Raw genomic sequence first — 72089 nt, forward strand, 5'->3', positions numbered from 1 at the left:
CCCCTTAACATTATCACACTGCACAATGTTATTAATATGTAAATCTGTCCTATGATTTAGTCATCTTACTAATTTTTTTTAAGGACAGTTGGCCAGTAGCTAGCTGTCAATATATTGAATAATAAAAAGTTATTTACAACTCCCAATGAGAACTTTTTATACTACTTTACACAAACTTAGCTCGTAAATAACACACTAATTAGGGCCACAAATGATCGAACTGTTGGGGTTCACGCGGTGCTAACCGGAAACCCGTTTAAGCTTAAGGTGCGGAATGACCGTAGAACAAAAATTTCTACGGCCAACTTAAGCTCAGGATTAAACGGGGTATGTCAGGAAACTTTTCAAGGCGGTCCACCTTCAGTATTCCTTTGGCATCAAAACCCAATTTAATCCTTTTACAGATCTACTCCATGATTGATTTCTAAAACTTTAATCTACTTACCAATTAAATAGATTAATATAGCATATTTATACCTTGTTTCCAAATCACAGTTGGAATGCAGACCGAGCGAGTAGAGCCTCACCAGGGAAGGAATCGACTCGGAGCATCAGACGTCTGATGCCTCTATCGGTTATCCACCAGGACTAACCAGAGAGCGGTTTGTTTCTTCTGCCAGAAATACCGTAAACCGCGGAATTCTGCAAAAAACACTATTCACGGGGAAAAGACGAAAACCCGTAAACACGAATTTTCGGTTGCTCAGTTTCATCAATATGCGAAACTGACATACCGCTAAATTCGGTAAAACACTATTCATCGATCCCGTAAATATACTCCACAACAACCCGCAAGATTATACGTCAAGTACGTATAACTTTCTTTTCTCAACCGAAACACTATTTGGGAGAGAAACCGAGAAAGAGAGAAAATACCGATCCGTTTCGACACGAAACCGGTACGAATGAATTAGTTAATTTCTCTCTACCCCTCCACCCCTATTTATAGTGTTTAGGGTCGGTTGCAAAAGACCAAAATGCCCTCCAAGTTCGGCCTATTTACAAGGTATGTCATTGACACCTCATCCTTTTATATGTGAAATGACCAAAATACCCCTTCCACACCCTTCCACACTCTTCTCCATGTTTCTACACATGCAAGGTGGCATAGGTGTGAAATGACCATTTTGCCCTTGTGGATAGGATTGATGACATGTCATCTGGATAGGATCAATGACATGTCATGCGGATAAGGACAAATAATATTCGTATAATTATTCTGAACAATTATATATATATTTTTCTTGCGGTTTGTTGTTTCGGTAATTTATACAACGTGTCCTGCACATTTATAAATTAACCGGTTAACTTTTATACAACGTGTCACACACGTTTATAAATTAACCAATGTTTTTGCTTGTTATTTTTACATAACATTTATAATTTAATTATAACACGTATAATTAATTATAACCATCTTAATATTAATTATAATCAATTTATAATTAATCAGTAAGATTCTCCGAGTAGCTCCTATATGGTGTGACCTAATAGGATCTGTGTTATGTTGGTAAATAGAGTTAAAACTGTTTTAACTTCTATAATCATGGGTGGCGTCTGGCAACACATCATGACCATCCAATTACACAGATGATGCTGTACTGTACAATATCACGATCCAGTAAACTATTTACTTGTGTCTGTTTTTCTGTCTCATAGCTATCAGATCAGTTTCAAGGTAGATGTGTGTCATCCTTGCTAACTGAATCTTTTCTTGATCTTGAGCAGATTATCAAATATAATTACTCTTGTAATTATACCGCTAGCAGGTAATCTAACTCTACCAAGGGGCCCAGTGATGCTATAGCTCATATAGAGATACGAGGGACAAATAGTATTCTTGGTAAACTATCACTTCCTCAGCTAAGCTATACATATGGAAAAGCTACCGTTATGACTGCTTTTTACGGACAGCGGTGGATAACAATCACACATACATATTTCTCAGTGGGAACGATAAATACCTCATACTGTAGAACGTGACACTGAATGAAAACATAAATGACACAAACACAATTCTATTTAATGTTTCATTCGGGGTCTGTCAAATACCATGTTCCTATAACATGTATCTATGTGATTAAAATGACATCTCGTGTCAGGTGGTTTGTAAAACTTAACCATCTTTTAATCCACATACTAACCTTATAGCGGTAATTAGTGTTCCTGCTAATTACCTTGGTCAGTGACCTTTTAAGAGTATATATCATCTATATTATGGAGTTTCACAATTTCAGTCATGAACTCGAAATGATCCATAAATTCAATAATACTCAAGGCAACAAAATGATATATAAATAAACATTCAATTCATGAACAAAGCTTTATGATAATTTATCGTATTATTGACTTCTAGATTATTACAAACTAACAATCTCCCACTTAAGCTAGGAGTCAATCATCGTAGGCCCTACTTATATACAAAACTCTATATTCTCTAAGATCTCATAGATCCTGAGAAAATCTCACAGCCAATCTTCTATGTGTTCCAGACCCATAGAAGCATTAAGCATCTCGTGCTTGGCTTGAGGAAGAGATTTTGTGAGTGGATCAGCTGTGTTGCTGACTGTGTCAACTCTACTTATCTTTACATCACCTTTATATTAATTATATCTTTTATAATTAATTATAAGCATCTTTTGATGTTTACGATCTCTCGTATTAGGTGATAACGTTGTAGACGAGAAACATATCCTTAGTTCTCCTCAAGAACTTAAGGATATTCTTTATAGCATTCCAGTGCCTTATGCCTGGATTACCCTGATATCTACTCGTCACACTCAAAGCGTACGAGACATCAGGGCGAGTGCACGACATGGCGTTTATGATAGAGCCAATAGCCGAAGTGTATGGTACTCTACTCATAGTGCTTTGCTCATCAGTTGTCGAAAGACACTGAGTCTTGCTAAGCTGTGTACCATGATTCATTGGCAGGAATCCTCTTTTAGAATCCTGCATGCTGAACCGATTCAGCATTTTGTCAATGTACGTGCTTTGACTTAATCCTATAAGTCTCTTTGATCTACCTCGGTAGATCTTTATGCCTAGTATATAGACATCCTCGCCCAAGTCCTTCATCGAGAAAACTTTTCTTTAATGAAGACTTGGCTAATTGCAATAGAGGAATATCGTTTCCTATTAAGAGTATGTCATCTACATATAAGATTAAGAAAGGCGATGACACTCCCACTAGTTTTTCTGTACACATAAGATTCTTCTTCGCATCTGACGAAGTCAAGCTTTTGACTTCTTTGCCAAATCGAAGATTCCAACTCCGTGATGCATGCTTCAATCCATAAATGGATTCAAGAAGCTTGCATACCTTCCCAGCATTCTCTGGATCTTCAAAACCCGTAGGCTGTGTCATGTACACATCCTCTTCTTAAATTTCCATTTAAGAAGGCGATTTTGATATCCATTTGCCATATTTCATCTTCATGAAATGCGGCAATTGCTAGGAGTATCTGAATTGACTTAAACATAGCCACGGGTGAAAAAGTTTCATCAATTCCCAGAATTTGTTTGAAACCTTTTCGCTACTAGCCGTGCTTTGTAAATAGTCATATTGTCATCCATGTCTGTTTTCTTTTGAAAACCCACTTGTTAGCTATGGGTTTCACCCCATCAAGTGGTACAACTAGGTTCCAGACCGTGTTGTCATACATGGACTGTATTTCGGATCTCATGGCCTCCAGCCATTTATGAGAGTCAGGCCTATCCATTGCTTCCGCATAGGTCAGAGGATCTTCAGTGTCAAAAATGAGACCTCGTGCAGTCCCAAGTACCTCTCGGGTGCATGGACTGTTCTTGCTGACCTACGTAGCACTTGTTCTTCTGGCTGTCGAACTTCATCCGCAACAATGTGCGGATTTAGTTATTCTTCAACTTGCGTTGAAGCACTTGAGCTCGGGACTAGAACCTCTTCCACAGCTACTTGTGGATTTGGTTCTTCCAGATGCTCATCAGCCGAAGTATCAAGTGGTGGGTATATCTGATCTAGTTCAGATGTATTATTGTGTGATGTATCTTGAATTTCTTCAAGTATTACATTACTCTCACTACTTCCTTTTGCGAGAAACTCGTTCTCCAAAAGTATACCATGACGAGCAACAACTAATTTGTTCTCGGACTGGTAATAGAAGTAATATCCTTTCGTTTCCTTAGGATAGCCTACGAAAAAATACTTATCAGATTTGGGACCAAGTTTGTCAGACGTCAGGTGTTTAACAAATACTTCGCAACCCCATTTTTAAGATAAGACATATTTGGGATTTCCCAAACCATAACTCGTATGGAGTCTTTTCAACTGACTTGGATGGAACCATATTTATCGTTAGTGCGGCAGTATCTAGTGCGTGTCCCCAAAATGATTTTGGAAAAGGGTGGCGTTACTCATCATGGAACGAATCATGTCCAGCATGGTTTGTTTCATTTTCTTGGCAACACCGTAACATTGTGGTGTCCCTAGAGGTGTGAGTTGTGAGACTATCTCACATTCCTTTAAGTACGTTTTGAAAACCATAACTCAAGTATTCGCCTCCACGGTCCTACCGTAATGCCTTAATACTTTTGTTCAGTTGATTTTCTACTTTAGTCTTAAATTCCTTGAACTCGTCAAAGGATTCAGACTTATGTCTCATGTAAGTCAATACTTTCATGAAACGTTTTGAGTCTTTTGTTATTGATGTTAAACACGGAGTTTTCCATTTCCAGCATATAAAGACCATTTAACAAGTAAGATGATCCATAATATGTCTCATATTTATAAATAGAACATCTATTGTCCTTTATAACAAACGAGAAACCATTCATCTCTAAACACGAGATTGATATGATATTTCTAGAAATGGTAGGAACAAAATAGACATTTTCTAGTTCCAGAATAAACCCGTTAAGCAAGTACAATTCTATCCTACCGACTGTAACGGCTGCAACTTGTGCTCCGTTTCCAACTCGGAGTTGTACTTCCTTATTGCGTAACTTCCTCTTAGTGGGTGCATATTCGTGCAAATATGAGCACATGATCCGGTATCCAGTACCCAATCATTAAGAGAGGTCGCAACATTAATTTCAATAACATAAATACTTGAGACTGAGACTTTTGAGACATTCTCAAACTTCATATCTCCAAGATAGTCCAGGCAGTTTCTCTTCCAGTGACCTTTGCTATTGCTAAAATAGCAGTCAGAGTTAGCAGAAACATTTATCTTGGGAGAGTTCGTTCCTGGAACCAACTTCCCTTTGCCTTTGTACTTAATAGTCATTTTTCCCTTTTGCTTTCTTGATCTTCCTCCCACCTTCTTGGATCATGAGGACATGAGAGCTATTCTCGATGTCTTTATCAGTGATCCTCAGCATCCCTTGGGGCTCCTGCAAGCTCTTATCCAACTCTTGCTTATGGGAGTTCACAATAAACTCCGAATAGCTGAGAGAAAATGAGTTCAGGATAACTTCCGTGGCCAACTCGTGGCTCAACGGACAGTTAAGCTTCTCCAGTTTCTCATCATCACTTGTCATACGAAGTGTGTGAGTACTGACAAAGCTGCTCTCTACTATTTAATCAGGGACCGGTGTATTTAGGATATATTCCCTTTTCTCACGTATGTCTACCTTTCGAATAGAGAGCGTAAAGAGAAAGACGTTTCTTTAGCCATATTTCTACAACGTTTAAAGTAAAGATTTTAGCTTTGTTCATGTAATGTTTTATTCCAATAATAAAACTCCCACTGCAAATTTGTTCTATTCCCGTTTGCAGTAGGACCAAGATCCATATTTTCACTAATAACCAAGGCAGTGTATGCATATCATGGCTATTAGTTATCTTAGGTAAGCAAACTTGCTAATCACATCTCTTTGTGATTCTTGGTTTCGTTAAAACATCACGTGTATTTAACGAAGACTTTGCCCCGAGCCCAAAACTGTTTTGGAAATCATCGGTAAGTAACCTCACTCTATTTGGTTTGATATGTCGGACATAACCCTCGACCACCAAAGGTAAAAGACGATGTCTACTGAGTAGTTTAATCATCAACCAATGAACAATGGTTTGAGGAGGATAGAGTGGGAAGGGCATACTACTTAATATTTAATGGGTTGGTGTTTATGCTTAACAGTGCCAGCAATCTCCAAAGGGGTATGTGAGAAAGAACGACTAATGTGATTCTATTCGTATCTTTATAGCGACTTCTTTCATATGCTTCATTAAGCAATTATGGAAAGAAAGTCTTGAATACGGAATGTGATCTCCATTTCTTTTCTTATCTTATGTCAGAAAGAACGATTAATGTGATTCTATTCGTATCTTTATAGCGACCTCTTTCATATGTTTCATTAAGCAGTCGTGGAAAGGAATTCTAAAATATCGAATGTGATCCCCATTACTTTCTTTTCTCAGCATATGTAAGAATGACTAAATGTGATTCTATTCGTATCTTTATAACGACCTCTTTCATATGCTTCATTAAGCAGTCGTGGAAAGGAAGTCTTGAATACGAAATGTGATCTCCATTAGTTTATGTTCTTATCAGTACCTCTTTGATACGCTTAGCTTTGTTAAGTAGTCAGTTCTTGTAACTGACTTTAGCTATTCTTTCGGACACGTGAAAGTCATCTGCCAGAAAGACAAAGGTGAGTTCCTTCACAAATCTTTCTTTGACATCACGTTCTTTCACGGTTCCTTTGAAAGCAATAAATCTAATTTATTCAGTTCACATCAAAGCAGTAAATCTAATTTACTTATATACAGGACCAAGTCGGGTATATAATCTATCAGTTACCAATTCTTTATTTTGCAGCTATGCTCAGTTCTTATTTATACCATTTAAAGCACATAAACAATTTATATGTTTTAAAATCAGATATTCTTTTCGGTCCATAAAGCAATTTGGTAACGTGACAAAGTTCCATTTGGGCCAGCCATTAGGACACGTGAAAGGGGCTCCCAAGAAAGATTGGGGTCACGAGGACCGCTTAGACTCAATCTTTCCTAGACAGAACCATCTCTTTCTTGTGTGGAAATGACAGCTCTTACTCAGGTACTTTATTGCTTCATCACATTCTTCGATGAACTTTACTTATCCGAAGGTTTTCGAAAAGGCGAAAAACTTGCACTAAATTTTGTCATTTCAAAAGCATAGAGTAATTTGGTAACGTGACAAAGTCCCCTTTGGGCCAGCTATCAGGACACGTAAAACGAGGGTTAGACGAAAAGTCGAGACTTTTCTTGTCATTAACCTTGTCGTTTACGGGTGGAGATTAGCAGTTCTTACTTGGGTACTTTATTGCTTCATCACATTCTTAGATATACTCAAACGCAGTTGAAAGTTTTAAAAACGAAAACATAAAGAAAGCATAAAATCCTATTTTATCTTTCTCGGTCGGAAAACCGATCCAAGAAATGTAAAAGTTTACATTTCATAAGAAAGCATAAAGAAAACTTAAATCTAATTTAACTTTCTTAGTCGGTAGAACCGATCCAAGAAAATCTCATTTCTAATCGGTTTTGGACTTAAACTGCAAATGTAAGAATTAAACTGATATGCGGTATATGGACCTAATTTGCATAAGTTATAACTTTTAGAAAATCAATCAGCGGGAGAGCCTTGTGCTCTGATACCACTGTTGGGGTTCACGCGGTGCTAACCGGAAACCCGTTTAGGCTTAAGGTGCGGAATGACCGTAGAACAAAAATTTCTACGGCCAACTTAAGCTCAGGATTAAACGGGGTATGTCAGGAAACTTTTCAAGGCGGTCCACCTTCAGTATTCCTTTGGCATCAAAACCCAATTTAATCCTTTTACAGATCTACTCCATGATTGATTTCTAAAACTTTAATCTACTTACCAATTAAATAGATTAATATAGCATATTTATACCTTGTTTCCAAATCACAGTTGGAATGCAGACCGAGCGAGTAGAGCCTCACTAGGGAAGGAATCGACTCGGAGCATCAGACGTCTGATGCCTCTATCGGTTATCCACCAGGACTAACCAGAGAGCGGTTTGTTTCTTCTGCCAGAAATACCATAAATCGCGGAATTCTGCAAAAACACTATTCACGGGGAAAAGACGAAAACCCGTAAACACGAATTTTCGGTTGCTCAGTTTCATCAATATGCGAAACTGACATACCGCTAAATTCGGTGAAACACTATTCATCGATCCCATAAATATACTCCACAACAACCCGCAAGATTATACGTCAAGTACGTATAACTTTCTTTTCTCAACCGAAACACTATTTGGGAGAGAAACCAAGAAAGAGAGAAAATACCGATCCGTTTCGACACGAAACCGGTACGAATGAATTAGTTAATATCTCTCTACCCCTCCACCCCTATTTATAGTGTTTAGGGTCGGTTGCAAAAGACCAAAATGCCCTCCAAGTTCGGCCTATTTACAAGGTATGTCATTGACACCTCATCTTTTTATATGTGAAATGACCAAAATACCCCTTCCACACCCTTCCACACTCTTCTCCATGTTTCTACACATGCAAGGTGGCATAGGTGTGAAATGACCATTTTGCCCTTGTGGATAGGATTGATGACATGTCATCTGGATAGGATCAATGACATGTCATGCGGATAAGGACGAATCTGAAAAGACCCGAATGCCCTCGGCCCGAACACAAATAATATTCGTATAATTATTCTGAACAATTATATATATATTTTTCTTGCGGTTTGTTGTTTCGGTAATTTATACAACGTGTCCTGCACATTTATAAATTAACCGGTTAACTTTTATACAACGTGTCACACACGTTTATAAATTAACCAATGTTTTTGCTTGTTATTTTTACATAACATTTATAATTTAATTATAACACGTATAATTAATTATAACCATCTTAATATTAATTATAATCAATTTATAATTAATCAGTAAGATTCTCCGAGTAGCTCCTATATGGTGTGACCTAATAGGATCTGTGTTATGTTGGTAAATAGAGTTAAAACTGTTTTAACTTCTATAATCATGGGTGGCGTCTGGCAACACATCATGACCATCCAAGTACACAGATGATGCTGTACTGTACAATATCACGATCCAGTAAACTATTTACTTGTGTCTGTTCTTCTGTCTCATAGCTATCAGATCAGTTTCAAGGTAGATGCGTGTCATCCTTGCTAACTGAATCTTTTCTTGATCTTGAGCAGATTATCAAATATAATTACTCTTGTAATTATACCGCTAGCAGATAATCTAACTCTACCAAGGGGCCCAGTGATGCTATAGCTCGTATAGAGATACGAGGGACAAATAGTATTCTTGGTAAACTATCACTTCCTCAGCTAAGCTATACATATGGAAAAGCTACCGTTATGACTGCTTTTTACGGACAGCGGTGGATAACAATCACACATACATATTTCTCAGTGGGAACGATAAATACCTCATACTGTAGAACGTGACACTGAATGAAAACATAAATGACACAAACACAATTCTATTTAATGTTTCATTCGGGGTCTGTCAAATACCATGTTCCTATAACATGTATCTATGTGATTAAAATGACATCTCGTGTCAGGTGGTTTGTAAAACTTAACCATCTTTTAATCCACATACTAACCTTATAGTGGTAATTAGTGTTCCTACTAATTACCTTGGTCAGTGACCTTTTAAGAGTATATATCATCTATATTATGGAGTTTCACAATTTCAGTCATGAACTCGAAATGATCCATAAATTCAATAATACTCAAGGCAACAAAATGAAATATAAATAAACATTCAATTCATGAACAAAGCTTTATGATAATTTATCGTATTATTGACTTCTAGATTATTACAAACTAACACGAACATGATCGTACGTTCTCATTCTATTCTTTACTCTCCTTTTACTAACAATGGGTTGACCGTATATATAATAGCTTCTTGATATGTTGTTTCATTGATTAATCTATTCGTTTGCTTTCGATCCTGAGAGAAGATCCTCCCACAACAAGAATGAAACACTTTTTGTGAGGATAAAAATGTGACTTTTCGCGACGGAGTACCGTCATTGTTCTACTTTTTCTATTCGTGACGGAAAACTGTCATAAATGCGTTTTTTCCCTCGCGAAAAATGTCTACTAATCCGATTCCTCTCTTTGCACAATAACCAGAGCCCCGTTATCCATGCCCTAGTCATCTTACTAGTTACATTGTATATACCTAAATGTATTCATTTCAGTTGTCAAGTATCTTGCTTGATATCCTTGTGCACCGGGATGACAAGAGGGGAAGGACCCCAAATTGGTTGGGGCCAATTTCAGTTGGCGCGCCTAGAGTAGGGCTGGGCAAAAAAGCTCGAACTCGTAACTCACTCATTTACAGCTCGTTTAACTCGGTTCATTTACAACTCAGCTCATTTACAACTTGAGTTGGCCAACTCGTTTAATAAATGAGCCGAGTTCGAGTTGGCTCCAACTCGCTCATTTATAACTCGAGTTACATAAAGTTACATAGTATTGGTCACAATAAATTCCAAAATAATCAAACCTGAATCTCTAGACTATTATTTATGCTTTGAGATTCGTGTAAAATATGTTTGAACTTGTATTGTAATACTATCACTGGTTAAACGAGTTGTGAGCCAACTCGAGTTGATAACGAGCTGAGTTCGAGTTGGCTCTACAACTAGTTATTATCATCTCAACTCGAGTTAGCTCGCCTGTTTATTAAACGAGCCGAGTTCGAGGTAACTCGCTCAAACTCGGCTCATTTACAGCCCTAGCCTGGAGTATGTTTGAATAGGTGTTGGATCCGCTGCAATATTATGTAACAATTGCTTGTAATTTTTTGAATTAATGCAATTCTTTATGGATTTTCAACCAAAAGAAAAAAAATGTTATATATAATTATTATGATAGTAAGACAAGTATAATAACTTTATTAATGTATATAAACATTAAAAAAATTGAATAGACAAAATTACAAATGTTTAATTTATAGGAAAGCTTGGCCTTTTTTTTCTCACTAAAAATGTTTAGTGGTCAGTGTAAGAGGTGGAAATATTGAAATCTAATATCTATTCGTCAGAGATAAATTTATTCACTTGAAAAAAAAAGAAAAAAAAATTATCTATAAAAATTAAAGTGGTTCAATCAAGAAATCCAATTTTTGAATATAATATAAACTTTACTTGTTTATTACTCTTTATTATTTTGAAAGAATATCATCTAATTGCCTCAACATCTATAATGATGAGCTTCATATATTCTTATAATTCCTATTGAATATAAAGTGACATGGGCCTCTCTTTAACAATTTTAAGCCCCTCTCCTCTTATAAAATAAACTTGTATGACAAATTCCTAACTAAACTATCGCCTAACACATTAATTACACAAATTAAGTTGCAATCAATGAGATCAATGAATTCTACTAACAACGTAATTTAAATTAATGGGATCAATGAGATAGTTGCCCGCACTCTATATATGCACCGAGCTAGCTAGCTAGCTAATAGTTGATTTCAGGACACGTGCGCGTAGATATCTAAAAAAATACGGCTATTATAGGGTAAAAAGCAATGTTGTAAATAACGGTATGCAGTCGTCGGACGGACGGGGTACCGCCAAACGATTAATCGGTATGCGGCCGATTAATCAGAATTATGCGGACAATTTAACATTTTTATTAAATTTATGTATATATATCATAATGTATTAAAAATAATTTATTTAACTCATTAAACTTATCAAATAAACTTAATTTAACTTAATTTCGTTATTATAACATGACACTCACTTATTTTTTTTAATGCATAAGCATTTTACATGTGTCCGTAACACATTTACTAGAATCGTGCCTGCACTATTGGAAAAAATAGAATCAGTATCGGTTATATACAGATATCAGTATCGGTTCACAACCGATCCTGATGAGGGCGACACAGATACCAAACAAATCTGTATCGGTTGTTACAACCGATGCAGATAGGTACCAATCTGCATCGGTTCTAATTAACAACCGATGCAGATAGGTACTAATCTGCATCGGTTCTAATTAACAACCGATGCAGATAGGTACTAATCTGCATCGGTTCTAATTAACAACCGATGCAGATAGATTTTGTAAATAGAATTTTTAAAATTCAGGAAAAACTATCAGCATCGGTTCTACTGTACAACCGATACAGATGTATATTTCAAATTATATTTTTTAAATTCAGAAAATAGAGTATCAGCATCGGTTCTGACTGAAAAACCGATACTGATTTGTATTTTAATTAAGAAAATCACTATCAGCATCGGTTCTTAAGTAAGAACCGATGCTGATACTCAATTGAATTTTTAAAAAATATTTTTTATTAAATGGCCAGCTTCCATATTTATTTAGCTGGCCGAAATTTGAAATTATCACAAATCCTAAATTATCAATAAAACACATTCTAAATTAATTAATTTTCAATAAAACACATCCTAAATTAATTATCAATAAAACACATCATAAATTAATTATATATCATACACATCCTAACTTATTACAAAAAATTCATGTTCCTAACTTCCTCTCGTCTTAATTTCTTTCAGCAAGGCTTTGGCCCACATTTGGCGAAAGTCGGCCAAGCGTTGTAACGTATATTTAGCGGGAATATCCTGCATTTTTAGAATTTGTGAAGAGCATATATATACAATTAAATTGTGTATTTTATTATATTTGAAGCAACAATTCTTATTTTTGAAAAATTTATAAATGCATATATACCTTCAATTGCGGAAAAACATCGAGACAGTGGTTTATTATGTCTTGCATGAGCAACATGGTATAATATGCACATTCCCAGCCGGTTGGTTGTTGTGGGCACTACATAACAAGTTTCAAAAAAAAAATGTTTGTATTACGAGCATACAAATGGCTTATATGTATATTCATTATAATTATATCGCAATATGAATTTTTACCTTGCAATCGTTATGAACTGTTAAAGAAGCACCCATTTCCTTTATGAAGACGCTGTTGAAATATGAAAACATTGAACAATCAGTACTTACGATACAGTTTTGAAATGATAATATAATAATAAAATCATTAGTATTCTTAAAAAACGTAAAATTTAGGAAAGACACTTACTCCTCGATAGCAGCACTGATCATCAGCATTCTTTTACCTTTCTTATCGGAATCGTACACGTACAATGCACGTTCTCTTGGCATAAGCACGACCAATATCCAATGATTTCTGCATGTTAGGTTTGTAGCATGTCATATTATTCAATTTATATGAATTGAAAGAAATATAATAAAATTAGAATATATATATATGTAACACTAACATCTGATGGTATGGTATGAAGATTAATCTCTTGTCCTGATTTTCTCGGAGTGCTTTCCCTATGTATTGAAGAACACGTCCTCGGTCATCATTCAACAGGGTGGCATTCGTTTGACTGGGGTCCATGAAACCAACCTGCTCATCGGGATATTCCTCCTTGAGGTATTTGTGCCAATACCTACAAAATAAAGACACAAAGGTGATCTCAATTTTGTGAAATTTGAATTACAAGTACTAAACATCTGCAATTATTATAAATATTAACTCACAGCATCCAGATCTGAACAACTGGTACAGTGAGCCACTCCCGTGGAGTAAGCAAGGCCGCATAATCATCTGCATAGACGCATATGGAGTCATCTGAACATAAAAGATCAGTTGGGGAATCGATTTCGATTGGGCTGCCATCTAGCTCCGAAAACCGATCACGAATATGCTTGAATGTCTGTCCCAGCTTGTCAAAATTGATACCATCAAATGCCTTGCAGTGACTCGTTACTTTCGGACCTCCAGGAATAATCATTTCTTTGCGTGGTTCCTGCAAAATTTCATAATAAATTGAAGTAAAATCCAAAATCATCTATAACTCTATCACATAGATACTAATTCGGAAGTATAAGAACTTGTAATAATAATATACCTCAGCTGAACCTATCGCTATCATGGACATCGGCCATGCAGTGAAACTGCCGAGGGCATCCTTTAGGGTTTCCTGCTCGCCATTTGGTACAGGTAATGGGTGATTTATGAAGTCCGCATCGAAAATACCATCCACCATCACTCTTGCATGGTCGAGCGGCATCGATCTGCCGTGAATTGTTCCACCGAGTGCAACTGGAACATGAATTGTCCCCACGGCTACTGTAACAGTTTTTCCATTGACAGCTGCCTGGAGTTTGCAGCTTATTTCTGCCTCCTGTTCAGATATATGTATTTACTCGAATAAACTAAAACGTATGAACAGTACAACATGTAATGGAAAATAAATGGTGAAATTTGAATATTATTGAATTTGAATTTGCATTACCTCAGTATACCCGGAAAGATCTGCAATTGGTTTGACTGACTGGCTGCTGCTCTGAAGGACTGTTGGGGTAAACGTCTGAACTTGTTGGCCCATTGTAACACTATAAGAAATATTATAAAAAAATATATATATATAATGGTATAATTATAAATTTTGCATTTAAAACTACATAAAGAAATTTCTATAAATAAAACATACATATATAAATATATATATATATATAAGTTTTTATAATTTTATATATATAATTGAGTGAATATATATATGTTAATAATCAAATTGGAAGGTCTAAGAAGTATAAAAAAATTTAATAAGAGGTTTTATGTGCAAAATATATAACCTTATGCAATAAATAAAAATTGAAGGACTAATTTGTAAAATACCCAAAAGCTTGTCATAAGCTTCTCTTGTACCGTCCAGTACCATGTTGGTACCGTGAGAAACAAAAAAAAAAAAAGAGGAGAGCGGGTGAGGGCAAGGGAAAGGAAGAGAGAAAGGGAGAGAAAGGAAATTTCGCGATCGATCGAACCGTCCGTAGATTCGAGATCAGAACGAAGCCCTCTACGCAATAAAACAATTAATTTGGTATAAATCTCTATTTCTCAAATTCTATTTGGAACCCTAGATTTCGAGTTAAATTGCAATTCTTTCGTTTAAAGTTCGTATTTGAGTTTTGATTCGAGATTTCATGTAATTAACCTCATTCCTTGAACAATTGAGTTGAATTTATGAATTTGGGTTTAGGGTTTTTGAAACTAGGGTTTATATTTTGGAAATATTATAAGGGTTGAAAGTATAAAAGTTATGCAAATATTTAAGTTCTTTCGATTGAAACCCGAATTGCTATTTAAAACTAATTACCGAATATGTGTCGAACCTTCGAACTTTGAGTTATGAAATTAGAATTTGATATTAACTTGAATGGTTGTATGGTGTCGAAAACTTGAATGAACCAAGTAGATATACACTTTAAACTGCACCAAAGCATAGCAACCATAAGTCGTAACCGAGCATCGATCGAAACAAGTTCTAACTAAACAATTGAATTCTGCATGTGAATTGCGGGCCGCAATAGAAAGCCCTGCGGGCCGCAACATGATCTGATACTTAACCAAAAATTTGAGCTGTGATGGTTACGGGCCGCAGAGAGCCCAGTACTTAACCAATTTTTGTATTCTGTTCTGTGTGTACTGCGGGCCGCAACAACACCATTATGGGCCGCAATTACTGTGCAGATTTGTAATAATTGAGTATTTTTAAACCTAATCGAAGGGGTATCGAATCGTAATCATATAATGTCAATTATATAGCAATTATAAGCTAATTAAACCCTAATGGTATATATTCTAAATAGAATCGATAAGGCAACAGCGTACGGAACCTCGAGGAGTTTAAGACGTAAGATTTACTTAAGAGCAGCGTACTCAGGTGCGGGATTTCTGGACTTGTCTGATATTTTATTTTCAGAATTAAATTGTAGTTCTATTGACATGTTGAATATTCTTGTTGATTGCATTATATGAATTGTGCATTTGCATTTCATGCCCTAATATTATCGAACTCGAATTTTGGTAAGTTGATTGACTTGCATATTGGTATTGAATACATTTGTGTCGATCTATTATGATCTGATTGTAGATGAAAAGTCACTGGAATTGGAAATGAGATGAAATGGTATGTTATGGATCACCAAAGTGTGACCAATTTGCAAAACCTGGTGCACGGGTTTTGGGAGGATTCTAAAGCTTTAGTCTCTGAGGCTCGTGTAAGTCCCCAGACCGGTTGGGGCAGGAGCAGTATGAAACTAGTTGTGAATGGTAGTAATATGAGTGACTAGTGTGAGATGTCGTATGCATGATCTGATGAGATATGCGTTTGAATGATCAATTGAGATTATGATTCTTAACGAATTTTCTGAATATGATCTGTAACTAGAAAGCTAGGAAATGGTTAAAGCCAAGCACTACCGATGGGTGTCATATACTGTACAGTAGGGTGGCCTTCGGTAGGTGTCTGGAACCCTACCGTTGTCGACGGGTTTGCGGTACAGCTGGGTGGTACATCGGTAAGTGCTACCAGACTTATTAAAATAATTAAGCCCAATTGTTGTTGATTTGAAATTCGATTTAATACTCTTGTGTTGTAATTCATTCGATTATCTGCTGTCAGGTATGCATTCATGTTTATATAATGTTATACATGTACAATGCGTTGTTGATAATTTCTTTTTGAAAATAAAGTTTGATTGCAAGTCCAGGGGTTCGTATGTGGCAAATTATCGCACTGAGATTTTATTCTCACACCCGTTGGGTTATCCTTTTCAGGTTCTGGTGCAGTAGGGAGCGGTGAGGCACGACAGTCTTAGGCCTCGGTATTTGTCCTTCTACCAGAGTTTCTATGATACCTGTTAGATTTTGGTTTTGTGGTTGTGATATGTTATCTACGTATATGTGCATATACGTAGTTTTTGTATGATGTGATGTATATTGGTATCTTTTGAACTGAATCAAGAGTTATGTTTATATTTGTTTTCTCAGAATTGTGTTGAATTGTTTAATTGCTTGTTGAATGGGGTTATATATTTGGGATTTATGGGAATTGAGTAAATGAATCGTAATTGCCTTGTAGGCATACGGGAAACTGTATGTTTACGGCAGGGACCCTGTCGCATTTTTTGTACAGGTTTGCTACGGGGTGTGACAGGTCTCCCTTTGGTGGTATCAGAGCATGGTTAAGCCTCAACCTGAACCAGTCTAATAAGATACGTGAGAGTAACACGTAATAAGGGAATCGTAACGAATAACGAGGTATTTCGTATAATAATTTGAAATATACATTATTATAATGTTATTTTTGGTATAGTACAGAATAATGGAGACACGTAGAGGCCGAGGACGACCTCGAGTGAACCCAGATGTACATATCGAGCCGGCTGCTGAAAGGGTTGAAGAACCGAATAGGAACCAAGAACTGGATGATCGCTTGATAGCGGCCTATGAAAGGGGTCGTCAAGCAGCAGAAAGGCGTAATATAGTACCGGAAGCACCGGTAGCTCAAGGAGGTGGACCTGAGGATTTCCGCAAGTTATATGATTCATTCATGCGACTAAATCCACCGCAGTTCGATGGCACCGGTGGGTACTCAGAAGCAGAGGAGTGGCTAGAGAAAATGAATGCAAAGCTCGTATTGTGTCGGGCACCGGAAGAGGATATGGTGGAGTTAGTAGAGCAACAGTTAGATGGAGATGCACGCTTCTGGTGGAATGGGGCCCGACGGAATTATGTCGGGGAAGCGGTCAAGATCCCGTGGGAATGGTTCGAAGAACAGTTTACTCGAAGATTTCTAAGCAATATTCACCGAGAAGCTTTGCGAAGAAAGTTTCTAGAGTTGAAGCAAAATAGGCGACCGGTAGCAGAGTACAACAACGAGTTCTTAGCATTATCCAGGTATGCTACCGATGTACAAAATGATCGAGTAAGGTATCACAGACAATATCTGGATGGACTGGACGGGAGCATCTCAATGATAGTTGATACTCCAATGGTTACAGAATTGCAATCGATAATGGATCACGCTGAACAAGTAGAAATGCATGCGAAAAGAAGGAATGAACAGTTTGCAGAGCGAAATGTGAAACAACGGGCTGATCAGAGTCGGCGGTTGTAAGGTCAAGGGGAGGCTCGTCAACAGCTAGACCCTCTCAAAGGCAAGTTTTTACACCTAGACCATCTTATGCACCAGCAGCTACCTCAGGATTTCGACCGGGATTTCAGCCTGGTTCTATGTGGTGCCGTTCTTGTAACCAGGCGCATAATGAAATTGAATGCAGACGCCGTACTGGTGTATGTTACTTATGCGGTAGTGCAGCTCATTGGGCAAATGAATGCCCGAATGCTATGGGAAGATTTCAGAGAGATAGTGGTGCAGGAGGATCAGCTAGTATGGGACGTGGCGGACCGTCATTCCGTGGACGAAGCGGTTCTCAAGTAAGCGGAGGCAATACTAGCCGAGCGGGCAGCGCCAATAGTACTGCTAGGACGGGTGGACGAGTAGCGGTACATGCTCTAGATGTAGCAGGAGAGGTGCCAAGTACTTCAGATGTGGTTCCGGAGGGTGAAGAAGAAACTGGATACCAGACAGATATGATGACAGGTATAATTTCTATATCGGATCATGATACCTACTGCTTAATAGATACAGGGTGCAGTCATTCTATCATATCAAGAGCGTTAGTGGAGAGTTGTAAATGGCCCGTCGAGACGAATAGTCAAGTGTTAAATGTTCAGACTCCTTTCAATTCCACCAACCAAACCATTATGATCTGCCGAAACCGAAAAGTTAGAATAGACGGAAGAGATTTTGAAGTGGACCTGTTAGTAATGGAAATTGCCGGGTATGATGTGTTATTGGGGATGGATTGGTTAACTCGGCACGAAGCAACAATTGATTGTATGCATCGCCGGATTTATTTCTCAACCGCAAGAGGTATGTCATGTATACTTAATTGTAGAAAAATGGGAGGGTTGATACCTTTTATTTCGGCCGTAGAAATGAGGCGGCTGATAGAGTCCGGATGTACTGCTTACTTAGCAGCCGTGGTTTATACTATTACAGAAGTTCCGAAGATTAACACTATTCCAATAGTATCTGAATTTGTAGATGTATTTCCCGATGAGATAGCAGGGCTACCACCAGAACGGGAAATAGAGTTTGGCATTGAATTGATACCAGGGACAACACCGATTTCGAAAACCCCGTACCGAATGGCTCCAGCTGAATTAAAGGAACTCAAAGCACAATTAGAAGACATGTTGGAACACGGGTTTATCAGACCCAGTACATCGCCATGGGGTGCTCCGGTATTGTTTGTAAAAAAGAAGGACGGGACGCTGAGGTTATGCATTGACTACCGGGAGCTGAATAAGGTAACCGTGAAAAATAAATACCCGTTACCTCGTATTGACGATTTATTTGATCAGCTACAGGGTTCTTCTATTTACTCAAAGATTGATTTACGGACCGGGTACCATCAGTTGAGGATCCGGCCGAGTGATGTAGACAAGACCGCATTCCGTACAAGGTACGGGCATTATGAATACCTGGTCATGCCGTTCGGGCTAACGAATGCTCCAGCAGCATTCATGGATTTGATGCATCGGGTATTTCACGACTTGTTAGATTCAACAGTGGTGGTTTTCATAGATGACATACTCGTTTACTCGAAGTCGAGGGAAGAACACGAAGTACATTTGCGCATAGTGTTACAAAGGCTACGAGAACATCAGTTGTTTGCGAAATTCTCGAAGTGCGAGTTCTGGTTAGAAAAAGTGGCATTTCTCGGGCATGTGATCTCGGGAGAAGGGTTAGCAGTGGACTCAAATAAAATTAAAGCTGTGACAGAATGGAAGAAGCCAGAGACAGTTACGGAGATTCGAAACTTCTTGGGGTTAGCAGGATATTACAGAAGATTTGTACCCCGATTTTCGCAATTAGCTGCTCCACTTACAAGATTGTTACATAAAGGTATAAAATTTGATTGGGGTACTAAACAAGATCAAAGTTTCCAAGAGTTAAAGAATCGACTAGTATCCGCACCAGTGCTTACTATGCCGATAGCTGACAAGGAGTATACTGTGTTCACTGATGCATCCCGATCAGGACTCGGGTGCGTATTGATGCAGGATGATCACGTGATTGCCTACGCATCTCGGCAGTTACGACCACATGAGCAGAACTATCCGACACATGACTTGGAGCTAGCAGCGGTAATATTTGCATTGAAAATTTGGCGGCATTACTTATATGGAGTAAAATGTCGTATATTCACCGATCATCAAAGTCTGAAGTATGTTTTTACACAAAGAGAATTAAATCTGAGACAAAGGAGATGGCTAGAACTTATGAAAGACTATGACCTCGATATCCAATACCACGCGGGAAAGGCAAATGTGGTAGCAGACGCACTGAGTAGAAAGAGTCAGGTAAACCTGGCATCTATCATTACAACCGAAACTCATCTATTAGAAGAAATGAGAAGAATGAATTTATATGTTGGGGCTTCTCGAGAATTTGCGTTGGAGATAGCTGGCAAACATATCGGAGGTAGATCTGAAGCAAGTACATCGGCAGTTGTGTCGGTGATTATGGCAGCAGTTGAAATCCGATCAGAGTTACTAGAGCGAATCCGAATAGAGCAAAACAATGACCCAAAGTGCCAACACTTTCGACAACTCTATGAATCAAATCCAGATTCACCGTTCCAAGTTCAAGCAGACGGAATTTTGAGATTTCATAACCGCATATGTGTTCCGAATAATGCTGAGTTAAAGGATCTGATTTTAGCGGAAGCACATGAGTCGGGGTATGCTATTCACCCCGGAGAAGTGAAGATGTACCAAGACTTAAAGAATTATTTCTGGTGGCCGAAGATGAAACGAAATGTGCAGAGCTATATTGAGAAGTGTCAGACGTGTCAGCAAGTCAAAGCCGACCGAAGGACAAAGGCGGGATTATTGAGACCGTTGGAGATACCGATGAAGAAGTTTGAATCAATCACGATGGATTTCGTGACCGGACTACCAAGGACCGTAGGAAGGTATGATGCTATATGGGTTATCGTAGACCGATTGACGAAAATAGCCCATTTTATTCCACTTCGGATTGAGATTTCCGGTAGAGAGTTAGCAGACTTGTTTCTGAAGTATCAATTCAAGTATCACGGTTGTTCAAGAACTATCATTTCAGATCGCGATCCACGGTTTACTTCACATTTTTGGGAAAGCTTTCAAGAGGCAATGGGTACTAGATTGAGGTTTAGCACAGCACACCATCCGCAAACCGACGGACAATCTGAACGGACTATACAAACACTGGAGGATATGCTCAGAGCTTGTGCGTTAGAATTTCGAGGTTCGTGGATTGATCATTTATACTTGGTTGAATTTGCATACAACAATAGCTATCACTCGAGTATCGGCATGTCGCCGCAAGAAGCGCTAACGGGACAACAGTGTCGTACTCCGCTCTGGTGGGGACCAGCGGGTACGTATGTACCTACAGGACCTCAAATGTTAGAAGAAGTGGCGGCCAAAACAAAAGTTGTGTTAAATCGGCTCAAATCAGCTCAGGATAGACAGAAAAAGTATGCGGATATACATAGAAGACTGTTGGAATTTCCGGATGGAGATCACGTGTGGTTACGGGTCTCACCTGTCCGAGGTGTGCATAGATTCGGAGTTTCGGGGAAGTTAAGTCCCCGGTACATTGGGCCGTTCCAAATTACTCGAAGAGTTGGACCGGTAGCGTATGAATTGGCATTACCACCAGCGCTGGATAGAGTACATCCAGTGTTCCATGTATCGCAGTTACGCCGGTATGTGAAGGACCCGTCGCATTGCATAGATCACTCGAATCTACATGTGCAAGATGACTTAACTTATCAAGAGGAACCGATGCAAATCTTGGATCGAAAGGAACAAAGGTTGCGGACGAAAGTGATCAAACTGGTGTTAGTCAAATGGGGCCGTCATTCGAATAAAGAAGCGACATGGGAAAGCGAGGAAAGCATACGAGCGAGGTATCCGGAGTTATTCGATAATTCAGGTACGTAATCAAATTCAGCGGACTGAACTTTATTTTAAGGAGGGAAGAATTGTAACACTATAAGAAATATTATAAAAAAAATATATATATAATGGTATAATTATAAATTTTGCATTTAAAACTACATAAAGAAATTTCTATAAATAAAACATACATATATAAATATATATATATATATAAGTTTTTATAATTTTATATATATAATTGAGTGAATATATATATGTTAATAATCAAATTGGAAGGTCTAAGAAGTATAAAAAAATTTAATAAGAGGTTTTATGTGCAAAATATATAACCTTATGCAATAAATAAAAATTGAAGGACTAATTTGTAAAATACCCAAAAGCTTGTCATAAGCTTCTCTTGTACCGTCCAGTACCATGTTGGTACCGTGAGAAACAAAAAAAAAAAAGAGGAGAGCGGGTGAGGGCAAGGGAAAGGAAGAGAGAAAGGGAGAGAAAGGAAATTTCGCGATCGATCGAACCGTCCGTAGATTCGAGATCAGAACGAAGCCCTCTACGCAATAAAGCAATTAATTTGGTATAAATCTCTATTTCTCAAATTCTATTTGGAACCCTAGATTTCGAGTTAAATTGCAATTCTTTCGTTTAAAGTTCGTATTTGAGTTTTGATTCGAGATTTCATGTAATTAACCTCATTCCTTGAACAATTGAGTTGAATTTATGAATTTGGGTTTAGGGTTTTTGAAACTAGGGTTTATATTTTGGAAATATTATAAGGGTTGAAAGTATAAAAGTTATGCAAATATTTAAGTTCTTTCGATTGAAACCCGAATTGCTATTTAAAACTAATTACCGAATATGTGTCGAACCTTCGAACTTTGAGTTATGAAATTAGAATTTGATATTAACTTGAATGGTTGTATGGTGTCGAAAACTTGAATGAACCAAGTAGATATACACTTTAAACTGCACCAAAGCATAGCAACCATAAGTCGTAACCGAGCATCGATCGAAACAAGTTCTAACTAAACAATTGAATTCTGCATGTGAATTGCGGGCCGCAATAGAAAGCCCTGCGGGCCGCAACATGATCTGATACTTAACCAAAAATTTGAGCTGTGATGGTTACGGGCCGCAGAGAGCCCAGTACTTAACCAATTTTTGTATTCTGTTCTGTGTGTACTGCGGGCCGCAACAACACCATTATGGGCCGCAATTACTGTGCAGATTTGTAATAATTGAGTATTTTTAAACCTAATCGAAGGGGTATCGAATCGTAATCATATAATGTCAATTATATAGCAATTATAAGCTAATTAAACCCTAATGGTATATATTCTAAATAGAATCGATAAGGCAACAGCGTACGGAACCTCGAGGAGTTTAAGACGTAAGATTTACTTAAGAGCAGCGTACTCAGGTGCGGGATTTCTGGACTTGTCTGATATTTTATTTTCAGAATTAAATTGTAGTTCTATTGACATGTTGAATATTCTTGTTGATTGCATTATATGAATTGTGCATTTGCATTTCATGCCCTAATATTATCGAACTCGAATTTTGGTAAGTTGATTGACTTGCATATTGGTATTGAATACATTTGTGTCGATCTATTATGATCTGATTGTAGATGAAAAGTCACTGGAATTGCAAATGAGATGAAATGGTATGTTATGGATCACCAAAGTGTGACCAATTTGCAAAACCTGGTGCACGGGTTTTGGGAGGATTCTAAAGCTTTAGTCTCTGAGGCTCGTGTAAGTCCCCAGACCGGTTGGGGCAGGAGCAGTATGAAACTAGTTGTGAATGGTAGTAATATGAGTGACTAGTGTGAGATGTCGTATGCATGATCTGATGAGATATGCGTTTGAATGGTCAATTGAGATTATGATTCTTAACGAATTTTCTGAATATGATCTGTAACTAGAAAGCTAGGAAATGGTTAAAGCCAAGCACTACCGATGGGTGTCATATACTGTACAGTAGGGTGGCCTTCGGTAGGTGTCTGGAACCCTACCGTTGTCGACGGGTTTGCGGTACAGCTGGGTGGTACATCGGTAAGTGCTACCAGACTTATTAAAATAATTAAGCCCAATTGTTGTTGATTTGAAATTCGATTTAATACTCTTGTGTTGTAATTCATTCGATTATCTGCTGTCAGGTATGCATTCATGTTTATATAATGTTATACATGTACAATGCGTTGTTGATAATTTCTTTTTGAAAATAAAGTTTGATTGCAAGTCCAGGGGTTCGTATGTGGCAAATTATCGCACTGAGATTTTATTCTCACACCCGTTGGGTTATCCTTTTCAGGTTCTGGTGCAGTAGGGAGCGGTGAGGCACGACAGTCTTAGGCCTCGGTATTTGTCCTTCTACCAGAGTTTCTATGATACCTGTTAGATTTTGGTTTTGTGGTTGTGATATGTTATCTACGTATATGTGCATATACGTAGTTTTTGTATGATGTGATGTATATTGGTATCTTTTGAACTGAATCAGGAGTTATGTTTATATTTGTTTTCTCAGAATTGTGTTGAATTGTTTAATTGCTTGTTGAATGGGGTTATATATTTGGGATTTATGGGAATTGAGTAAATGAATCGTAATTGCCTTGTAGGCATACGGGAAACTGTATGTTTACGGCAGGGACCCTGTCGCATTTTTTGTACAGGTTTGCTACGGGGTGTGACACCCATTGACTGCTGAACCAAAAGTGCAAGCTGAGACTTCATTTCTTCCCTCATTTTTGCTTCTAGTCTCACCTCGATTTCTCTTACTTTGTCCTCCATTTCTTCCCTCAGTTCTTCCCTCATTTTTGCTTCGGAACTCGAGGGAGCGCGTCTCCTCCTTATTGAGCTCTTCTCGTATGTTTTCCTGATAGGTACCAAACCTCCCACTCCTCTCACCCTCCCAGGATGTTCCGGATTTGGCAGAGATTTTCCGAGAACATCGTCGTATCGTTCGACGGCCAACAAGCCTTTTTTCAGAGCCGCCTCTTGTTCTTCCTGGAATGACAACATGTTATAAACTAATAAATTAACGTAGAGGTTTCAATGAATGACAATATCTAAAATTCTTACAATAAACTAATAAAGTAAAGTAGAGTTTTCAATGAATGACAATATCTAAAATTCTTACAATCTTCTCGATGACCGGTATGTATGTTTCTGGATAAAAGCGTTCCTTGGTCTCCTTATCGAGCTTTTGTCTTCCTAGTCTCCAGGTGACGTGCCTATGCTCAATCGACATATCAAGGACCTCTTCTGGTTTCAATGCACTTGTTGAGATCACTAGATGTTTTCTCGTCTGCAATCGTCTGCATAGCATCTGTAAGCCTACTCCGAAAACCCTCGCTCATGTAACCTCTAGATCCTAAGAAATGCGGATACTCGTTTTTGGCCTGATTCTCCTTTCCAATTTTGCTAGCAGTCTACAATTAATATGTCAAGACAATCATTGTAGGCCTTAATTATAAGAGTATTTGAATTCTTACTTAGAGATAAGGTAGGTGATCCGCAGAAATAAACATACCTCAAACTCCTCCGTCTCTCAATACTTGACAAATACCTCCCAGTCTTTTTCTTCCATATTTTTCTTGGCAAAATCGGGAGTCTCACCCGCGCGCCACACTTTAGTCATCTCGGTTCGCCACCTCCGGTGATAAGTAGCCATCTTCTGATAATAATAGTTCCTCACTTTTTCTTCCTCTTTTATACCCCATCTCAGCTGCCAAACAAATAGAAATCAAAATTTAGAGTTAGTTAATATCAAATGAAAGCTTGTGAACTTAGTACTACGTTATTTACCTTCAGTGTTTCCCATATTTTCAGCTTGTTCTCTTCTGGAACATCTTTCCACAATACGAAACTTATAGGAATATTCATTCTCACCAATATACCGAATTCCGTTGGAAAAGACGTTGTATCCGTAGTAACAACCGGCCTGTGAAACTTGTCAAGTTCCAGCTCTTTCCCTTTCTCGTTAAACTTCTCCTTAATTGCATTAGGCCCTCTTCCTCGTTTCTTAGCCGAGGCTGTCTCACTATTGCTTTCCATATCTGAATTTGCAAGTCCAAATAAATCCAAGTCCAAATAAATTCAAAGTCCAAATAAATCCAGACTAACTTCAAACCAATTCAAATTAAATCAACAAATAAATCCACACCAATTATTTTGGTTTGGTAACTAAACCAATTATTAACCCAAATTCTAATGTACCAATAACAATTTCCAAATGTCTAACAATTATTTTGGTTCTTAAGCTAGGTACCAACAATTATTCTAATTAATGTACCAACAATTAGTAATGTACCAACAATTCTAATGTACCAACAACATTTATTTTGGTTCTTAAGCTAAGTACCAACAACAACCGAAATTGTAATATACCAACAAAAAGAACTAGCAACAAGAATTTTCTAAATTCAATTGGTATCCGAATTAAATTGGTACCCGAATTATTTCTCAAATTGGTACCTCTTAAATTGGTACCCTAATCTATCAAATTTGTAACAAATTACTAACAAGTATATTCTTAAAATACTTGGTACCCGAATTAAACAAATTATTTCTAACAAATTTCTAACAAATTTCTCTCAAATGTCAAACAAATCTCTAAAACAATTTCTAAATTCGGTTTGGTACCCGAATTGTAAACAATTTATAAATTCGGTTTGGTTGATTTGAAACCGAATTGATTTGATTTGATAATTTGGAACTAGCAACAAGAATTTTCTAAATTCAATTGGTACCCGAATTAAATTGGTACCCGAATTATTTCTCAAATTGGTATCTCTTAAATTGGTACCCTAATCTATCAAATTTGTAACAAATTACTAACAAGTATATTCTTAAAATACTTGGTACCCGAATTAAACAAATTATTTCTAACAAATTTATAACAAATTTCTCCCAAATGTCAAACAAATCTCTAAAACAATTTCTAAATTCGGTTTGGTACCCGAATTGTAAACAATTTATAAATTCGGTTTGGTTGATTTGAAACCGAATTGATTTGATTTGATAATTTGGAACTACTTAAAATAGCAAAACTAAAATAGCAAACTTACCTAAAATGAGAGGCGAGAGGACTGAGAGGAGAGGGCCGAGCAATGGAGCCGGCGGAGGAGAAGACAGGACCGGGCCACCGGAACGGCGGAGGAGAAGAGCAATGGAAACTCAAAATGCACGGCTAGGTCACGGCGGAGAAGAGAACACAGAACCGGGTTTTGAGGTTTCAAATCAGGGCTAGGTCACGGCGGAGGAGAGGGTTTTGAGGTTATGAGGTTTTGGGTTTTTGAAAAATTTGTAAGTTTTAAAGAATATAGATGCGCCGGTTGGAGAGGGAAGCCTATCAGCATCGGTTCCTAGCTTAAGAACCGATGCTGATAGTGATATATATTTAAAATAATGCGGTTTTTTATCAGCATCGGTTCTTAAGTTAGGAACTGATGCTGATAGTACTATTTATTTATGAATGTGTATGTTATTTTAAAATATTAAAAAAAGGAAGTTTATGTGTTATTTTATATTTTTTTATTTTAAAATATAAAAAAAAGGATTTTTATGTGTTATTTTATATTTTTGAATATGTATATCATTTTAAAATATTAAAAAAAATGTTTATGTGTTATTTTGAATATGTATATCATTTTAAATATAAAATATTACTATCAGCATCGGTTCTTAAGTTAGGAACCGATGCTGATAGTGCTATTTATTTAAAATTGTGTTATTTTATATTTTTGTATAAAAAAAACATGTTTATGTGTTATTTTATATTTCTGTATTTTAAAATTTAAAAAAAGGATTTTTATGTGTTATTTTATATTTTTGAATGTGTATGTTATTTTAAAATATAAAAAAGCATGTGTATGTGTTATTTAATATTTTTGTATTTTAAAAATTACTTATAAAATAAAATAAAATAAGCTACTAAAATAAAAACATTAGAAATTTAAAAATAAGCTAATAAATTACATATAACATGAAAAAAAATAAGCTACAAGAAGTGTTGAAGAATAACTTGCATGCTTCTCATCGTCGGGTGTTTCAGTGCATTCTGAAAAAAAAAATCGTACCTTTTTGTCAGCAATATTAAATATTATTAACTTACATTTTAATATTTTTTGACATACCAATATTAAATATATGACATACCAATATTATGACTTGCCAATGGAAACTTCTTCAACCCATTCTCCTTCATCATGATCGATGCGCATGTGACCTGTTTCATTATCCTCAGCGCCCGATAGAGATGCCATGCCAGTAGAAAATGGTGGTATCTCATCAAAATGATCGTACGCTTCTTCGTCTTCCACATTATCAATCCCGATTATACGTCTTTTACCAGGGAGGACAACATGTCTTGAACGATCGGCGGGATCAGTTACGTAGAACACTTGCGTGGCTTGTCTTGCAAGTATAAATGGATCATCCTTATATCCAGCTTTACTGAAATCCACTAGAATAAAACCATCTTCGTCGACTTTAACCCCCCTACGGTTATCGACCCATTTACACATAAATAACGGGATATTAAATCTTATGTAATCGAGCTCCCAAATTTCTTCAATAAACCCGTAATATGACATCGATGCATGCGATGGTCCGGCACCTTTAGGATCTGACAAATCACTCGAAACAGCTACTAACGTCACTCCACTGTTTTGCACGGTACTCTTTGCATCTTGATTTCTTGTGTAAAATGTGTACCCGTTGATGTCATATCCTTGGAAGGTCCTCACGACATGAACTGGACCAAGAGCCAACAATTTGACAATTTCTTTAATGTTTTCTCCCTCCGGAGCTTGCATGACTCTACGTGTAAACCATCTTTCAAAAGTTTTATTGTGTTCGCCGATTAACCACTTGTTAGATTTCTTAGGATTCTGTTGCCGCAAGAGAGTCATATGCTCGTCCCAAAAAGGATGAACGTCAGTGAGGTGTTGCAAAACATGAAAATGTGCTAGTGACATTGTTGTACTATCAGGCACGAATAATTTCGCACCGATTGTTCCTACCCCGTGAAGTCTACCCTCGTGCCGAGATTTAGGGATGCCGATGGCTTTGACATCATCCATATAATTAGTACAAAACTCAATAACCTCTTCGGCAGTGTAAGCTCTTACAATGCTGCCCTCAGGCCGATATCGGTTCCTGACATATCCCTTTAACAATCCCATGTATCTCTCGAACGTATACATGTACCGCAAGAAAACAGGTCCACACATCTTAATTTCTCTAATTAGGTGAACGATTAAATGAACCATGATGTCAAAAAAAGACGGCGGAAAATACATTTCAAGATGACAAAGAGTGACAACAACCTCCTTCTGCAGAGCATCTAGCGTATCAGGATCATTTACTTTGCAACAGATGGCGTTAAAGAAAAAGCAAAGCTTCGTAATGGTCTGCCTAACACACTTTGGCAATATGCCCCGAATTGCAATAGGAAGAAGCTGTGTCATTAAAACATGACAGTCGTGAGACTTCATTCCTGTCAATTTTAAATCATCCAGTGAAACTAGGTTTTTAAAATTCGAAGAATATCCAGATGGAACTTTGACACCATGAAGGCATTCCAGTAAGCTTTTTTTCTCTGCTTTCGATAGCGTATGCATTGCGGGTTTTAGATATGTACAAGTTTTTCCTTTTTCTCTTTCCTTCTCTGCTGGTTGTAGATCTGGCCTTATGTTCAAGAATTGCATGTCTTTCCGAGCATTGATACCGTCCTTAGTTTTACCCGGAATATTCAATAATGTTCCAACTATGCTATCACACACGTTTTTAACCACATGCATCACATCGAGACAGTGTCGAACCTCTAAGTGCTTCCAGTATGGTAAATCCCAGAATATTGACCTCTTCTTCCAACATATTTTCGGAGCCCCTTTCTTTCTCACCACCTTCTTTTTAAATTTACCCAATTGAACTTTCAAATCTTTTACTCGCGAATAAACTTGCTTACCGGTCAACGGGTAATTTGCTCTGGTATTCTCGGTCTTTCCATTGAATTCTTTTTTCTCTTTCGGTGTGCGTGGTTGGCAGGAAGAAATCTACGATGACCCATGTACACATTTTTAGAGGAGTTGGGTAGCCACACATCGACTGTATCATCCAGGCAAACAGGGCACGCTTTCTCTCCTTTGACACTATAACCAGACAAATTTCCATAAGCCGAAAAATCATTAATGGTGCAGAAAAGCATGGCCCGTAAAGTGAATTTCTCCTTGCTGTATGCATCATACATTTGCACTCCGGGTTGCCATAATTCTTTTAAATCCTCAATCAATGGCGCTAGATATACATCTATGTCGTTCCCGGGCTGTTTGGGTCCTGATATGAGCAAGGTCAACATGATGTATTTGCGCTTCATACATAACCAAGGCGGAAGATTATAAATGCACAATAAAACCGGCCAACTGCTATGCTTGCTGCTCATGCTACTGTGCGGATTTATTCCATCTGCACTCAGCCCAAGCTTTAGATTTCTAGGGTCACGTCCGAATTCAGAAAACTCTCTGTCAATATTCCTCCACTGGGGAGAATCAGCGGGGTGCCGTAATTTCCCGTCTTTCTTCCGGTTTTCGGCATGCCAACGCAGTAATTTTGCATCTTTAGCATTTGAGAACAAACGTTTGAATCTCGGTTTTACGGGGAGATACCACAATGCTTTTGCAGGAGGTCCTTTATTCGGTTTACAATCATCACTTTTATCACTGGCAATCTGCTTTGGTTTGTAACGTGATGCACCACATTTTGGACACTCGTGAAGGTCTTCATACTCATTTCGATATAATATACAATCATTTGGGCACGCGTGTATTCTTTGAACTCCCAAATCAACTGGGCACAATATTTTCTTCGCTTCGTAAATATTGGGTGGTATCTCGTTTCCTTCCGGAAGCATTTCTTTTAAAGTTTGTAATAGCTCAGTAAAACTTCTATCACTCCAACCGTTAGATGCTTTAAGGTTATACAATTTTAATACACCTTTCAATTTTGAAAATTTAGAACAACCAGGATACAATTCCTTATTAGAATCTTCGTACAAATTCTCAAACAAACAATACTGCTTATCATTATCAAAATCCTCTTCTATATCACGTAACATTTGATCAAAATTATCACATTTATCTACCACTATATCATCATTTTCTTCGGTATGATACTCCTGTTGCTCAGTACGAGTACCTACGTTGGTTTCCAATCCCTGTAAGTCATTCCCCTCATCCCCAACGGTATGGTATTCCTGATGCTCAGTACCAGTACCTATGTCGGTTGGAAAACTCTCACCATGCCATATCCAACACTTATATCCTTGCTTGAATCCACGACGGATTAAATGGCTCCTCACTTGGTTCGAGTTGGAAATTTTTTGACCATTGTTACAATCACGACAAGGACACGACATCATTGTACTCCCCTTATTCGCCATATCTTCCATAGCAACTCTGATAAATTCCTCGACACCTGTCGTATATTCATCCGATAGACGTGATGCTTCGTACATCCAACTGCAGTCCATCTGCAATTATAGTAGAACACAATTAATTTAGAACAAGCTTGGGGTACTAAATTATATTCACAGTAAGGCTTACATGGGGCCTGGTTACCATCCTATCCCACTCTTTGAATACTTCGTCTCAGTAGTGACCACTTGGTAGTCGTGTTTTAGTATTTAAGAAAATTTCGGCAGCATTTCCCCTTAGTTCCCCGAGTATTCGGGGAACTAATAAGGAGAAATGCTGCCGAAATTTTCTTAAATACTAAAACACGACTAACAAGTGGTCACATCCTAATTGAGACAAAGTATTCAAAGAGCAGTCCCAAAACGGGGACTATTCAAAATTAATCCCTAATGGATTAATTTTGAACGGGTATCATGACTTAAAGGCATTAATCATGCGGTTTTGGCTCTCAAGACAATACTCTAGCTACATACTTACTACAAATCTATTTAGTCTAGCTATCGAAATACACATTTATGCACAAAACTAATTAAACATGAGTTTTATGTGGTACTTACAACTTTTTTAGATGCCGTACCGAGTGAGATGAAGATCGCTGCACCAAATCTCTCAATAATAGCCAAACTACAAAATTAAACCATCGGAACCTAAATAAGAGATGTGTATATATATATAACATGGACTTAACTACGATGCTATATATGGGTTGCATAGAGGCCTCCCGTGCTACGGCTCAATATTTGAGTTTTCAAAATACTCACGGTCGATCCGAACCGTTTATCTTGTTCTCCGTATTAATATGTGTTTGGAGACCAAATTTTACATTTTTTGGAAATTTTTAACTATTTTTTTAGATTTATTGAAAATCGTTGTTTTTCATACAAATCTGGACCATAAAAAAATAGTAAACAATTTCCAAAAAATGTCAAATTTGGTCTCCAAACACATATTAATACGGAGAACAAGATAAACGGTTCGGATCGACCGTGAGTATTTTGAAAACTCAAATATTGAGCCGTAGCACGGGAGGCCTCTATGCAACCCATAGCATATTAGCCAAATACTATATAACATATATATGATGCATGCTAGGGTATATATTGGTATATATCAAAAGCTCAAATATAGCATGCATGTGCAAATATAGTTATATCAAAAATTCATATATATCATGAATTTGCTCATCTTCACATATAAAGAAAAACTTAAAATATAAAAATGTATTAAAACCTAAAAGATAGATTAGGGTTTATAAAATGGGCCGAATTAGAACCTAAATTGTGCTAGATCTAACATCAAACTTGAGAAAAGAGATGATTAATCAATTAATGAACCTGAGAACGAAGAGTGAGATAGCTGATCAATGCCCAGTAAGATAGCTGCTGCGCCAAGCAATGGAGGAAGAAGAAAGAAAAATGATTCTGTGAAGAATCAGACTTCGGGATAAAGCTAAATATGAACTATCAGCATCGGTTCTAAGCTTAGAACCGATGCTGATACTATCAGCATCGGTTTTAAGCTTAGAACCGATGCTGATACTTTACAATCAGAATCGGTTCTAATATTAAAACCGATGCTGATACTATCAGCATCGGTTCTAAGTTTAGAACCGATGCTGATACTTTATAATCAGAATCGGTTCTAAACTTAGAACCGATGCTGATAGTGCATGTGCTGTGCTTTCATTAGCTTTTAGTATCGGTTTTAGTGATAGAACCGATTCAGGTAAGTATTAGTATCGGTTGGTTAGTACACCCGATCCAGATAAGCCGATCCTGATTCCTGTTTTTCCACTAGTGCTGTGCGATGCAACGGGAATATATTATAAGATTGAAAAGAATATGAAGAAACCTTTTTGTTTGACATTCACACAATTTAAATGAAAATAAAAGAGATAAATGAAAAAAACAGAATTCAAAAAGAAAAAAAAAGAAACTGCAGAATATGAACGCACGGGCACTATTTCTCCATTTCTTTTCATTTCTCCTCTAGGTCCGGAACTTGTCCAAATGACTTTGGACATAGATTTATCCAAAGCTTATTTAAGCAGTGTGATGAAAATTATCAAGATTGATTAATAACACTATATTAATTTCTCTGTTAGACAAAATATGCACATTCTTCTATCTTTAGCTTATTTTGGAATGAAATCCTAGAGCACAAGGAAAGTATAGAGGTGGTCCGTCTCTCACAACTTTCTTTCTCGTACAGAATAACATGGAATTTTACTCAAGTTTGTTCCCTGTAATGGCAACCTGAAGCACTTCATTGGTGCAGTTCTCCATGGCTATTCCCTTCTTAATTACAATTGCTTAATGTGTGCACATAAGAAATATTCATTGACGAAAATTAAAAGCTTAACTTAAAATTTTACGAAGTACGATGATGAGCTTTTACTTGTATAATATTTGAAATTGTATGCTTATACCATATTTAGTGTTTTTAGTATAATTTTTCATGATATACAGTTATTCGTAGCATGAAACTCGATAAAATATGAGATAATATTTTGACAAGGTAAAATGTCAACAAAAAAGAAGAAGATAATATTGACAAGATAAAACGAGAGGAAGAAACTTTCTCTATTGGTATTCTCTCTGATTTGTTTTCAGAATAGAATAGAGAGAAATAATTGGGGCAGTTTCTTATTTTGTCTAATAGAAAGAATTAACGATGTTAGTATTGATTAAATTATAAAATTTAATCGTATGGAAAAGAATGGCTTTGGACAAAATTCAGTCCAAATGGCTTCGGATAAGTTTCAAACCCTTCTCCTCTTCCTTAGTTTTGACAATGAAAATAAAAACAATCATATCTTCGATCTTGGATTTTGTTTATAGCTATTGCATCTTTGTGAATAGATGAATAACAAATTTTATGCTAATGAAAACAATCATATCTTTCTAATTTTAAGAGAAAATAGAATATCTAGAACTTTCGTGTAGATTAGTCTCATGCAAGTATTTTATTAACAATTTCAATTCAATGTCATCTTTTACAAATCCATGATAAAATATTACCGTTATTTTGGTCTTTAAATCATTGGCATTAGTGGTGCATGAGATGGAGCTATACCATATTATTTTGTTTATTTATTTTTTTTTTAGGAGGAGAAAGGGGAGGTAGCACAATTGACTAGGAAAATGTCATAGAGTTGTTGTACCCAAAGATAAAGAGTTCGATTCCCCTCACAACTTCGCAACATCTGCGAAGGTTCTAAAAAAAAAAAAAATTTTTTTTAGGAGATCATATTTGGTATTGTTAAATTAACAATTTTTGATATTTGGCGAAGCAATATACAAATTCATGTATGTCCTTCATTAAAAGGTCTTGAGATGGATATACACTTTCTGCTGCATAAGATAATAGACTTCATCAAAAGTTTATGCTGCATTGAAAGGTTTGATTCCATAAAATTGAATGAATCCCTAGATTGCTACATGGGTTGTCCATTAAAATTGAATGAATCTCTAGCAATCCATCTCCTTAATTATTTCTCCTTGCAGTTATCTTTGATTCTTGCAATCAAATTAATTATTTATTTCTCTATTTCTTTCGTTTCATTTTTTCTCTTCCTTTATAGTTTTGACAATGAAAATGAAAACAATCATATCTTCTTGGATTTTGTTTAGAACTATTGTTTCTTTGTGAATACGTGAATAACAGATCTTGTGCTGATGAAAACAATCATATTTTTCTTATTTAGAAAGAGAATGAAGAATATCTAGAACTTTCGTGTAGAGAAATTTTCATTGTTAAAATAATTTCCATCAAAAATAAATATGTAGTGAAAATCCTTATTTGAATCATTTAATCATATATTTTCCAATTTTGTTTCTTTATATATCATTTCTCTTCTAAATCATTTAATGACATGTTTTATTTGTGGAGAAAAATAGATATTAAAACACAATGATACTTAATTTTTTTTTTCATGTTATATTTGATCCTTTTTTTTTCATTTGTTGTTGTTTCTTTTATTGTTATTTATTATTTAAATTCTTTTTTTCTTCATTTACGTCTTTTATTTTCATTTAAATATTTTTTTTATTCTGTGCGAATGTCAAACAAAATGGTCTCTTCATATTCTATTAAATCTTATAAAAAGTCTCTTCTCTCTATCTTACTTTAAGGATGACATTGATCGGAAATTGTCAATAAAATACTTGCTCACCGTAGGATGCAAATAATCTACAAGAACTTTGATATTCTTTATTTTCTCTCCAAATCAGAAAAATATGATTGTTTTCATCAGCACAAGATTTGATATTCATCTATTTACAACGATACAATAGGGGTGCAGGTTTTAACAACAAATATTTCAATTAGCACAGATACAAGATGAGAGGAATTTTTTTTGGACCAAACTATCCTTTCATAGAAAAGGAAACAAATACGATTCCAATTAATTTTCCAAATCATACTTTGTTCAACAAAAAAAAAATGAATACTGTCAAAATTAATTGAAAGTTATAGGATTTCAAATCTTTTAAATTGGAAAGTTATCGGATGTTGTCAACAGTAAGTAGAAAAATTATACATAAGCAAAATAACAATAATTACCTTGGTTCTAAAAAAAAAAATTACCTTACCAACGGACTTCTTGCAAAAAAATAAAAAATAAATAATTACCGAATTTTATTCAAATAAAAAAAATCGAGAATCACAATTATTATACCAAAAAATATACTCTATGTTTCATAATATAGATCCTTGCAACCACAATACGATTAATAGACATTTATTAAAATTCATACAAATTCAAACTATAAAATTAACAAATAAAACATAAAAAGTAGAAATTAAAAATAAACCTAAAATAAAAATCACTACTCATAAAAATATTATTTTAGCAACATCAATTCAAATAAAATGTCTTGATATATCATGTATTTTAATTATTCCAATATGTTTGTCTGTCTTTTATCTCTGATTTTAAAAGAACAGTTGATTAGACGTGTTCATGACTTCATTATTTTTTCTTTCATTTAAAGGTACATCAGGTGTATCACGATATTGATTATCTCTATCAGATTGTAAAACCATATATTTATCTTACTTTGAAATATAAATATATAATGTGTATTCTTTAGATGAGTAAAATTCTCTAACACCATTATATAAATCTTCACGGGTTTTATTTAAAATTGAGTAATTCAAGTTTTTTGACCTCGTGTTCAAATGAAATTTCCGACTCATCGATATCCATCTGGTAAACAAAAAAAGTATAATAATTAACATTTTGTATTTGAATCAAAAGCTAATTATATGTAATTTTATTATTGCAAATATTTTTTTACCGTGCTTTATTTTGCAAAAATATAAGAGGAACAATTCGAAACTGGTTGAAAATAAAACTAATTAAACATTTTGAATTATCGTTATTGAGTTGCAGCTTGATAATTTTATATAAGCTAGCTAGCTTGAATCAGACTTGACAACTTTTGAAATTTTCAAGTTTTTTTTTTCTCAACTGTGAAAGCAAATAAATTGTATAAATTTATTCTTAGGACATAAATATTGGTGGGTACATATTAAGATAACTTTCTAATTTAAAAGATTTACAATTCTATAACTTTCTAATTAATGTCGCCAGTATCCATTAATAATTATTTCTTTTTTATAAAACATATTGTATGATTTGTAAAGTTGGAACCTTATGTCTATTCTTTCCTTTTCAATAAAAGGACAAAAATAAATTCCTCTCACTTCAGATCTGCACTAATTGGAATATTAGCTATTAAAATTTGCACCCATACAATAAGCTATAAACAAAATTCAAAAAGATATGATTGTTTTCATTTTTATTATCAAAACTATAGAGGAAAAGGAGAAATAAAACAAAAGGAAATGAAAAAAAATAAGGAAATAATTTGATTGCAAGAATCAAAGATAGCCGTAAGGAGAAATAAGGTAAGATATCGCTAGGGATTCATTCAATTTTAATGTGACAAACAATGCAGCAGTCTATGTGGCGAGTATGGTTTTAACTAACTTTAGGCTTCTACACATAAAATAGATGTACTTAATCAAAATAAGAAAAATTATGTGATTGGAGGGTTAATATTCAATTCGAAAATTCATCTTTCAATCTGAGCCGTGGGCGGATCAGGACAACTACGTGCATAATATAAGAATGAAGTTGAATGAAAAAATAAATTCAAGAGTTAAACTTTTTTCAAATACTAATAACATATTTATGTGAAAGAAATGAAACATTCCAACATAAAATCACTAAATTTAGTTTATAATAACAACTTAGTTTCAGAAAATGAATATGTTGTACTAATTGAAAAAATTACATCAGTAATTAGTAAGAAAAATATATGATAAATAAATAGAAGAAGAATTAATCAATTTTAAAATAAGTAAGAAGAAAAAACATATGTAAAAAACATTGAATGTATGTTCAAGCACAAACAAAACTGCAATACATGATTTATAAAACTTATTATCACACACTATCACATAAAAAAAGTCAATGTGAAAAAAATTACTAAAATAAATTGGAAAAAAGGGGAATAAATGGAAATAATCAGGAATAATCGACCAATTATCGGTAAAACGGTCGATTAATCGAGAAAAACGGCCGATTAAACGTTTTCCACAGCAAACATGCCTCCGTTAAAGGTATGCGCGACGGTTTGGCCACCGTCACCGATTAATCAGCCGTCATGGGCGTTTTTTACAACACTAGTAAAAATTAATTCTTTTCAAGAGCACACTGATAAAAAAATATATTATTTTTGAATGTATTAGTATTACCGATAGGAGTATCAGCAAAGATACCATGGACAAAAAAAATACTTTTATCTTCACAGATAGTGACAGATATTGATGTCGCCTATCAGGGGTGATTTCAGGATTTTTGTTCTGGAGGGGGGGGGGGGGGGGGGGTCAAAAAATATCAAATCGGGTTTAAATAGCTAATCAGATTTTTCTTTTTGAGGGAGAAGTCCGTAAGCATAGCTAATCGGATTTAAACCCATTAAATAATTGGGTACTCGATAGAAAAAAAAATAGTTTAACTTATATTTTCCAAATGCTCTGACTAATTATAATTTATGATGCTCTAACTTATAATTCTAATTACCAATCATAATTCAAAAAAAATATTTTAATTTTAATTCTAAATTTAACTCGAATTATAAATCAAATATCCAGAGAAGGTAGACAAATTTTCAGAAAGAGAATAAAGTCAGTCGGAACCGATAGATCTCCACTAAAATTCAAAATGCAAAGGGAACAACTACCCCTGATAAGTGGTAACATACTAACATGTGAGTCCGCCCTGCCGGAATTCGTATCATTTGCATTAATTCCAAAGGGAATCTTTTGAGTTATTGAATCTCAACCATCCGATATACTTTAAGATTCGTGCAAAATAGATCTGCACTAATATTAAAGGCCCCGAAGTTATAATCAGACGGTTGAAATTCATTAACTCAAAAGATTCCCATTTGAGTTAATGCAGAGGATACGCACTCTCCTGCCGCCCGTTGTATTGAAATGTTTTTCCTAGCTAGTTTTCAACTACATATGTATACCAGACATGCAAAGACTTTTCGTTCGGTGCCACTTGTAGTATTTTCCTTAATTAAATTTAACTTAAAATACATGGTTTCTTACTCATTCTTAATTTGGTTCAACGCTTTTTTTTTTTTTTTCTTTCATCATCAGTTCGTTGACTATAACTTTGTTCGTAATTAGGGAATAGTGATAATTGTTTAGATGGAGAGTAGAGGAAGGGAGGGGAGGTGAAGAATAGAAGGGAATGAAATGGAATAGAAAATATATATATATATAGGCTAATATCAAATCGTTTGCACCAACCCCTCCCGTACAACCAAGTCATTTTCCAATTTTCAAAGTTCAAACGACCGATCCGAACCGTTAGATGTTTAATCCATATTGAAATGTGCTTGGAGACCAAATTTTACATTTTTTAGAATTTTTTTGCTATTTATTAAGATGGTTTGAAATCGCTGTTTTCCAGTGGTGCAGAATTTTAATAAAAACAGCGATTTGCAAACCATCTTAATAAATAGCAAAAAAATTCCAAAAAATGTAAAATTTGGTCTCCAAGCACATTTCAATATGAATTAAACATCTAACGGTTCGGATCGGTCGTTTGGACTTTGCAAATCGGAAAATGACTTGGTTGCACGGGAGGGGTTGGTGCAAACGTTTTGATATTAGCCTATCTCTCTCTCTCTCTCTATATATATATATATATAATTTTTTCGTGTTAATTTGAATGATTAATAAGAGAAAATAAATGTAATTTTCTCTTTCGTCTTATTTCTGGATTAGTTAATAAAAATTTAGAAGGTTAATTAGAAATTCGGTTACTGCTGCAACTTTGTGACAAAGAAATTTTTATAATAATATAAAGAGACATAAAAATTTCTATGTTAATATAAAGAGACATGATAATATAAATGAATTTGAAAGAAACCTAGCAACCAATTAAGATATATCGGCCCATAGTTTTAATGGTACCTAAATTTTATATTTTGCCATTTCAAATCGTACTATTGGCTATATATATATATATATATTCTCTCTATATAAGAGCATTGCATTGTCTTGCTTTCTACAAACTGTGAGCTGAATTAATTTTTTTTTTAATTTTCTTCCTTGAAAGTAAGAGTAGATATGGCAAGAAGACATGGAGGTAAAAAAAAAAAAACCTCCCCCCACCATGTGTTTACGAAAATTTATGATATTATATATTTGTTTTATTTATATCTAGAATTGCCTTTAACCTTTTGCTACAATTAAAAGAAAAAAGGTTATTAAAACTTTTACTAATTATTAATGACAAATATATATATAGGATAATAACATTTTGTCTTTCCTATTTGCAGGTTGGGAATCAATTGGTGTTTGCAATGGAATGGTTGCCAACAACCTTCCCTCACCAAGAGATGTTGTAAGCCTCTACCAATCCAAAGGCATAGGTGCAATGAGGATATACAAACCCCACAGTGCAACCCTTAAAGCTCTCCGACGCACCGACATCAAAGTTATGGTGGGAGTGGAAGGTGAAAGGTTCCATCGTCTTGCTACAGACGAGTCTTTTGCAAAACAATGGGTCCAGAAAAACATTTTGCCATATGATGATGAAGTTTCTTTCAAGTATTGTTATTTCTCAAAAATTAATTCAAATTATCTGGTATACCTTTTTCATCTCCTCAGGATGAAACCAAGAGAAATTAATATAGATGGTCAAGTATATATATGACGCTGAAACAGTGTATATATATAATAGATCCACTCGAGGGTGAAATTCAATTTCCCCATATTTTTTTGCAGTCTATCTTATATATTGTAACCTTATAGAGATTTTAACATCCACTAAATATATATAATAGGTATATTGTCGTCGGCAATGAAATTGACGAGACAGATTGCCATTTCATACTCCCAGCAATGAAGAACATGTGGAAAGCAATTTGTCAATCAGACCTCCAAGGCAAAATCAAGGTCTCAGCAGCATTTAAATCCGATGTATTCACCGATACCTTCCCTCCATCCAAAACTCAATTCAACCCCTCTTATAGAATGAAACCAATAGTAAAATTCCTCGCTGAAACCCAAAACCCACTTTTCGTAAATATATACCCATATTTTAGTTATAAAGAAGCTCCTAATGATATTAGACTGAAGTATGCATTGTTCACAGATAATAAACTGGTCAATGATCCCAAAGGTTATAGATATAAAAATCTCTTTGATGCAATGGTTGATTCAGTGTACTACGCATTGGAGAAGGCTGGTTTCCCCGACGTTGATGTTGTTGTGTCAGAAACCGGCTGGCCATCAGCCGGTGGGTTGGAAGCAACACAGGAAAATGCATGCACATACAACCAGAACTTGATAAATCATGTTGCTAATGGCACACCAAAAAGGCCAGGACGACATTTGGAGACCTATGTATTTGCAATGTTCAACGAGAATCTGAAGGACAATCACGATGGGCAAGCTGAGATTGAGAGAAATTTTGGGTTGTTCTACCCAAATAAGTCACCTGTGTACGAAATTAATTAACTTCAATTAATCACTTGAACTAAGAATAGGATTGGATGAACAATTTGGTTTGGTGAAATATATATATATATTTAATTGTGGAGTGGAGTGGAGTGTTGTATCATACGTAATTCATATTTGCTTTTCTCAGATGCTGAAATTATTTTGTTTCATCACATCAATAAACCTGCCGATACGTGATGACTTCGTTCGTTTTCCCCTTTTAATTGAGTTTTCATGTACCTTTTGTATAGTGAAGGTATTATAATTCGAGTTAATATATAATATTTTGTGGTGATAATTTGCAATTAGTTATGATTTACTTGTCAATTAAACAAAGTTTATTTACAAATAAGTTAAAAAAATTTGAGTAAGAGCATCTCCATCGCCTTGCATATACTCTTGCAAAAGCCTACGTGGCATTTCAAATGAGAGATTGCACCGATGGAGAGAGAATTTCAAAAGCGCAAGCTTTCAAAATTTGCAAGCTTGCATAGCGCTTGCAAATCGCTCAATATACCAAATCGCGCGCGCGTCTTCTTGCTATACGCTACTTCGAGCTGCCGTTGAGATCCTCTCCCCTTCTTCCCTCCTTCTTCCCTGTCCGTCCCCGTTCCTCCTCTGCCGTTCCTCCTCCGCCAATGGTGACCGCCGTTTTTCCCCTCACCGTTTTCCTCCATCTGCCGCTCTTTCCCTCCCGTTCGCCTCCTTGCTACAAGGTAATAAAAATTCTGATTTAAGAAGGGCATTGCCCCAAAATTAGTTCTTCTGGTTCCCCTTTTGGGTGGGGGTGGTCAATGGTTCTTAGTGTAAAAAGTAAAAACTAAGATTTCAGAAGAAACTGCAAGGTTAACAAAAGGAATGGTTTATCAAAATTTAGCTAGTTTACAGCTCTGCCTTTTGGAAGTTTGATGCTGCTTGTAATATAAATTTGATTTAAGAAGGGCATTGTCCCAAAATTCGATTTAGGTAATACAAATTCGGTTTAGGTAATACAAATTTGAATTTGTGAGCAAGGCAGTCACTTCTTGCTACAAGCTCACAGATCCGTCGATTTAGGTAATACAAATTCGATTTAAGGGCATTGCCTCCTTGTTCTAGGCCGTTCAGGTTCTTATTGTTCAATTGAGTCTAAATTACAGGTTTAGGTTCGTTTTGATAAAAAAAAATAGGGTCAATTCATGTTAAAGGTACTTTAAGTTGGTTGATGCACATTTAACATGAGTAAGGTTTGATTGCATATCTGAAATTTTTGTCGGTGCTATGTTCTGTTAATTGGGGCTCTATAAGGGTCCCCTACTTTCTTTTTATTTTGTCTTGGCACTTTGAAAACGAGACATCGAATAAAGGAACAGAAAGACACTATACGTGGGAACACTCGCTTTTTTTCTATTTGGTCGTGCGGTATCAAATTCTGTTTCTCAAAACAAAAGACAGAGATACGAAATTAAGAGAGATAGACACAGAAAGATATGGCATCTCCAATGTTGGGAGGAAGTAGAGATGTAGCAGGAGCAGAGAATGATCTCAATACTGTCGAGCTCGCTCGCTTTGCACTGGATGAACACAACAAGAAATTGGTGAGCCTTTTGCAAATATTCTCTACTGCTGTGATTTTTGTTTGTGCTATTGGTTCATGGATTATCCCCATTTTTCCACTATGGTCTTTTTATTGACACGATCACCATTTTTTAATGCCTTGATCAACAAAAGCTCTCCTGATCAGAATTAATTACTCGTATAGGATCTATAATTTGTACAATTGAGAAGTCTAATATCTACCCAATTTGGTCACATATCCAGTATGTACTCAAATCAAGCCAACTAACAGTGAACAGATCAGGTACTTTGTAGAAAAAAAAAGGTTAAAAGACTATATAAAAGAATTAGTGTTCATGGTCTGATAAAAGTGTACGGTGAAACCCCTAAATAAAATAAATAAATCAGTTTATACGCTAAAATAAAAAATAATCTTGCAATTTTGATGAATTATACCTAAAGAAACTTCTAAACCAAAAAAAAAAAAAAAACATTAGTTTATATTCTGGTACAGATCAAATTACAATGACCAGAGTCAACTAATTGAATCATCCTTCTAGTTTGTTGCTTATAGCATTTCAAACTCAACTTCACAAAATATTTATGCTATATGCAGAATGCTGGTCTGGAATTTTCACGGGTGGTGAAGGTAAAGAGATCCAGGTGGTATCTGGTACGATGCACCACTTGACAATTGAGGTTGTTGATGCAAGCAAGAAGAAGTCCCTTCTAGAAGCAAAGGTGTGGGAGAACCATGGGAGAATTTCAGATCCCTTCACGAGATCAACCATCTGGGTGACTCTACAAGCGCCTGAGGTAATCTTTTCTTTGATTTATTAACTTGAGATAAATTTAGCTTGTACATTATGCACTAATTTAGTAGGAAAAACATGCCTTTTGTTGGTTCATGCCTTGTAATTTTGGAATTAACATGTCCTGTACCACGACTAACAACATGCCTTTTAATTGGGAGCTCCTCATTTTTTATTCTGGTATGTGAAATCATTTAGCATAGTACAGTTTGTTGTTCATTGGCACAACAGTCTATGACTATAATCATTTTGATTTTTCTTCCCTACATAGGCTTTTATTGTTCTTCTTTGTTTAATTTAGTTTCTTTGATTAAGTTTTTGGGTGTCATCTGTTTTAGTTGTTATTGTTGTTTCTTGTTTTAGCAGCCTCTTATTCTTTCTTGAGACAATACGTGGTTTAAGAAAGAAACTGTAACTTTTACTGTTTTATGTTATTGTAAACTTTATCAATTTTTAATATATCATACCAACAGTATATGATATTGTAAACTGTAGAGCTGCCTTCAAGCACAACATTGGCATAGAGCTGCTATTCATATTTTAATAATTTCTTAATATTGCAGGGCTACTGAAAGATAGGAAAAGGACAAGGAGGGCCAGAAAATAGCTGCTAAAGACAGTACTGGCTTTAGCCCCAAAATGATAATTTAACAAGTATTCAGTGCTCTGGAGTATCCAATTGATTCAAAATGTATGAGACATTATGATATCTCCAGAGTATATGTGAATTTAATTTTCTCGACCGATAGGAAGGTCGAAACTGGTGTATATTGAGAAATGTAAATTTGAAGCTAACTACATTTATATCTTTTTCGAATTATCGTACTATTAAATCTTATATATGTATTTTTAGAGAGCATTAATAATATATGTTTAAATCATGAACAAGAACCAAATAATTATCTCTACATAGGCTTTTATAACATTGGCATGCTGTCGGTGCTTCCATATATGCTGTGCTTATTGTTTTTTGTCTGTTTCATGGAGAGGAGAGGAGACAGAGAGAGAGGGCGAATTGTTTTTTTTTTTCTGTTTCATGGAGATGAGAGGAGAGAGAGAGCGAGGGAGAGGGAGAAAGAAGTGGAGAGGAGAGAGAGAGGGAGAGAGGGTATCGTAGAGACTAGAGGAAGGAGAGAGCGATCCCAGGTATTGTGGAGAGGAGAGAGAGAGGGACCTGAGTTGTACGTATTTTAAATTTAGTATCTCTATCAACAGTCAACGGAATTTAAAAAAAAATAAAAAGTATCGCTGACTGGCATAAATGCAATTGAAATGCAATTGCATGAATGTAGGACATTTGAAATTAAATTTGAAATTAATTTCATTTGACAGTTATTTTTTATTTGCAATTGCATTTCAATTGCACCAATGGAGATGCTCTAATATTCAGCTTTAGAATTATCAACTTCTGAGTTCTGACACATACATGAACCAAACATGCAATAAATCAGCAATTGCCTAAGGGCTTATCCTCAAAAAAAAAAAAAAAATCAGCAATATTTGCATTTTATTAAGTAAAAAACATGCAAAATTGTTGGAGAAAGTCACCTTAAAATCATTTAAAAAAACACGAGGGGGTGGGGTTCCAGCTCTTATTTATTTATTTCAAATGCGGTTGCTTACTTGCTTTGGCAAATTCTGCTCATAATATATGAGTGGTTAGAAGAGAAAGAAAAGAATTAACCGTTAAAATTATCACAAGATTCACAACGAAAAGATAGAAAAAAGGAGAAGAAAGAAGTGGAGAATTAACAGGAAACAAGTAGCACCATTATGAAATTGCACTACAAGAAAATATAGATATCCCGGCGTTAAAGAACGCTAATCGGCCGGCGCTGAGTAAAAACGCCACCAGATGTTGTAAGTGGCGTAAGTTGACAAAAGCAAACGCCGGCCCTTCTGCCTAGACCAAATCTCTGCTCGCGCCAGACTTAAACCCTCCCTCTCCAGAATTTCTCCACCAAATCGTGCGCCAGATTACCCAAACTCTCCCGCCTCTCTGCCTCTCCGCCTTTGCGCACGCGCCGCCCCTCTCCACACCCCGCCTTGGCCAAGTCTCCGCCTCTCCTCTCCACCTGAATGCGTGAGAAGCTCTACCGCACAGTCAATTCAGACGCGCCTCTTTCAGACCCTCTCGCAGCGACAAAAAACCAACGTCCTCTCCTCTTTGGTACTTCTCTCTACATTTCCTTTAATTCTCAGCATTTTTTATTTTCTATTGGTTTTTGTTTCTCCAAATCGTGATTGGGTGATCCAGATCCTCCGATCGGTAAGTTTTCCCCAATCCTTGCATCAGTAAGTTCTCTCAATCATGATTGGGTGATCCAGATCTTAGTGGATCCTCTGATCCAGAGCCCTGACACTTCCTAGTAGGCGTATCTCTGTTGCCTTTCATCAATCCTTGCATCACCTTCGTGTCGTAGGTCCGTAATCGTGTCAATTTCATTCATTCTTTTCATTTGATTGTTAACTGGTGGTATCTCCAATTTAGCCTCTTTGTTATAAATGGATATCTCCTCTCTTATTTCACTATGAAGAGTTTGGAATTGATTGGTAATGATGTGTCTATACTCACACTTGCTGAGGATGAATGTCCTTTCACAATAAGCTACTCCCTCAAGTAACATACTTAAATTTGATTGCTTCTGTGATCTTACAGAGAAGAGCACCAACTATTAGAAGTGGTACAAGATAGGCTTGCAACTCATAGACTGACATCGCTAGTTTTAGGAAATGACCACAAGGAGTTTCGTGGGCGGGACTCACCTGTAAGTTTTAATTCTTACCTTGAATGATTTACTGTCCTGATAGGTTACTTTTTTAAATATCTGCATCACTTTCTTTTGGGATAATTTTCTACAAGATAGACTTGCCGACGGATTGACGATGCCACGGTACCGCTGGTATCAGGGGTACCGATGCTGCCACTGGAGACAATAGTGCCCCTGGTACAGCTGGTATGGTTGGTGTTATGGAAGTGTTGCCGAGGAGGACCAACAAAGAGAGACAACAACATTGCTGATGGTACCTCTGATGACACTGGTACCGCTGAGATGAAGTTACTGGTACGGAAATATTTGCAAGGATGAACAACAAAAATTGGAACAGCATTGGGCGGCTGAATCTGGCGCTGCCGGGTTTCACTTTACTTCTGTTTTTAATTTGTGTTTACTTACATCTTCATTTCAATTTTTGATGCTCAACTATTTTTAGTTGTCTGCTATTTCAGTTCTAATTTGTGTTTTCTCCCAAGTGGTTACAGCATAGATGTACAAAAGAAAGAAAGAAAAGAAAAAGGGTAATTTTGTCTTTTTTTTTAAATCAGAATTTAATCAAGAGTTATTATAATTTAAGTAGAGACAATTTTGAATTGGTTGAGAGATGGGTAAATAAAAAATTATTGCAAGAGTTAAGGATGATATTAACAGATTGATGCGATAATTTTGTTTGGATTTGTTTAGAGTCAAAGATGATGTTAACAGATTGATCTATTATTCATACAGATACAAGGTCTAAGTATTTTTATTTTCAATTTCTTAAATGAGATTATATTTTTGTTTTATTCTTCTAGGCTTTCAGCTATCTTGAGTTCTTGACTGCACTGATCCTGAGAAGGTAATTAAATTGTAACTAGTCAGCTATCCTGAGAAGGTAACTTAAATTGTAACTTTCAGCTATGCTTATGCCTCTTTTTAACTTAAAATGTTGCATCTACAGCACACAAGATTATCACATCTTTTGAATCAGTACATACCTGACTAGTTTTTGGTAGCCAAATATTCTTTCTTTCTGTAAAAATTGATGAAGGTGGTTTGTCTTCCTGTTTTAGAGTTAAAGAAGCTGGCTTGCATACAAATGTAAGAAATTTTCTTATACCTTCTTTTTATGAAGTCACTTAATTACTGTTATACCCTCATTAATTTAAGATCAGTTGGTCAGTAATGTATCCAACTTGCAAAATGTTGTTCAACTGTACCTTAATTTAAGACCCAGTATCATAATATGCAGCTGCATGTGAAGTGAAGTTGTTACTGAAACTCAGTATTTTCTTAATAAATTGATTAAAAATATCTAAGTAATAAAGCACTGGGCATATGCAGAAAAACACAGTCATATTTCTTCATGGATTTCTCGGTACGAGTGAAGATTGGGCCCCCATAATGAAATCTCTCTCCAATGATGCACGCACGATTTTTGTGGACCTACCTGGGCACGGCAAATCACAGGTCCATGCGAAACATGAATGCACCATCTTTACTGAAGAACAAAGGGTTGTTCTTGTTGGTTACTCAATGGGTGCAAGAATTGCATTGCACATGGCTCTAAACAGTGACAAGGTATCTCAATTTTTTTTTTAAAAAAAAGAAAGAGTTAACTTGCAACTTTTAAAATCTTAAAAATATCATATGCAGATCAAAGGAGCTGTTATAATATCAGGAAGCCCAGGGTTGAAAGAAGAATCAAATAGAAAGATACATCAGGCAATCGACAAATCAAGGGCTAAGTTGCTTATATCACATGGTTTGCACAATTTTCTAGAGACTTGGTATTCAACCAAGTTATGTCAAGGTACCACTCAAGTTGGAGATTTGTAAAAATTAACTTGATATATATCTTGGTGATTCTGAGATAATTTATTAATTCCATATAATTTCAGCCTAAGAGAGCACCCACATTTTGATAGACTTCTCCAGAGTCGTACCCAGCATGACGATGTCGAATCTCTGGCGAAGGTTTTACACGATTCAAGTGTAGCAAATCAAAGGTACTACATAAGATTTGATTCGTTATGCCATTTTTATTGCAAGCTTATGACTTGTATTACAGTACCAGTATTTAAGTGAATGTGAACTGGTATATATTCAGGTCTCTTTGGGATGATTTGAAAAATTGGAAGAAGCCCCTTGTTTTCATAGCTGGTGAAAAGGATTCAAAATTCGTAAATATATCTTACCAGATGCACAATGAAATGGAGCGTTTTTGTGAGGTGTTTATAGTTCCAGACTGTGGCAATGCTGTTCATTTTGGGGTAAAGTGAGCTGATTTGTAACTTGTAAACTATTTTCAGATAGAAATACTGGTTCCAGGTTCTTCCATGAGCATTCCAGACCAAAAATTTTGATTTTTAGAATTTTCTATGATTTATATGGAATTTTCTGTGATTTATAGTGAATCTTTGAAATTTTCATTTTTTTTTATTATCCCGGACCTTTGGCGGCGTTTTTGAAGAGCCGGGAAAGACTATTTTTTCAAAAAATGGTAATCCTTTTGGTGGTGTTTTGAAACACCGGGAGAAGTCTCCAAACACCGAGAAAATGTCTCCAAACGCCGGGAAAGATTATTTCGGGCGGTGCCTCTTAAACGCCGGGAAAAGCTTCCAAACGCCGGGAAAAAGCCTATAAACGCCGGGATAACCATATTTCGGGCAGCACTTACAAACGCCGGTAAAGGTACCTGGAAGTGCCGGTATAGGTTTTTGCCGATGGAGATATTCCTGGCACTTGCACAAGCGCCGGCAAAGACATTTAGTGGCGTTTTGCATACTATTTAGCGGCATTTTTAAGCGCCGGGAAAATGTAGTTTTCTTGTAGTGTTGTGGGGTTGTGCAAAAAAGTATTGAGGGATCTGGAATAGAAGACTACAACATATACTGGTACGCGTACGTTCTGAAATTTATATTACAAGGAATAACATTTGATTGGTTTAAGACTGGAGCCTTTTTGATCAAGGGACAGATGAAAGCTTATACTGGTACCAGTACATTCTGAGATGCAACATAGACTGGTAGCCCAAAATTGATCTTCTATAGCAATTTTAGCGCAAAATTGAGATTGTCACTCATTAATTTAACCAGCGGAACAACTATATGTGATCTGTTTTACTAAAAGATTAGACTATTCTCCTTTATAATTAGAAATTAATTACAAATGTTGATTTCACAATGTAAGTTTCAAAATATGTTAAACAATTGAATATTTTATAAGCTTGCTTAATTACTAATCTATTTGAAACTTTCAAATGTTATAATTAGTTTTGTAATTGTCATGTTATTATCAGCCGATCCCACAAGTTAAATAAGTCTAAGTTATAGTAATGAAAGTGATATAAAATTAATTTGCAGAAAATTATTGAACTTGTTGAATTGATTGCTCTTACAAATTAAATTGTTACATATATATATATAATATGTACAAAACCTCAAGCTTCTGGAAAATATCAAGATCAAAACCCATAAAATCTATTCCAACTTATTTATCTGCAATTAAAAGAAAAGCTTAGTACAACTTTTAGTAATTATTAATGACATATATAGGAAAATAACATTTTTTTTTTGTATTTCCAGGTTGGGCATCAATTGGTGTTAATTTGCAATGGCCTGAGAGGCGACAACCTCCCTTCGCCGAGAGTTGTAAGGCTCTACCAATCAAATAGCATAGGTGCAATGAGGATATACAAACCTGACCTGGAAACGGCTAAAAGTCTGAGTAAAGCCTTTTTGTCACTCAAAGGCTGAAAGTCTCTGAACCCGAACAAATGGTCCTTAATTAATTGTCTACTATATATTCTCACACAAGCTTTGCACAACACCGCAACACCCCCCACCCACTCATCCCTTCAGGTTAGTAACTACCACCTCCGGGATAATGTCACACAGTGAATAATCTTAAAAAAGAAAAAGAAAAAAACACTAGGAGCTACTAATTAAGCAAGGTGGTTCAACGTTATCAGAAATATCATTTAAAGATGAGCATCTCCTATTTTTTATTTTTTTTTTCCTTAAGGTTAGTGGCTTTAGCCTCTCCTAGAGTTGAATTTTACTCGATGTGTATAACTCATTTGTAAATAAACTTTGTCTCATTGACAGAAAATCATAACTATTTGCAAATTGTCAACTCAAAATATTATTGACTCGAATTATAAAACCTTCATTATATCTTCAACAAAAAGTACAAGAAAACTCAACTATAACAGGAAAAATGTAGAAACTCGTCAAGAATCGGCAGGTTTATTGATGTGCCGAAACAAAATCTGTTCATTCAATCCAATTCTTAGTTAAAGGGATTAATGGAAGCTAATTGGGTAAACAGGCGACTTATCTGGGAAGAACAACCCAAAATATCTCTCAATCTCATCACCTCCCTTGTTGTTCTCATTGAACATTGCATAAATATAGGTCTCCAGATGTACTCCTGGCCTCTTTGGGGTGCCATTAGCAACATGATTTATCAAGTTCTGGTTGTATATCTGTGCATTTTGTGGTGTTGTCTCATCCCCACCATCTGATGGCCACCCGCTTTCTGACACAACAACACCAACGAAGAGATAACCTGACTTCTCCAAGGCATAGTACACTGAATCAACCATTGCATTAAAGAGATTTAGATATTTATATTCATGGGGATCTCTATTAGCCGTGAACAATGCAAACTCCAGTTCAATATTTGCCCTGTTATTTATATAACTAGCATAGGGGTAAATATTTACGAAAAGTGGGTTTCCGGTTTTAGCGAGGAATTCTACTATGCCGGCCATGTAATCAAATCTGAATTTAGCCTGAGATAGAATGGAGATAGTGGTGAATACATTAAATTCAAATGCTGCTGAGACCATGATTTTGCCTTCGAGACCGGCATGACGAATTGCATTCCACATGTTCTTCATTGCTCAAAGTATCCAATGGCCATCTTTGTTTTCAATTTCATTGCCGACGACAATATACCTATTATTTAGTGGATGTTAAAATCTCTACAAGGATGCAATATAAGATAGAGTTCCAAAACATATGGGGAAATATGAGGTCTCAACTCTCAAGTTGATCTATTATAATGTTTCGGCATCATATTTGACCATCGATTTTTCTATTGAATTCATTCTGAGGAGATGAAAAACGTATACCAGATGATTGATTGGAATCTAGAGATGAATTTGAACCGCGAAGTAATCTAGAGCGATGAATTGGAATCGGACGATCCCAATAGAAAACTCAAAAATTGGGTTACTTTAGGTGATCCGGACCCGGGGTAGACCTCCATTTCTTCTTGGCATACTCTTAATTTCGAGAAAGAAAATTAAATAAAATTTAATTCTCACAGCTTGTAGAAAGCAAGACGATGCAAAGCTTTGATATAGAGAATATCCAACAGTACAATTTGACCAAGTGTTTCCGCGTCTTGTTTGAAATGGCAAAATATAAAATTTAACGTACCATTTATTAAACTATATATGGCCAGATATATCTTGATTAATTGCCTCTCTATCAAATTCATTTATATTATGATGTCTATGTATATTAACATAGAAATTTATGTCTAGATCAACAAATTCATTTCAAGTTAAATTTAAGGAAAAAGTACATCTACAAGTGCAGCGACGACAAGTCTTTGCAATGCCTGGTATACATTAATTGAACTGTAGCTAGCTTGGTGCATTAAGTGCGCGCAACGATCTCATTGACCAAATTTTTAATGAAGTAATCAGAATTTAGTATATATAGGGATAGTGTGATGACAAGGGGTGGAGCTACAAAATTGAGATTAGAGGAACTGAAAAATCTAGTGTCACACTAAGTTTATTTTATAAGAGGAGATCGAGGGGGCTAAAAGGTATTGATACCAAAAAAAAAAAATTACACAATTTAATAGATAAAATTACGAATTTTCATTTTATAGGGATTCCCTCACTATCGTTTGCTCCTAATGACGAGGGTTCAAATTAATATCATTCAAGTTGTTTTCGTTATTTTTTTATAACAATGATTTAAAACTCAAATGTTAAATTAAAATCATTAGATGTGACATTTATATTATTTTATTTACAAGCAAATAAAAAGAATCACTTTTAAATTTTGTTCTTATGTGAATGGATAAGTTGAAAAATTAATGATGAGAAATTGTCTATATATGTTACTGTATTTGTACAAGCTCTTCAATTAAAACAAAGCCTATCTTAATCTCTTAGGCCCTGTTCAGCAGATGTATAGGAATGGGTATAGGAGTGGGATTGAAAAAAATTTTGAACTGATTTTTACTGTTCACATGAGAAAAAAAATTCAGTCTGAGTGAAATTTTTTTCCCACATGAACAGTAAAACTTTTGATGGAGCCGAACAGGCCCTTATGGATATATATCCAACAAAATGATATAGATAATCTTTAATAGTTTTATTTTAATATTTGTTTTAAATTTGATGTTATTAAAGCTTAAAATATAGAGGAACAATGAATACAAAAAGTACCTTTTTTACACCCCCTCAATTTTTTTTTTTTTTACAGTAATGCCCTCCGTTTTATTTTTTAAAACTATATATCCCAACCGTCAGGTTTTTTTGACGGTTCTCTATGGTACAAGGAAGAGTAGATGAATTATTAATTTATCAACCTCTCTAGCAGTTTAGCCCATTGGCCTGTCAACCTCTCTATGTGTTCATTCCAACACTATATTAGGCCATAAAAGGTCGGACTTAGAGACAGGCCAAATCAAGCACATGGCTTAGAATATAACCGGCAAGTTACCTGTTAAATATATGGTTTTGTAAGTGTATAAGATATAAATTCCATAGTTATAGCTTAGTGGTACAACGTCAATCTTCTAAATCGGAGGTCTCAAGTTTAATCCACACGAATGAGACAATTTTTATTCCCCTTATTTCCAACGTGGTGAGCCAGGCCGAGCAAGCGTGGGTATGAGAAAATTGCTCACGGGTGGGTCGGACATTGATTTTTAGTAAGATGACTAAATCATAGGATAGATTAACATATTAATAACATTGTGTTGTGTGATAAATGTAATGTTAAGGGGCCGCTCACATATTTTATATATAGGTACAAAAAAGTTAACCTGATGAAACCAGTCCTTGAAAATGGCAAAGGTGACTCTTCTCTCAAAACAAAGCATCATGCCTTCACAGCCTACATGCAATTCTCTTCCTTCCATTTCTCTCTCTCTCTTCGACCAGCTCTCACCTCCAATCTACATCCACATCCTCTTCTTTTACTCCACCTATTTACCAGACACATCAGAGCAGCTCAAATCCTCTCTCTCTCAAACTCTGAAGTACTCTTATCCACTTGCTGGTAGGATCAGAGAAACTGGTAAGGGGAAACTTCATGTCGAATGCAATGATAAGGGTGTCGAATTTAGCGAAACTCGGGTTCCGGTGTTACTCTGGAATCGATTCGTAAGGACCCAGCAGTTGAATTGTTTAACGAACTCCTACCAGCATTGAACAAAATATAAGGAGAGCAGTAAGAAGAGTCGACGAACAATTTGTAAGAATGAAAGTGCAGCAGATGCGGGATGATAAAGAAGAGAAGGAAATTAGGGTAGGGGGAGAGAACGATATAATATTTAGTAGTTGGTGTAGGATGGGGTGGTACGATTGCAATTTTGGTTTCGAGGAGCCGGTATGGGTGGCGTGCGGGATAACGGATCAAAGGAATGTTTGCATATTGTTGGATGCAAAGGATGGGCATGGGATGGATGTCTGGTTGTGGATGGCAGTTGATGAGATGGAGAGGATTGAGAGTGATCATGAGTTTAGGAAGTTTGTATGTTCTTCTTAGCTGACTGATTTATGACAGTAAATTGCCATGGAATGGAAGCACAGTAAAATACCAAATTTCTCCAAAAAGACATTTTAATGAATTTTATAAATATTATGTTGTTATGGGTTTAGTACTTTGTACTATTTTTTGTTGATATATATTATATGTATATGTATATGTGTATGTGTATGTTTATGTATATGTATATCTGTGTATATATGGTGTGTATATATATATTATATGTCAATCTTTTGTTTTATTATTTTTCACTGTTTATGATGTATTACTGTATTATTTTTCTTTATAATTCAACACCCCCTTAAACTTAATTAATTCTATCTCCATCATTTGAAATGATTCTTAAATCCTCAAATTTCTTGTTTGACGTACAAATATATATATCACATCATTGTGTTTTTTGCTACTCACATGTATCGATCAATTTGATGTCCTTCTCCTTCAAATGCTCCCAAATAAATAAATAAAAAATATATATCACATCAATGTGTTTTTTGCTCCTTTCATGATGGACCTAATTAACCTTTGCCGACATGCTATCAATAAAAATTTGTGTAGCCTCACTTCAGCAAAATTAATCTCTTTGAGACTTTGAGTAAATTAACCTTCTTAATAAAATAATATCACATGACACAGCCTTGCATGCCGCAGCTGCTACATATATATTCCCCCTCACATTTTAATATTTATGATAAAATGCGAAATTTGATGGTTAATTAATTGCATTTTGGTGCATGTATATTTGTATTAAAAATTGGTAAATCTTAAGCTGAATGTAATATTATATACATTTTTACTCGATGTATGTGTTAATTAATCTTTGTAAACATACTTTGTTTAGCAGAGACATATATAGTATCTTCAATATTATAAAAAAAAAAAAAATTAAGCATAAATAATAATAACTCATATTTTCGAAATGTTACATTATTCATTATTGGGTAAACGGGCGACTTGTTTGTTGGGTAGAACAACCCAAAATATCTCTCAACCTCTCTTCCATTGTCATTTTGGTCTCATTGAACATTGCAAAAACATAGGTCTCAAATTTGTTCTATTTTTTGGAGTGCCTCTACCAATATGATTAATCAAGTTCTGGTTGTATGTTCTTGCATTTTCCTTTGTCGCAGCAAGCCCACCGTTCGATGGCCAGCCGCTTTCCGACACAACAACACCAACCTGAGAACCACCGGTCTTTTCCAAGGTGTAGTACACTGAATCAACCATTGCATGAAAGAGATTTGTATATTTATATGAACCATCTTGAACCACTGCAGTAGAAGGCTTGAACAATGCATAGTTGAGATCAATCTTGGGATAGTTATCTTTATAACTAAAATAGGGGTAAATATTTGCTAACAGTGGGTTTCCAGTTTTAGAGAGGAATTCAACTATGGGACCCATAGTATAAGAGAGGTTGAATTGAGATTTGGATGGAGGGTAGGTATTGGTGAGTACAAGGGAACAAACTGCTGTAGAAACCTTGATTTTGTCTTTGTAGCCTGCTTTTTAAATTGCATCGCACATTTTGCTCATTGCTGGGAGTATATAATTATGGGAATCCCTTGGTGCAACTTCAATACCAACCACAATGTACCTATTAATTAGTTATATATTATTTAATTAATTAGTTATAAGTGGATGTTAAATAAATCTCTAATTGTATATATAAAGAGTCGGGTAATATGCTTCTGATAGCATTTTTGTCTATATGCTTCCAGTTCAAAACCCATCTACTTAGTTTGAAATGAAAATCCAAACCATCTAACCGATCTCCTTCAAAAGAATTTCATTTACATATAAAAAATTAATTTTTTTGAATTCATTTACCTAAAAATGAAGATTTTGTACTCATATTGATGCATTGTTGGTATGTGAAAAAGGGTCATCTTTCAAAATAAAAAAAAAATAGTAAAAAAAAATTTCAAAATAGTAAATATTGGTATTATACGAGTTTAATATGTAATCAATTTATTGACCTACCTAGTTTAATATATAAAAGAACTAATTGAATCCTTATTTCTTCTAATTATACTGAAACTTGTATATTTCTACGTTATACACATCTATATTAATTAATCACACGTATGTATACACTTGCACACACACATATACATGCATGTGATGTGTATGTGTGGCATGCATATATATATATATATATATATATATATATATATATATATATATATATATATATCATTAATTAATTAATTAATCAGTTAATCAGTTGTATGTTATATTAAATATTATCCCAGAGTATTAATTTCAAATTAATTAGTATATACTGGAAAATAATTAATTAATTAAATAACAAATAATTATATATAATTAATACTGTACTTGAAGGAAACTTGAGGATATGGCAGAATGTTGGCCTGGACCCAATTGGATGCAGCAGAAGGGTTTGTAGCAAGATCTTTGAGCGTTCCATCATCGACGCCCATCATAACATGGATGCCGGTATCTTTGAGAGCTCGAAGGGTTGTGTCGTTAGGTGCGTTTAGCCTCATTGCCGTTATGCCATTGGATCGGTACATCTCTACAACATCACTTGGTGGAGGGAGGTTGTCGCATACCATTCCATAACAAACACCAATTGATTCCACACCTACGCACACACATGTTGTTGTTGTTGCTGTTACTATATATACATGCATGTCAATTAAATATCATTGTACATATACCTATATTATATTATGAGTCTGGCTATGCTACTATATATAAAAGCATATTAGTGCATATGACTTATAAGTCATATATCCAATTTCAATTTTTAAATGATAAATTCAAACTGTTTAAACCGATTTCTTTTTAGAGATGTTTTTTTATATATAAAAAAATTAAATTTTTTGAATTCATTTAGTATCAATTCAAGCGGTCAAAAAATGAAAATTTTGTGCGCATATTGATGCATTATTGGCATGTCAAAAAGGATTATCTTTAAAAAAACATAAAGAATAGTAAACAAATTCTAAAAATAGTAAAAAGTGGTATTATGCAAGTTTAATATATAACTAATTTAATGAACTACTTAATTTAACGTTTCAAATATGACATATTTAAATTTGACCCGTAAGCATGTGTCCTGATATGCTTATATAAGTAGCATAGCATGACTCTTATGTTATATATGTTATTCACTAATAATTAATTACTAAACGAAATTAAGAGAGGAGTCTGTACTTACCTGTGGGGATTGTTGTTAGAACTCCAATGACCAATGAAAGGATGACCAAGGGCAAACCCTTTTTGTCAATTTTTGTAATTGATCTCTCCATGAAAGAGTAGTTCTCTCTTTAGAGGTTTAGGTCAATGCATGAACTTGTTTAATTCTATCTTATTCAGTTATTTATTTTTATTATGATTGTTTGATTTGATTGTTAATTTATGTGATTTATCATTTATGTTGATTACATGATTAGTACTTGACTTGCACAACTCTCATTTTGGATTCGAAAGAATCAAAATTGCTAGGATTATATAGGATAGTACCAAATTGTGAACACAAATACCTTAGAAATTAGGTTAGAATTGACCAATTTGATACCTAATCCGGAACTACATAAATTAAGGTTAGGGTTTGGTGAAAAACGACCATGAAGTCAAACCCTTAATTTGGACATCTTGAATTGAATTGGATATTGGTATGAAGAACGACCATGAAGTACTAATATTTGAGGATATATAGACTAATAAGAGCTTAATGGGTCTAGATAGCTAGGGTGAAGAACGACCATGAAGTTCGAAACTATCTAGGCACATTATTAATTCCTTAACCCTTTTTAACACTGTAGGTTAGAAATCTCATCATATCAAACATGAATTTAAACAAACCGAGTAAATAGAATTGAAAAGGGATTGTAGACCGACTGCCCCTAGATCTTCCAATTCTTGAAAGCAACCAAAACTCTTTTTTTACTTTCCTTATTTACTTTTATTGTTTTAAACCTCATCTTCTCAGGTATTGAACCCAAACCTTGGGAACTTAGAACAAACAAACCCCCCCCCCCCCCCCAATCAACATTTACTTTCTTGAATAATCTGAAACAAATCAATAGAGTTAAATACTAGTATTTTTCGATTTCCCTGTGGATCGATACCCAAAGTACTACAAAGATAGGTTGTGCGCTTGCATCTGACCAATCATTTAGTATTTAGGTTTACAAATTTAAAAGTTCAAAAGAGTATAAATCAAGCACCAATCCCTATACTAAAAATACTCAACAAGCCTTTTGGCGCCGTTACCAGGGACGCACTGAAGTAAATGTAAGCAGATTTAGCGTTTAAGAAAAATTCGACAGTATTTCCCCTATTCTTCCCAAGTACGCATAAGAACCACCTCCGACTGGTTAGACACAGAAATGAACAATATGTACTCGTGGGAACAATAAGGAGAAATGCAACTGAATCTTTCTTAAATGCTAAATCTGCTTACATTAGTTCACAATCCTAGATGAGACAACATCATTCAAAGAGCAGTTTCAAAACGGGAACTATTCAAAATTAATCCCTATCGGATTAATTTTGAACGGGCATCAACCTATAATTAAGGCAACCTAATCCATGATGTTATGGACAATATGGATCACCATACAATATATATATACAGTGAGGAGTGTTCCAATGCTTCATGCCTTTCATACTTCATCATACCTCATATTTTGTATCTTCATTTCTAAAGTCCAATGAATATGTCAATCCGAACCGCTTAGTATGATATTCATACTAAAATATACTTAGTGATGAAATTTTATAATATTTGAAAACTTTTTACTATTTTTTTAGATAGGTAGAAAATCACTTCTTTTGAACGGTCTAGATACAGTGATTTTGTATCTATCTTAAAAAATAGTAAAAAATTTGCAAAAATTATAAAATTCCATTCAAGCATATTTTAGTATGGAAATAATGTTGAACGGTTCAGATCGACAATTTGGACTTTGAAAACGAAGATATACAATATATATGAGGTATGAAAGACATGAGGTATTAATTGGAACCCTCCTCACAATGTATATATACAATACAATTAATAATATGGTCAAACTAATTATAGATAGAAAATTAAATTAATGACACAAATTAAATAACAAAATAACAGAAAAATAAATAATATTTAACCTTGAGAGAATAATTAATGTGAAGGGGAGTGGTGCCTTAAATCCAAATGACTCAGAAATTAATGTGGCATGCTGATCATCGATAGCAAAAGTATTTTTTGTAGTACTGTATTGAAAAATTGAAACAATTACAAAACTAAATTTGTTTTGTGATGAATTAATGTGGTTTTTTTTTTTGCTTAATAACACGTAAAAATCGTCCTAAGCCCTAGGAAATGTGTTCTTTATTGTTTAATTGATCTTGTATTAGATTCGAAATTACAAACCACCAATTTATCAAATTATAATGTGTACGAAGTATCTAAGTAAATCACTTGTTAAACAACCATTAATTTAGGCTTGGAAGTCGAGAGAGATCGATCTAGTTCGACCATTTTTTATGGTTAATTTGTTTTCCTGAATTCGTCATCCTTTTAATTAATTTGTTTTATATATAAAAGCGTGGAATTTGTGCAGTAAAATGAACTCGAACGAACTTTTGTCTCTCTTTGAAGATAGACATGTTCAATTCTCAATAATAATATGTAAAATATCCTTTAATAAAAAATAAAAAAATTGTTGTATGCATATTTTTTTTTTATGTGATACGCAGTCCAAGTCAATATATCCAGCTTGGTTAAAAAGGATAATTCCAATATTTTATTAGGAGCTGGCACTAATAGATAGATATATAGACCTAGCTAATTTGTTCTTTATTCAAAGGTAATTATTTGTACACAAGATCAATTAAGAATTAGTATTCCTTCTTGACTATATAAATAATCAACAAGTTCCTAACAGTCAACGGCCCATTAAAATATATTAATTGAAAAAAAATAGCACACATCAAATATGACGCAATTATATATCTTCATTTCATTATTAAGCACGTTGGGTGTCCAATCCGCCAATGGTTGTGATTGAAATCTAATATTTGGATTTAATTTCAACCCTCCAATCACATCATTTTTCTTCTTTTGATTAAATTAATGCACCTCTTGTATACGTAGAAGTTTAAATTTAGTTAAAATAAGACTATTTCAAGCAATTGTTTTTATAACTTGATTCGGAGTCCGGCTAGTATGACATTGGTGTCATATGACACCAACTACAAAAATTGATTAGATAGACTTCGAATGACTAATCCAAACCGTTCAAACTGATTTACTTTATGAGTAATGGGTTTACATGCAAACAATTTATATTTTATAGTTATTTTAGTATCAAATCAAGCGGTCAAACATGTTGAAAAATGAATGCATTAAAATTAACTTAATAACTCGCACATTTGACGGCTTGACTTGATACTAAATAAATTCAAAAAATTATAAATGTTTTATGTAACACACAACTAATTAATGAAATAGATGCGTTTGAATGGTTTGGATTCACCGTTTGAAGTTGATTCGATAGGTTTTGGAGTTGGTATTATATAGGCTGAAATGACACTGATGTCATATTCCACCATCTTCTGAACCTGACTAATAAGAGATTAAAGAAATAATTTGTAAAATTATATTTCGGTCTGTAGGACAATTAGTTTTATTTAAACACAATCCATTCCTTATTCTCCATATTGTTCAAGCCATAACAGTAAAAGCTATGAGGAATGTTTTTTTGTTCAGTCCTTGTACGGAATCTGCATAATCTAGGATGCAATGTCAGCAACATAATGCAAATTTTCAATTAAATCTTGACAATTCCCTAACCAAAACCACAATTGTCTCACTACTGAGCATTGTATCATAAGATTGTCTACTGTTTCTACCTCAGTACAGAACTGAATCTCTGAATTACCTGTCCATCCTCTAACTAGTAATTAAATTGGATTTGGCCAATATATTTGGTGAAAGTTTGAGCTATCAAAATGTACATATATACAACATAATCACAAACTGAAGCAAGACCTTACTAAAAGAGAAGTAGATTACAGAAGGATCCCTTAGAAATCACTAACAACAAAATTCAAAATGAGGTTTTTTTTTTTTTCCTAAACATAAGTAGATTAATCATCAGTTAATACTCAAGCGTGCATTGATGTAATACACAATTGTGTATTAAGAAATAGTCAAGTGTGAATTCTAAAATGAATGTACTAAAATGAAACTTTATAAGTAAGGTTATACCAGAGGTACCCGTCATGTATCGTCGAGCGAGTACATAATGCCAAACTCTAAGATCTACATGCTAGGGAAATCCTCCCTAATTCCAATCTCCTCTGGTTTTTCCTTGTCTGAGTGTAGAATGTTTTCATCTCTTTTTTTCTTGAGCCGAGAGAAGCGGCATAGTTCAGTATCAACTGGTTATTCTATTTGCGAATTTAGGAGTATTTAATACTAAAATAGTATTGCTCACTCTCATGTTATTGTACCCTATTCGGACAAGACTGGTAAGGGGATAGTACTCAGATTTTATCTTAAACAAATGCAAAGAGATCAATAACTAGTTCAATTACCAAAACTAAAAGGGTTTAAGTTGGCATCTATAGCATTCCTTGTAGCTCTTTATTTTTCAAATATATAAGAAATTGATCGAGTATAAATTGGCTTCGCATGCATAAACTAGCTTTAATTTGTTTGTTCCATGATGATGGCTGTATATGGTTTAATGTAAAATTGTTGAAGGCTGTTATGTAAAGTTGAAGGGGAAAAAAATAACATGTTTGTGTGAACTTCTTAATGTACTTGCTAGCTGTATATGTATGTTTGTTGAATGATCTGAATTTACTTTGCAAATTATGACAGGGAATAATGAAACCAATGACAATTCTTGGTCAGTCGAGCCGAAATTAGAACCTAGTCGACATGGGAATTGTATACAAGACTAGAATATCAGGTTCTATTTTCTCTATTTTTGGTTTTATTTTCTTCTTAGATCGAATTGTTTGGGTTTTGACTTTTCGTTTTAATTATTAGCTCTCTGAGGTTATCTTGATGAGATGTTAAAGATGTGAATTGTATTTATAATGTATATTATGGATGTGAATTATATAGGTTTGTTGAATGTTGAATGGAATATGATTGATTTATGTATGTTGTGTTGAATATTTATTGATTAGTTTTTTTTTTTTTTTTTTGTGGAATGTTAAACGAATATGATTGATTATTTTATGTTATGATGTCGAATATTTATTGAATTTAGGATGTGCAATTAATTGTATGTTCAATGGGTCGCAAATATGGATGGTAGCCAATTATAAATCGTATAAAAAAAAAAGAAATTCTACACGGTTCTAAATTACAAACCGTGTATTGTTTCAAAAACAATCCACCGATGCCTTGTAGAAACCATGTATTGGAACCTGATACGGTTCATTTCTATTAACCGTGTACAACGTAACCCCCCCCATCCCCCCAATTCATACACGACGCTGGCTGACACGGTCGTGTGACATTAGCTTTTCAGAGGGTGTATGGTTATGTACTAGTGATATATGTAAGCAATTAGAAATTAATGTCAGCTCAAAATATTATTGACTCGATCGAATGATATATTGAACATTCATTATAATTTCTTAAATTAAAGGTACAATTAAGAGAAGTATCAATTAATTAAAAGGGAACAATTAAAAATATACAAAGTCATCACTTATCGGCATTCATGCATTTATTGATGTTTATCGGCATTCATGCATTTATTGATGTGCTGAAACAAAACAAAACTCAAACTCACACCGTTTCAGCATCATCTGAGAAGAGCAAACTAATATGTATGGCATATATATGATCGATAGAACACTCCACCCCACACCACTTTTAATTAATTAATTTAAGCATTCAGCAGCTAGCTAGCTGCTTAAATATAAATATATATATTCCACGCATGAAATCATGATATGTATATATAGATATGTATTGTTGGTTCCGGCCCTTGCATCAATTACTCGAAGGTAATTGGGTAAACAGGCGTCTTATCTGGCTTGAACAAACCAAAATATTTCTCAGTCATATCTCCTGGTTTGGCATTCTCATTGAACATTGCAAAAACATAGGTCTCCAAATTTGTTTTCTTCTTTGGAGTGCCGCTGACAACATGATTAATCAAGTTCTGGTTGTATGTTCTTGCATTTTCCTTTGTTGCAGCAAACCCACCGTCTGATGGCCAGCCACTTTCTGACACAACAACAGCAACCTGAGAACCACCGGCCTTTTCCAAGGCGTAGTACACTGAATCAACCATTGCATCAAAGAGATTTGTATATTTATATGAACCATCTTGAACCGGTGCAGTAGAAGGCTTGAACAATGCATAGTTGAGATCAATCTTGGGATTATCTTTATAAGCAAAAAAGGGGTAAATATTTATCAACAGTGGGTTTCCAGTTTTAGAGAGGAATTCAACTATGGGGCCCATATTAAAAGAGGCGTCGAATTGAGATTTGGATGGAGGATCGGTACCGATGAGTACAGCGGACCAAACTGCTGTAGAGACCTTGATTTTGTCTTTGTAGCCTGCTTTAGAAATTGCGTCCCACATTTTGCTCATTGCCGGAAGTATATAATTATGGGATTCCCCTGGTTTAACCTCATTACCCACCACAATGTACCTATAAATTAATTATGGGATATTATTAAATTAGTTACTGGATCCATATATATGTTAAATAAATTTCTCTCTCTCTCTCACTCTTTATAATATAAAATATCCCATAAATATTAATTAGTATATATTAATTGGAAATTTAATTAACAATTAATTAATACTGTACTTGAAGGAAACTTGAGGATATGCCACAATATTGGCCTGGACCCATTTTTCTGAAGCAGAAGGGTTTGTAGCAAGATCTTTGAGCATTCCATCGTCTACGCCCATCATAACATCGATGCGCTTGCCTTTGAGGGCACTAAGGATTGCAACGTTAGGTGCGTACAGCCTCATTGCCTTTATACCATTCGATTCAAACATATTTACAGCCTCACTGGGTGAGGGGAGGTCGTTGCCATTCGTTCCGTAGCAAACACCAATTGATTCAACCCCTGCAAATTAATACAAACATACATATGTTAATAATTAATTCATTATGATCAAGCATACGTGTGTGTGTATGAAGAACATGTTAAAAAGCTCGGATTGACTATTTGAACTTTAAACTAGAGATATGAGTGTAAATTAAAACACTCACTTTAATTTGTAAAGCATGGTAGCCTTACTGTATATATATATATATATGAGTTGAACTAGGATATTCTTAAGTTCACAAAGGCACTAGGGGAACTCAACTCTAAAACCTATCGAATTGCCTTTTTAAACGATCAATCCAAACCGTTGTAATCCTTCTACCATATGAGTGATGTGTTTACATGTGAAAATTTAAAAGTTTCGAATTAATTTAGTATAAAGTCATGTGGTCAAAATTAATAGGTTCATAAATTAATTTTAATGTATTCATTTTTTGGACGTTTTGTGTCCACTTGATGCTATACAAAATTAATTTTAAATTTTAAATTTTTTGCATGTAGATGCATCACTAATAAGGTAGAATAATTTCAACGGTTTGGATTAATTGTTTAAAATCAATCCGATAGGTTTTAGAGTTAAGTTCACCAAGTGGCTTGGTGAACTGAATAACACCCTAGTTCTACTCTATATATGTTATTCATTAATAATTACTAAAAGAAAGAGAGGTAGAGAAGGGTACCTATGGGGATTGTTGTTAGAACTCCAACGAGCAATGGTAGGATGATCAAGGACAAAGCATTTTTACTTGCCATAATTAATGTTACTCTCCAGAAAGAAAATAAGTTATTTCGATCTCTTTGTATGCAGAAAGAAAGCCCATGCAAAGCTCTTATATAGGGAATACATAACCAATATTCTTTCAGTTTGACCAAGTGTTTCTTTATCTTGTTTGAAATGGCAAAATATAAAATTTAATGTAAACCATTAAAACTATGGGCGCCCGATATATTTTAATTGCCTCTCTTCCAAATTCATTTAAATTTGAACTCCAAACTCTAAATTTAATATTGATGCATGTCTGGCTATTAATTGGCATCGCATGAGAGGTTTGTAATATAATTACTTAAATGTTTCAATTATAACTTGCTTGTAATAAAAGTCAACTGTCAATCATTATCTCCGAAAACAAAATTCTTTAAAAAAAAAGTCAACTGTCTTTCATCACGCAAAATGACAATATATATGTATGTGTTGTACCCTAAAAAATTGGAAAATAATTATCTGGACAAAGATGCAATTTAATTCAAATGAAATTGACCAATTAACATGTCAATCATATGCTAATTGGTACAAATCCACAAAATAGGGAACAAATTCCTCAAAATAAAATTCATGATTAAAATCTAGACAAATAATCATGAATTTTGATATATTATACATTTTCTAACTCAAAATGGTTGAAAAGTTATGAAATTTTGAAAATCTGATTAGGTGGCAACTCCTGATTAGTGCCACATGGCATGAGTACCCCTAGCAAATAACCTAGCGATCCTAGGTACAAATTGGGTACAGCAAAGCAAACTCTAACACCCTGGGTCCCACAGTCAGTGAGTTACGCGAATTTTCGCTGAAACTTGGAGATAGGTGAACTTAATACACCAATTGACAGTGTATTGGTGCACCATACACCCGGACCACCCAAACTCGACTGAAGGGCACTGAGTTTAAACTCAGCACCTCTAACCGCTTCAGCCTACGTGCGCTTGGAGTGCCATACACCATTCGACTGCCCGCTACATTGCCCATCATGCGCCGAGCATAAGCAAAGAAAGGAAAAGAAATAGAAAGAGAGAGGGTGCAGGTCATAGCGGCTAACATGTGGGGCCCGCTGCTCTGACACCATCTTCCTCCTCTCTCTCTCGTCCTGAGCTCAGATTGAAGCTCAAAATTCAAGAAAATTAAAAGGAAATTAGGCTAATGCTCACCTAAATCAAGGATATGATCCTTCCCTCTCCTCTCTGTCCAGAATTCGATAGAAAATTCCTTCTCAAAAGCTTCAATTTCAGCCGAGAAGGAAAGGATAGTGAGAATGGGAACTTGAGCTACAGCTCAAATTGAGTTCTAATATTGAAGGGAGAGCTCTTTGAGCATGGCACGATGCAAACTGGAGTGTCAATTTCTTAAGAAATGTTGTAAAACAAATGACCACATGAAAGGCCACTGCCTCAGTTCACAAGCTGCCAAATTATGCTTCCACAACTGTTAATAATACATCAATTGGTCCTAGACACGTGTTAAAAGACCCTGAGGTGATGCCAAAATAGAAGAATCATTCATGGAAGCTTGGAGTCATGCAATTCATCATTCCCTTTTTAAATGTCAGTAAATCAAGGGTCTGATATGCTATACTCTCCCTTCAAGATGATCCAAAGGCTATGAAATACCCAACACAGGATCAACGACCAGTTTAAACATGATTGGGTGATCCCTTGCCATCAAGGCATTCAAAATCAAGCAAAGTAAGCTCAACCCTTGATCAAACAGTTGATGTGCAAGCTGGAAGACACATCATCAATGCCTAAACCCTAAACACGATGTTTGCCTATATAAAGGCACCTATACCTATGTTCAAAACATATCTTACATACCCCAAATCCCTGCTAGGCTAGATATTATAGCAAAAGCCCTGAAAAACACTGTAATTGGCTCATCAGAGGCAATACTTCTTCCCCTTTCTCTGTAGCAACCTTTTGAATAGGCAATTGAGAGTTCAAAGAGATGTAGGCTATTGTAGGCCATGTTTTGTACATATATTTTGATAAATAAAGACCTTTTTGTTGATGATTTTTCCTTTTTTTTCCTTTAATGTCATGCACTCTTTATTTTCTTTTGTTGCATTCTTCTTCTTTTATGTATTTCTATTCTTCTGAAGTGTTAAAAATGAGAACTTGCATGATGTTCTAGTTTATTTCATGATAAACAATGAAATATGCAAGTTCAATGATAAAAAAATGCCTTTTCTTTGCACCTTCTGTTTTAAATCAATAATAAACATAATAAAACATTATTTCAGTATATTTTAGTTTTTTTTATGTTATTTTATACTTCTTTGCTGCTTTAGCATAATAAAAATCAAAATAAACTCATAAAAATGTATAAATATGTTCCTTTTTGCCTTTTTCTTGAATTTGTCTGCAAATCTACCTTTTAAAACCTTTTTAAGATGATTAAATGATGAAAATAGTTAAGCCAGCTGGTATCCTTCTATATTGGATTCATATTGATTATTTTAGTTTAAAGGATTTAAAAAGGGTAAAAAAATGATGTTTAAATGGCATAAGGGTTGATGAAGTTGAGCTAGCTGGTATCCTTCATTAATTCCTTCTATAATGGACCTATTTTGCAAAGAATCAAGTTCAAAGAGGTGTTATGCTCCTGAAATTTGCAAATATACATATTTTAAACCCTTTCTTTGCAAAATATTAAAAGGATGAGTGTAAAAATCAAATAGACATCAGTTATACTGAGAAATGTCATTTGTACTTTTAAATGCATGATTCCTGATGATCTTGTCCAAATCAAGTGAAAAGAATGTATAAAAACTTGATTTCAAACACTCCAGGGACCTCCCTGCATAATGCCATGTTCTGGCAACCTTAAAAATGCTTTCAAATGATGCTTTTCTGAATTTTTATGCTTTGAACCTTTGTTAATTAATTACTGGTACAAGGCAGTAGCTTAAAAGCTGTTAAAACATGTTTAAATCTATTCAAATAACCAACCGAACCTCTGTCTGTGCATGTAACCCTCTCTAGTAACTTTTGAAATGATATTGAATCAAGACTCAGTTCTGCAATACACAAAGAATGCTACTGGTATAGCATAGTGCACTAAAATGCACATATTGACCTCTGCTGACATATTAGTCAATGTCGATTAACCAAACTGTAAAATAGACTTCAAGTCAAATAGAAGACTTAAAAACACATAAATGGACTCAAATTTCATATTTTTCTGATTTTTCTACAATTAGATATAAATTTTCAAAGTTCATATTTTAAAAATGTAAAAATATGAGTGTTCTAAATAGCTAGCTATAGCGGCGCTATAGCTTTTCCGGACCATAAACGCTAAGCTATAAGATAAAAATGCTCTAACTCAACTACGACCGCTATAGCTATAATAGCTAACCGCTATTACCGCTAAATGAGACCCACTATAGCTACCCCTATGCTACATGAATTTTTTTTTTTTTTTTGCAATTTATATAGGCTTCTATACTTCTATTCTTATTTTTAATGCTACATAGTCTTCTACGATAAGTATATTAAACCAAACTATATGCTTCTATTTTTATTTGTGATTTATTCTATCATTATATATCGAGAAATATTCAAATATTAATTCTTCATTTTGATTACTTTTCGCATAGTATTCATTTGTAAAATTATTATTGTTCGTTTTAATTGAAAGTTGATTTTGATTATTATTATAATATATAAAATATTTAAATATGTATATTTACTTTATTTACTTTATAAAATTCTCTTTGTCTATTATAATATGTAATACTATAAAGTATAAACTATTAAATAACGTTACTTTTTAGATCTTTTTTTTTCCTTCTTATTTGCATAATTGATAAAAACTATAGACTTAGATTAATTGTCATTTAGTTGTTACATTAATTTTCTAATATGGATTATGTTGATAATTAGTAGAAATATATAATATAAAATTTGAAAAGGGAAAATCACTATGTATGATAGCTTCCGCTATAGCTACGCTATTCGCAGTAGCTTTTTTTTTTTTGATCTTCCTGCTATGCCGCTATAATCGCTATTTAGAACCTTGAAAAATATTGAAACATACTGACAAAATGACTTCAATATGCCCCTACCAGTTCATAAATCTTTAAAAACATAAATAAATTTTCTAAAATCATAAAATTTGGTACAAGTGTCCTTTATACACCTCTTTATAAACTCTGTAAAAGAAAATTTACAACTTGTGTACAAAATTCACAAGAAATAGAGTTTAAAAGGACTGAAATAAAAGCTTTTATGCTTCCTACTTGACTAGAACCCAATTTAATCCAAACTAAAGCTTCTGCAAAGTTCAAAACCCTCTGAAATGATCTAAATGATTCTTCTGAATGCTTGAACCAACTTCAAACCCATTGTAACTCTCATCGGTACCAATTCAGTACCAATTCAAGGTACCAAATGCCAAATTCATGTCCAACATTTGATTAAACTCCAAATTGATGCTCCCAATCGCTTCTATGCACCTATACAATGTCAATTAACCATTTGGTTGAAGAAAATCACAGAAAAATTGATCAAAATAGATTTAGAGGTCTATTGGTACCGATAGCACTATTCAAGCCTAAGCAGCCGTCTCCAGTGATCTCTAGCTGCCGACAATGACACCATTGCACTGCTGACGTCGACATGATGACAACCATGTACTTGATCAGCACTGCCGTGGCCGGAGTTAGCCGGACCCATTCTCTGTTGGGGATGAACCCTAAAACCCATCAGGTTACACAATTCTTGATTCACCGGATTAAATCTGAAGGCCTAAATTCAAACCCTATTCAAACGATCTACTGACATGAGGGACCCACTGTCAAAAATCCAAGGCCCAGTGCACTCTTTAGAGGCCCAATACACTCATTGATGCTAAAAGCCCAAATCTCAAAGCCTAGATGTCAGAATCAAGCCTCTACACGCATATCAAAGTCCAATATCCAAATCTCAAGGCCCAATGATCAAATCCAATGACCAGTGCACATCTCAAGGCCCAATGTCCAAATCTCAAAGGCCCAGCACCAACCTTAAAGCCCAAAAATAATTAAATGATGCATTTTTGCATATAAACCCCTCTAATTACATGGAATCTACAGAAAGAACCCTATAAATTTACAAACAAGTCCCTGGTAGTATAAAGCCTCTTCAAACAGGCCCTTGAAAGCCCAAATTGCATTCCAAACCCTGTCAAAAGCCCAAATCACAATTTCAAGTCCCTCAGAATTTACAAATAGGCCCCTCAAAGCACAAAAACTTCATAGAAAAGCCATTTTTAGTCTTTTTTTGTCATAACTTCTTTGTTTCAAGTCCAAATCGACTAAAACCAGTTCCAAGTGAATCCAAATCAAATTATATACAATTTCAAATCATAATCGAACATGTTCAAGCTTCAGCCAAATACCTTAAATGACTAAAATAGCCCTCTCTTGACTTATTTTTATAAATAAAATATAAAAATGATGTAGAAACATATTTCTCAAATAGAAATCATATAATTGACATATTTGATACATTTTCACATGTTTAAAAATATAAATGCATGTCATGACAAGCATATGCACATGTAGACATGCCGAAACAAATGTCCAAATCAAATGAGAACTTACCAAATGACTAAATGAACCTTACATGAGCCCTCCTTTAGCCCCAATACTCAGTTCACACCAAAATAGGTGTAAATCCCAGAATGAACGAGGTATTTAGTACTAACCCGAAAGATAGTCTGATGTAATTACCAGCGGAGGTTTGCGCCCATCGGGAGTTAATTGTTCCCACAATCAAACAATAAAACCCCGATAAGCTGATCATGAACTGTAGGTCTATCAAAAGGGTCTATCAAAATAGATGTTCCCCATTGCACTAAGGGATAAGCATATAAATCTAATCCTGATTCCCCCTTTTTAGTGCAACTCTCAGCTCCTTAGAGTATGAATTCCCTTAATCATTTATGAAGCAAATGTTATTATTTTGATGCCGTGTATTAATGTATATCATCCATGCAGCTCAATTCAAAAGTTTTGTTTTGAGCCCTAATTTTGTTTATAGTTTTATCAAGTTTAGGTAATATACTCTACTAGAGAAAGACACTTCTATATCGGTTGAAATCGTGTTCTGCTATCGGGTTCAGAACTGCTGCTTATCGCCCCGTTATGAAATGCACACACATGTGTCATCCGCTGAAACCAATGGCGTTCAGCCTCAAAGCCATCGGTTGAAAAATTAGGGATCGATGGGAGTAGTAGTTTTTCAATCGTTAAATAAGTTATTTATGTAGAAACACCATCGGATCTACTTTACTAATGAACCGATGGTAATCCTACATATGGTGTTTAATATTTGATGCCATTTAGGGTTTAATGACATTTCTTGCGGTTGTTCATCTTGTGCCTTCTTCACCTTCTCCACCTTGATCTCCACCTCCTTTGCTTGCTCCTCTTGCACCTCTTCTGCCTCTTGTGCTTGCTCATCTTGTGCCTTCTCTATCTTTTATGTTTGCTCCTCTCGTACCTCTTCTGTCTCCTTTGGTTGCTCCTCTCGTGCTTCATCCTCTACAGAATACAAATATACAACATCTAATTAATATACCATAATTCTATTCATATCAAACATAATTTACTAAAATGAAACTTTATAAGTTATAGCTAAAGTTGTGGTGAAGGAAAATGCACCTGTGATGTAGCTTAGTCTCTTCATCCTCCCTCTAGCCTGCCTTTATGCTTCATCAAACTCGTTCAGTACATGAGTCACCAATAAGCTCATCAAATATATAATAGATCGTTGAGCCTCCTCTCATGATTCAACATATGGTCCATAGTCAAAATGATCTCCTTTATTACTATTAGTAGGAGTTTCACCTAAAATTGGAACAAAAGACGAGTACATGTATATAATAAAAGTGACAATGAATATTTTTTGTAAAATTGAAACATTATACAAATGATTGGACTCATTACCTTTTGGAGATGCAGCCTGGAGTTTTTCCTTCAATATCATGTTG

At 35.0% G+C, this 72089-nt stretch overlaps 3 protein-coding genes, 1 long non-coding RNA gene and 2 pseudogenes across 4 annotated transcripts; 3 read left to right on the plus strand and 3 right to left on the minus strand.

The window, feature by feature from the left end:
* The first annotated feature begins 23821 nt into the window (after window positions 1–23821).
* On the plus strand, window positions 23822–41391 carry LOC144553829 (glucan endo-1,3-beta-glucosidase GV-like). Its single transcript, XM_078302018.1, has 4 exons — window positions 23822–23917; window positions 24481–24534; window positions 40178–40479; window positions 40716–41391. Exons 1-4 carry the CDS (start codon window positions 23822–23824, stop codon window positions 41389–41391), a joined length of 1128 nt encoding a protein of 375 aa, XP_078158144.1.
* A 1414-nt stretch (window positions 41392–42805) lies between these two features.
* On the plus strand, window positions 42806–43563 carry LOC144554539 (uncharacterized). Its single transcript, XR_013511637.1, has 2 exons — window positions 42806–42950; window positions 43526–43563. It is a non-coding gene; the product is annotated as an uncharacterized LOC144554539 (long non-coding RNA).
* Window positions 43564–47514: 3951 nt separating this feature from the next.
* LOC144554572 (protein PHYLLO, chloroplastic-like) lies at window positions 47515–48894 on the plus strand. Its single transcript, XM_078302885.1, has 4 exons — window positions 47515–47578; window positions 47822–48058; window positions 48134–48486; window positions 48588–48894. Exons 2-3 carry the CDS (start codon window positions 47882–47884, stop codon window positions 48314–48316), a joined length of 360 nt encoding a protein of 119 aa, XP_078159011.1. The 5' UTR covers window positions 47515–47578; window positions 47822–47881; the 3' UTR covers window positions 48317–48486; window positions 48588–48894.
* Window positions 48895–50783: 1889 nt separating this feature from the next.
* On the minus strand, window positions 50784–51383 carry LOC144553830 (glucan endo-1,3-beta-glucosidase GIV pseudogene; annotated as a pseudogene).
* Window positions 51384–55287: 3904 nt separating this feature from the next.
* On the minus strand, window positions 55288–57560 carry LOC144553831 (glucan endo-1,3-beta-glucosidase-like). The gene is made up of 3 exons (XM_078302019.1): window positions 57470–57560; window positions 56618–56890; window positions 55288–55751 (listed from the first exon to the last, which is right to left on the minus strand). The coding sequence occupies exons 1-3, from the start codon at window positions 57558–57560 to the stop codon at window positions 55288–55290; spliced, it is 828 nt and encodes a 275-aa protein (XP_078158145.1).
* Window positions 57561–63260: 5700 nt separating this feature from the next.
* Window positions 63261–67079, minus strand: LOC144553832 (glucan endo-1,3-beta-glucosidase pseudogene; annotated as a pseudogene).
* Window positions 67080–72089: the final 5010 nt, after the last annotated feature.

This window comes from Carex rostrata, chromosome 5 (genome assembly GCF_964058835.1).
Source record: "Carex rostrata chromosome 5, lpCarRost1.2, whole genome shotgun sequence".
Taxonomy (NCBI): domain Eukaryota; kingdom Viridiplantae; phylum Streptophyta; class Magnoliopsida; order Poales; family Cyperaceae; genus Carex; species Carex rostrata.

Coding starts and splice junctions, on each gene's coding strand:
- LOC144553831 (XM_078302019.1), bottom strand. CDS start 57,560: ATGGAGAGATCAATTACAAAAATTGACAAAAAGGGTTTGCCCTTGGTC. Junction 56,891..57,469: donor TCTAACAACAATCCCCACAG/GTAAGTACAGAC, acceptor GTGTGTGCGTAG/GTGTGGAATCAATTGGTGTT. Junction 55,752..56,617: donor TCAAGTTTCCTTCAAGTACA/GTATTAATTATA, acceptor TTTCTACAGCAG/TTTGTTCCCTTGTACTCACC.
- LOC144554572 (XM_078302885.1), top strand. CDS start 47,882: ATGAAATCTCTCTCCAATGATGCACGCACGATTTTTGTGGACCTACCT. Junction 48,059..48,133: donor TGGCTCTAAACAGTGACAAG/GTATCTCAATTT, acceptor TATCATATGCAG/ATCAAAGGAGCTGTTATAAT.
- LOC144553829 (XM_078302018.1), top strand. CDS start 23,822: ATGGGTGTCATATACTGTACAGTAGGGTGGCCTTCGGTAGGTGTCTGG. Junction 23,918..24,480: donor TACAGCTGGGTGGTACATCG/GTAAGTGCTACC, acceptor ATTGCCTTGTAG/GCATACGGGAAACTGTATGT. Junction 40,480..40,715: donor GATGATGAAGTTTCTTTCAA/GTATTGTTATTT, acceptor TATATATAATAG/GTATATTGTCGTCGGCAATG.